The 72,089-nt window shown below is 33.0% G+C and overlaps 3 protein-coding genes and 1 long non-coding RNA gene across 4 annotated transcripts in view; 1 reads left to right on the top strand and 3 right to left on the bottom strand.

The window, feature by feature from the left end:
• Positions 1-8,425: 8,425 nt before the first annotated feature.
• On the bottom strand, positions 8,426-9,707 carry LOC134277568 (uncharacterized). Its single transcript, XR_009994278.1, has 3 exons — positions 9,503-9,707; positions 9,178-9,267; positions 8,426-8,959 (listed from the first exon to the last, which is right to left on the bottom strand). It is a non-coding gene; the product is annotated as an uncharacterized LOC134277568 (long non-coding RNA).
• A 42,140-nt stretch (positions 9,708-51,847) lies between these two features.
• LOC134277567 (uncharacterized) lies at positions 51,848-53,990 on the top strand. Its single transcript, XM_062759893.1, has 3 exons — positions 51,848-52,036; positions 52,808-53,091; positions 53,831-53,990. The coding sequence occupies exons 1-3, from the start codon at positions 51,869-51,871 to the stop codon at positions 53,973-53,975; spliced, it is 597 nt and encodes a 198-aa protein (XP_062615877.1). The 5' UTR covers positions 51,848-51,868; the 3' UTR covers positions 53,976-53,990.
• A 1,659-nt stretch (positions 53,991-55,649) lies between these two features.
• Positions 55,650-59,956, bottom strand: LOC134277566 (uncharacterized). Its single transcript, XM_062759892.1, has 2 exons — positions 59,451-59,956; positions 55,650-55,920 (listed from the first exon to the last, which is right to left on the bottom strand). Exons 1-2 carry the CDS (start codon positions 59,580-59,582, stop codon positions 55,651-55,653), a joined length of 402 nt encoding a protein of 133 aa, XP_062615876.1. The 5' UTR covers positions 59,583-59,956; the 3' UTR covers position 55,650.
• Positions 59,957-65,423: 5,467 nt separating this feature from the next.
• The window catches only part of LOC134277578 (E3 ubiquitin-protein ligase listerin-like), a 15,104-nt gene continuing 8,438 nt past the window's right edge, over positions 65,424-72,089 (bottom strand). Inside the window, exons 17-32 of the mRNA XM_062759903.1 lie at positions 71,882-72,089; positions 71,461-71,579; positions 71,151-71,252; positions 70,647-70,789; positions 70,305-70,443; positions 70,020-70,164; positions 69,548-69,764; positions 69,043-69,280; positions 68,459-68,527; positions 68,017-68,206; positions 67,579-67,723; positions 67,166-67,295; positions 66,939-67,026; positions 66,330-66,524; positions 65,879-66,046; positions 65,424-65,557 (exon numbers count right to left, since the gene is read on the bottom strand). The exon at positions 71,882-72,089 is cut by the window's right edge and continues 11 nt beyond it. Coding sequence (XP_062615887.1) covers positions 65,498-65,557; positions 65,879-66,046; positions 66,330-66,524; positions 66,939-67,026; positions 67,166-67,295; positions 67,579-67,723; positions 68,017-68,206; positions 68,459-68,527; positions 69,043-69,280; positions 69,548-69,764; positions 70,020-70,164; positions 70,305-70,443; positions 70,647-70,789; positions 71,151-71,252; positions 71,461-71,579; positions 71,882-72,089 — 2,356 coding nt within the window. The 3' untranslated portion in view covers positions 65,424-65,497. The remainder of the gene's footprint in view (positions 65,558-65,878; positions 66,047-66,329; positions 66,525-66,938; positions 67,027-67,165; positions 67,296-67,578; positions 67,724-68,016; positions 68,207-68,458; positions 68,528-69,042; positions 69,281-69,547; positions 69,765-70,019; positions 70,165-70,304; positions 70,444-70,646; positions 70,790-71,150; positions 71,253-71,460; positions 71,580-71,881) is intronic.

Raw genomic sequence — 72,089 nt, 5'->3', positions numbered from 1 at the left:
CAAACAGTATATAATATTTTTATAATAAGCTCATTGAAATATGTTTTTCCACAAAGACCATTCTTTTTCAAATTTATCTATGTGGAAATTTTTGATAGCTACACATTTTTCAATATTATGTTTCAATTTAATGTGATTTAATAAGCCCAAAAGATTTGGAATTTTATCTTGCATTAAACATGTGAAAATGTATTGTTTTGATTATAATATTATAAAATTCTTGACTCTGTTGTTATATGTCATTGGTATTTCACCTAGAATAACATTTTCAACATTAAAACCAACTCTTTTTTTCATTGTTTGGTAAATATGTAAACTGAGGCTGGTCCACAGAGATAAAACTTTTTCACAACCAATGAAAACATGTTGAATAGTTTCTACTTCTTGTTTACAAAAAGTACAAATATCTGAATTCTTTATCTTAATTTTTTTTAAATAAGAGTTAACAGGTAGAATCCTATGTAAAATTCTAAATTGTAACCATTGAATTGTTGAGTCCTTTGTTGTTTTAAAACATACTTTAAAAACATCTTTTACACAAATTTCATTGATTCCATATGGAGATAATTCTACATTCCACTTGGATAAAGCTTTTAAAACAGTTTCCTTTGTATTAAGACAATTGTAAATATATTTTGTACATTTTTCATACAACAGTATGTCTTGAAAATAAACAGGTAAAAAAGGTCCATACATATTTTTCACTGAGAATCTATCTATTGACATATCCTTTATGTACTTTGAGATTGAACAAACAACACTGTTATACTGCATTATACATACTGTAGAAATGTTAAATTTTTGTTGAAAAGTCTTTTGAGTAAGAAAAATACCCCTTTCATCTAAAAAATCACGGATAGTTTTAACACCATTCTTATACCAATCTTGAATAAAAATGCTTTTGTTATTAACTTTGATTTTTGAGTTATACCATACTGGTATATTTAAGAAATTGTCTTGAGAAACTGAATCATTCAGAGTTTTTATAACTTCAAGCCATGAAATAAAAACATCTTGCCAGAATTTATTGTTTTTTGTAATTAAGATTTTACGAACAAAATCGACCCCAAAATCAAGTAGCTTGTTTAAAATGTCATTACCATTTACAGCCATGAATAAATCTATCCATGGTTTGTTACAACAATAGTTTGACAATCTTTTAATCCAAGAACATTTCAAGGCCATTATAAATTTGCTTATATTAATCATTTTAAGTCCCCCTAATAAATAATCCTGCGTTATAGTAGCTCTATTAATTTTGTCACACTTTGATTTCCAAATGAACTCAAAAATGTCTCGACAGAGAGAATAAATTACTACAGGTTTTGGTGTTGGCAATGATATAAATAGGTGATTTAATTTTGGTATAAGTATAGTTTTAACAACTGTAACACGACCAATTGGAGTTAGTATTCTCCGTTTCCAATGTTGTATTAATGCTTTAAATTTGGGTATTATACTATCGTAGTTAATTTCATTTATTTTATCGAGTTCAACAGAAAAATTTATTCCTAGTAGATCAAAGGTTGTGCATCCCCAATCTAGTTTCCATCTAGAATGATGAAACACCTCATTAGAAAATTTTTTAGAGCCTATCCATACAATTTTTGTCTTAGAACTGTTTATTTTTAAACCAGATAATCTAGAGTAAAAGTCAATGGTTTCAAGAGCAGCAAATAGGGATCTTGGTGAGCCATCAAGAGCTAGCGACATGTCATCAGCATATTGAGAAATCTTATGTTCTTTGTCATTGACAACAATGCCTTTTATATCAGTATTTTGTTTAATTAGAATAGCTAGAATTTCAGCACAAAGAAGAAATAAGTATGGAGCAACGGGATCTCCTTGTCTACAACCCCTTTGGATATCAAATTGTTCTGATAAGAATCCGCATTGCAAAACTGATGCTTTAAAATTTGTATTAAGGATTTTTATCCAATTAATTATATTATTACCAAAACCAAAATATTTCAATACTTTATAAATAAAAGACCATGAAATTGAATCAAAAGCCTTTTCAAAATCGATTAAAACCAACAATCCTGGTATATTTTTAGCTTCCGTGTATGCCATTAAATCATAAATAAATCTGGTGTTTTCACCAATATATCTTCCTTTTAGGAATCCAGTTTGTGTGTCGGAAATCAAGAGATCTAGAGTAGATTTTATTCTGTAACTTAGGCATCCTGATATTAGTTTATAAAGTACATTTAGTAGAGTTATTGGTCTCCAATTTTTCAAAAACTGTCTTGGTTTATCCCCTTTGGGTATACATGAAATTATCCCTAGTCTTTGTGATATAGGAAGTTCTTTTTTTGACAAAATACAATTTATCGCTCGCATAATATAGATTTTAAGATCACTCCAGAAAAATTTAAAAAATTCAGTTGTGAAACCATCACTTCCAGGAGATTTATCATTCTTCATATTTTTTAAAACTTGTAAAACTTCATTTTCTTCAATATCCTTTTCTAAATCAATAGAGGTGATTTTATCTAATTTTGGAATTTTAGTTGAGTTTATAATTTCTTCTAAATCAATGTCAATCAGTTCATAATCTGTATTAGAATATAAATCTTGATAAAACTTTTTGACTTGGTTCAAAATTTCTGATTGATCATATATAATATTGTTTTCATTCAATTCAACCCTTTTAATAATTTTATTTAAGAAATTTCGTGATTCAAGATTGCAAAAGTATTTTGTAGGTTTTTCTCCTTCCTCGACCCATCTTGCTTTAGATCTTATAATGTGTCCTTGTAGTTTTTCCTTTCTTATATTTTCGAGATCTAATTTTTTCTGTTCTAATAATTCCATGTTGATATCATTATTATTTTCTAGACTTTCTATTTCTTCAATCAAGCCTTTTTCTAATTTTTCTCTTTCTCTTTTTTTGTAAGAAGAATATGAAATTGTAACCCCCCTAATTTCCATTAAAAGAACCTCAAGAAACAAGATATCATCAATATTTTCAGTGTACTGATGAACATGATTATCTGTATCCTGCAGATATTTTCTGCGGACTTCTTTAATAGTTTCTTTAACCTTTGCAATAAAATTTTTATCTATTAACAAACTGTTGTTAAATTTCCAAAGTCCTTTCCCTCTTTCAAAAGAATTGAATTTCAGTTCTAAAACAACAACAGAATGGTCTGACCTATATCCAGGTTTGATAGAAAAATTCTCAACCAAATTAGATAAATTTTCAGAAATTAAAATATAATCAAGGCGACCCTGCTTAACAGGGTTTTTTCTTCTCCAAGTGTATATCTTTTTGTCAGGATTTAAAATTCTGTAATAATCTATTATCTGTAAATGATCCATGATTTCTAAAAGTTTTTCTCGAGCATGTGGATTATTTATGTTCCTATAATTTTGTGTATCAATTGATGGATTTAGAGCAAGATTAAAGTCGCCACATAAAATATAATAATCGTTATCAAACTCTAAAAAAGCGTCTCTTACATTTTCGTAAAATTCCGGGCTATCACAATTTGGCCCATAGATATTTATCAAAGTGACTTTGTTTTCTTCAATTGTAAGGTCTAAAGCTAAAAAATTACCATCATTGTCTGTCTTTTCTTTGTGAATCTTAAATTCAAAATCATTATTAAACAATATACATACTCCCCTTGAATTTGATCTGAAAGAATTAAAAATACATTTGTATCTCCACTGTGCTTCCACATATGGTTCTATTTCAGAAATAAAATGTGTGTCTTGAATACATAATATAGAATATTTTTTTGTTTTATAGAAATTTAGAACATCTTGTCGCTTAGACGGCGTCGCTAACCCTTGACAATTCACAGTTGCAATTTTTATTGTATCAACCATTTTGTATCTTATAGATTTTCCATTCACCCGCATACACACCACTCACCCTCAGACCCATACAATTTGCAAAAGAAAAAAAAACAAATGTTAAAGAGAGACAGAGGTAGGCGTGCCACTGCACTGTCCAATGCGTTCTTGTTTCTCACAAACCGGAACTTGACTGGCATTGATACATCGCAAACACAGAACCGAACAGAACAAAACGGATATTGTTTTTCCGGATTCACATCGTAAACACAAAACCGAACAGAACAAAGCAGATATTATTTTTCCGAATTCACATCGTAAACACAAAACCGAACAGAACAAAGCAGATATTGATTTTCTGGATTCACTCGTCTTCAGGAATGTTTTTCTCGGAATGATCTTTGAATTTTCTCAATTTTGCTTTTATGTCGTCTGTGATGTCAAATTTTATTCTTTTGTTTTTGTTGTTTTTATGTTTTCCATACACTGCACCATTGAAATACCATGCACTTTCAATTTCCTGGAATTGCAATAGCTGGTTGATTAACTCGGCGTTTGCACGTGTCACATCATCAACTAATTTAAGCCCATTGCCCATTCCTTTGATCGTTGATCTTTTCCTCATCACCCTTGCCTTCACGTCTGTGTTTAGGACCTTTACCAGTATTGGTCGGTGTTTTCCCGCTTCCCCAGGAATCCTATGTATTGCTACAATTTCGTGATCATGTAATTCGACTTCTGCGTTCTCTTCAATGAAATTTTTGGCTAGTTCCCATGTGTTTTCCTTTTTATCCTCAGGAAGGCCCATAATTTTGAAATTGTGCTTGCGAGAATACTGCTCGTTATAGTTGCTTCGCCGAAGAGCCTCCACTGATATTTGTTGCGTTTCTTCTTGGAGTTGTTTGGATTCGCGCAATTCTTTTTTGCATTCATGGAGTTTTTCAGTTAAATTCTCCACTTTCCCCTCAAGTGCCTCAATATTCTGATTCATTCTTTCTATCTTCTTGTTATAGTTCTCTTCTATGAGTTTACAGCGTTTGTCAACCTCAGTTTTAATAATGGTTTCTTGTTCTTTATTATTTTCTTTGAGGAGATTTTTAATAATATTTGTCACAAGAGCTTCAAGTTTCTCATCCTTGACCGTTTTCTTCAGGTCATGTTTCACTTCATTTATGTCGCTTTGGATTTTATCAAGTGACTTGCTTACCTCTTCAAAACTGAACTCCACGTCGGAATCCCCTTTTTCTTTTTCTTTAGAAGCTTTCTTTGTACCCGACCCCGGCATTTTGGAATAATTTTGGAATAAGCGAGTGTTTTTAATAATTCCTTCACGCACGTTTAACACGGAGTGAACAGGTGAACACGTCTCACTATAGCACTATTGCCCGTTTACCTGTATCGCTATATATAGAAACACTCTTTTTTGACAAAACACTGCAAAAAATGCACCCAAATATCAGAATAGAATCTTCAAATAGGATATATCAACATAGGGACATCATATAGTAACACATAGTAACACAGCCAACAAGTTAATCAGCCAGATACCGGTTGGAAAAAGAGCGTCTCAATAGACACGTCCGCTCCCTTCGAACGCCATGTTGTTTCACCCTTGACAAGCAAGTTGATGAAACAAGAATATCAGCAGTCTCGTTTAAAGTCATCATTTCGTAAGTTCTAAGGTCGATACAATGACCTTGACAGCAAATACAATTCATCATTGAGTCGAATGCTGACTGACGTTTTTCATACTAATTGTTAGTCCATTGTTTATACACTGAGTTGACGACGGATATCTCCGTTATTTCCCGACCATGACAAAGAGCACACGGCGGGTGTGACCGGTCAGCAGGGGATACTAACTCCTTCATGGCACCTGATCCAACCTCTGATGTTTCGTAGGTCCGTGTTTGCTCTTCTCCTATTTCGTATTGTTTCATGAACTTTGATATTGAATACTGTTCGTTATCTCCATATCTTTCTTTAAGAGATATCTCTCTAAGAAAAAGACATCTCTTATACTCGGCGAGATATCTCGTTTACTTAGTGAGATATCTCTTTTTCTAAGAGATATCTCTTTCGTGAATAGAGATAACTCTTTCTTCAGAGAGATATCTTTGTAAGTTAAAGAGATATCTCTTTTTTTATGTTTAGAACTTCCTCAAACCCCTGTTTTCAACAAAAGGGGGGACGTAATCATTTAGCGTCAAAGTCACGAGTCAATATTAATCGCAATATCACTCGGCTGTTTTTGTAAAGTTGAGATATAAAAACAATTTTATTTGAAGGCTGTGAAAATAGTTACACGTCCATGAAATTAAATAAAGTAAAACTCGTTTTTTACCTCATTCTAGATCTCAAACTTTAGAATCTTTATAAATTTTAAAACCGCGGAATATTAACTGGCAGGATTGGAAATATGCAGCTTAAGTCACTATCGGCCGCAGCGGCCGATCTATTTGTAGTTGTGTTAGAATGTGCAGATAGGGAAATGAGAGGGTTTTTTTTCATTGCTTCGATGGAATCATTCTTTATTGATAACAAGCCTAAAAGTTATGAATATGTTTTTAAAATTTGCTAAATATGTAGTCTTAATGGCTGTTACAAAGTTTTTATTTTGTCTTACATTTCTCGTAAGATATTCCTTAAATTGTGATTTCTTAAAAGGTTGTTGCACGAACTCCTCCCATTTAAGGAATCTTAAAAATCATATCATATTCTTTTTTTTTCTTCTTTCTACCCTTTTCACTTGTATTCCTGTTGTTTGGGATACAATAAATATCTACATAAATATATTAATGTTTCTAGATAAATTTCCATTCTTCTGGGCCTGGTTGTTCAAAAGGTGTTTAGTGTTTACTCTGTGTTAAATAATGTGTTAAATTTAACCACATTGTTAAGTGCTGTTCAATAACAAGGTGTTAAATCTGTGTTAGATTTAATCCACCTACGGTAGGTAGATTAAGAAGTTAATACCGTGATTAAATATGGCCGCCAACTTTTTAAATCACCCGCCTGGACCTAGAAAACAGCGTGTTTTTCGACTTCACACGAAATTAGAGGGTTGGACTGATGCTGAATTAAGAAGAAAAATGACTTGGAAAGAGCCACCAATAGGAACTGTGCGCATAGCGTCCAGCATCAAGTAATGATTACCTTGCGCTACCTTGCAAGTGGCAGCTTTTTGCAGGTTGTCGGGGATACTCTAGGTACAATTAAAAGACTATAGAACATGTTTTACATAATTGTTATAAAATAAACTCAAGTTGAAATTTTATGATGAAAGTTCAAGTAAAATAGCTACGACACAGTGCTTTGAAAATTTCGTAGTTATATCCTGTATGATTAAACGCAAAACGCTAATTAAATAGTCTTTCCATATAGAAAAAAATATACATGATACTCAAGTTTGGACAGGGTTTGACAAAAGGAGAGTATCCCGCACCATTAAGAGAGTCACCGAAGCACTGGTTGCGAAAGCTGACACTTTTATTCAGTGGCCTGAAGCAACAAAAAAAAAATTGCATTAAAACAGGGTTTACCGGCTAGCAGGTTTCCCCAATGTAGTCGGATGCATTGATGGGACTCATGTACGCGGATCCAGGCCCCATCACAGGACGAAAATTTCTTCGTAAATAGGAAAGGATACCACATCATCAATGTCCAAGCTGTATGTGACCATGTGTATGTGATTGTAAATATAACTGACTTTTTAAGGCCCCTTGTATCATTTTCTATCGATGGGGTTTTCAAACATGTACTAAAACTTCGTAATTTCTATATACATGTATTGAATTAATAGGTTTTCCACACATCCTTTAACAATCCCTCTTCCTAATTATCGTACTATAGTTGTGTATTCATTGTTTAAACGATTTTTTAAAATGATCTATGCATGTCATGTAGAGAAACCTCCCCGTCGAAAAATAATGTGGCGGATCCCTCTACTGAGTATTCATTTTACAGCAAGTACATGTTAAAATACATCAGTGCATTGTCACAAAAGAGTAGTGCATGTAAAAGAAAAATAAATTCATGTGGTAAATAAAAAATGAAAAAGAGATTGATCTGAAGATATAGGTGTGAATATAAAAAATAATTTAAAATAAAAATAATTTTAGTCCAATATTTATTTTTTTTTATGAATCTAATCTTGAATGATATACATTATGTATTTTCCATATGTATTTGCAATTGGTTATTGAATATATTACATTGAATCTATGAACATTGCAAGTAATGTCCTCCAAAGTTATATCCCGCACCTCAGATCTCCACATTTTTTCCTTATTCAAAATAAGGAAAAAATGCGGACGAGAGTATTTGGACTAATTTTCCGCATTCATTCCAGATTTTCGTAGATTCAAATTTCCAGATTTTCTCCGTATTCAAAATATGGAGAAAATGTGGATGGGAGTATTTGGACTCTTTTTCCGTATTCTCTCCAGATTTCCGCATTTCCATATATACAAAATATGGAGGTATTTACTTGGTTGATAAAATGCGGAAATACGGAAATCTGGAGAAAATACGGAGTTAATCACATGGTAATAAAATGGCTAATAAAACCGCTACATGATGCATACATACATAAATATTTACAAAACCATCAACAATGTGCAAAATTATATACAATTTATTATATCATTATGAGAAAAAAACATATAAATGAATGAACAAAATTACACATTATGTTCATGAGCAATGTATTGGATCTTATATCTTTGACAAACAAATAGGAGCATGTATGGAAAAAAAACTGGAACTCTTATTTAAGCCACAAGTTCATCATGGAAAAAATGTGGCATTTTTTAATATTCATATTAAATAAATGGAAATTTATTCATTCTATTTAAGCAAAAGTGGGAGTGAAATGTTCAACACTATTAGGTATTGGGGAAAAAATAACAATTGACATAGCATTGAATATTTACAAAACAAGAAAAAATTTTAGACATTTTTTATCAATCTGGATCACATTTGCCATTTTCTACCTGCATCCCTGATTCATATTTCTCACAATTCAATTTATATCTCAGGTCTGTGCTTTACACCCATCTGTCCAATAAAAATTTTCTTCAGACTTCTTTGTAATTTGTAAGGTCTCTGCATGTTTAATTTCTTGCAGCAGCACTTGCGGTCGAATTGGCAAATCCTATCAATTAAAAAAAAGTACTTAAATTATAATGGTGCAATATTAATAAAATTTAAATTCATTGCTTTTATTCCTTTTCAAATCTTTTTATAAACACAAGTTTGGGTTCTTCAATTTAATATCAATTTGTTTAAAATATTATTTATAATAATGACAATCATAGTTGACTGTTTTTAATTAAACAAGCAATAAAAAAAGAAAAAAAAGAATATATATACCTCAAACATAACCATCCATGGACCAAGCTTTAAGCCCGTTAAAATCGCAGTAAGTTGAATATTCAGAAATCTCCTCCTCATGCACAGACGCTACCAAAAAAAAAATGTATGGTAAATCATTGCTAGAGATTACACCCCATGGCTCCCCAAAATTAACACCTTTAATTGTGGTTAACCATAATAAAATTCTATGAGCTGATTGAAAGATTTGAATCATGGGCATATTGGCTGAAACGTACGTAGCCTGGTAGCTCAGTCCTAGGCCTAGAGTATTTATTTTCATCATCACAGTGAGACACATGTTAAAAAAATATGACTGACCTACCGCATATGAAATACGTGTATCTGCATCTTTTGGTTGATACAGCAATACGATCTCAGGCTGTCTGGTCAACAAACTTCTTCCTTTAGACAGAGCAGACGTTGCAACATGGAGGCCAAGGTTAAATTTTGGCGGTCTGTTGTTTAAATTAATTGATCACTGAGCCCGACTTTTTGAAACATTCTTCCGATCCCGATCAAATTGTACATAACATTCAGGAGAAACAGAGAAACTGCTGTTAACTCCAAGACAGTTTTTATGCACCCAAATTTTTTCGGGGCGCATATTGTTTTTGTCCTGTCTGTCTGTTTATATAGCTGTATGTCTGTCTGTTTGTTTGTCTGTTGTCAACCTTCGCCATAACTTTTGAACTGTGAGACTTAGAGACTTCATATTTGGTATGGATACTCCACTACAAAAACACTTTCAACTGACACCAAGGTCAATGACCTTATGACCTTGATTGTGACCTTTATGCTAAAAATAGCTTTTTTGAACTTTCGCCATAACTTCTGAACCATGAGAGATAGAGACTTCATATTTGGTATATGCATACTCCACTAATTAGGCACTTTCAACTGACACCAAGGTCAATGACCTTGTGACCATGACTGTAACCTTTATGCTAAAAATAGCTTTTTGGAACTTTCGCCATAACTTCTGAACGGTGAGAGATAGAGACTTCATATTTTGTATGCATACTCCACTAATTAGGCACTTTCAACTGACACCAAGGTCAGTGACCTTGACTGGGACCTTTATGCTAAAAATAGCTTTTTCGAACTTTCGCCATAACTTTAAAACCGTGAGAGATAGAGACTTCATATTTGGTATGCATACTCCACTAATTAGGCACATTCAACTGACACCAAGATCAATGACCTTGTGACCTTGATTGTGACCTATGTGCTAAATATAGCTTTTTTCGAATTTTCGCCATAACTTTTGAACCATAGATGATAGAGACTTAATATTTGGTATGCATACTACACTAATAAAGTGCTTTCAAATGACACCAAGAACAATGATTGTGTGACCTTGACTGAGACCCATTTGCTAAAAATTGCTTTTTAGAACTTAATGTTGCCGCCAGGTAATACTGTGTCTCACAAACACATCTTGTTCTTGATGAAAAAATTCTAAGTCCAGAGCTCCGTATTTTTTCCGGATGAAAAATATTCTAAGTTAAGAGTTCAATATTTTTCCAGATGAAAAATAGACTAAGTCCAATTCTCCATATTATTTCCGTTTATTTTCCGGATTATTTCCGTATATTTTCTGCTTTTCCGTATTGTTAATTTTCTCCGTATTTTTTTCCACATTTTTTCCATATTAAAATGAGGAAAAAATGCGGAATAATGCGGAAATCTGGAGATCTGAGGTGCGGGATTAATATTAAATAATGCACCACCTGCCCCCACCCTCCCCCACCTCGTAGAAAGTGCATGTGTTTGAAATCAATTCAATAAGGATACAATTTAAGTAATAATCAATTACTAGTTGTTGATAACTATAACTGCTACTTAACTACATCTATTACAGGAAAAGTTACAAATATTAATGCATCCTGGCCTGGGTCTGTACATGATTCCCACATCTTAGAACATCACAGGTAAGTACAATATGATAATATTTAAATAATTTTTAATTAAAGAGTGGTGATCGCATGCAACACATATTAGATCCCTCTCTCTCATCATCTAACTTCCATTCTCTCATGAGGGCATTTTATACCCATTTCATGATCTTTAACTCAATTTATTTCTTTAAATCTGTTATTCACAACAAATATATTGAGAGTCCATTATGAATAAGGATTTGTAAGTTGACTTGGAATGATTGTATTTGTCAGATCAGAACATATTTGGAGGAGGAAGAAAATGGACTATTTGATGAGTGGAAAATAGTTAAGACCAAAAATTAAATTTACTAATAACTTCTTTATTTACATTATATTGAAAATGGGTTCAATCTTTTAGAAAGAAATGTAGTGAGATATTTTTAGCTAGCAATTTTAAACAGAATTATTAGTTTTGAAAAATTTTACAACCATCTCAAGTTTTTGGTCTTAGGTGTAAGGTCTTCTGGAAAACGGACCCCTGATGTTTTGTATGAAGTATTAAAATTGTAAGGTTATGAAATATTACTTCCCCTCCTAAAAAATACACATGTCATACAAATACATGCATGTTCTTTAATTTACATTGATTGTGTAAAATTAAGACAACTTTTTGAAATGTTATTACTTAGCGTTATTTATTAATGAAATGAGCAGTCTCGTTTAAAGTCATCATTTCGTAAGTTCTATGGTTAAAACAATGACCTTGTCGGCAAATACAATTTATCATTGAGCCAAATGCTGACTGACATTTCTCATACTAATTGTTAGTCCATTATTTATACACTGAACTGACAACGGATTTTCCGTTTTTTTTGCAGATAATGACAATGTTGGGTGTGACAGGTAGGCAGGGGATGCTCATTCCTTCATGGCACCTGATCCCACTTCTAATGTTTTGGAGGTCCGTATTTTCTCTGATTTTATCTTTTATTATTTATGGAATTTTGATCTTGAATGCTTTTTGTTATCTTCATATGTTTCATTTCATTAGTTCTTGAGCTTTCTATTCAAAGACCATAGAGAAAAGCTTTCTCATTCACGTTTTATGATGGCCCCACAGTACCGCCATTTTATTTCCCGTCAACATTACTTCCTCTCCATATGCGACAGAAAAACGGTTAATGGTTAGGATCTTACTTATTCTCCAAATCTACATGGTTATATAAGTCATTCAGTAATTAAACAAATGAATAAATGAAGATTCAGATCTTTATTTATCTTTCCACACATCAGCGTGTGTCCAGTCTTCAGAAAAATCCATTTTGGAATCTAAAAGATAAAGAAAATAAATGAATTGAATGAGTTACACAATAGAAATAGCGTAATGAATGTATCAACCTATAAAAAGAAAGGTCATGTTAAACTGGCCATACAATACTAAAATCAAATAACGCGTGTTCAGTCATTTTAAATCTGCGTAATATTTATATATTTTAGACGACACTCAGAGTGAATTGGTAATGTTTTATACATTATCTAAATAAAATATATTTTAGCTAAGTGTAATTTAAAATTTAGCCAGCTTTGTTATGTATTATTTGCCACCGTTTGTAAAAGTTTAACAGAGAAAAGTCAGATTGACAAATGTTGTATAGACTTAGATATTTTACGAAATTAAAACTATATTTTAAGGATATAATCAAATTAGTTGTATAATAATGTCTTCTAAAGTATTATTTCGATGTATATTATCAATTATTTTACTTGTAATCTTGCTTCACCATATTTATTGTATTTTAATTTGAAGAATTATTTAGATTCCCTATATTTCCGTATGTGTTAATGAATTCGTATAGACAAGGAATGTGATTTGTCCCTCCGGAATATGAAATAAGAAAATTCGTAACTTTGAAGTAAGTCTGTATCTCAGCTTTTTCTTAAGACGTAGAATTTATTTTGTCTGATAACTTTAAATTGATTGAGATAATACTCTTTGACATTTTTAATTGTTAAATTGAATGACAATGAATTAATAATTCTAAACATTTAATCTTTTGCAATTTTCTGGATTTTTTGGTTATACTCACATATCATGATAACTTCAGAATACTTTACCAAATATTCCTTTTAATCATTTTATTGAGAATTTATCTAATTACTGATTAATTCTTCGGGAGATAACATATCTTGATTATTTCAAGATCAGATTTCTTGAGTGATTTTTTTTTAAAATGCTAGATAAATCACACAGATTAAAATAAAAAGAATAAATAAAAGATACATTATGAACATACCTTATGGATCATTTCCAAAGCAATCTACTTTCGCTTTATCTCCCACAATTTTTTTTATTTCCTGAACATTTTCACAACTGTTTTTGTCCACCACACAGACGCATGCTTCATTGTAGCCTGCATTATTGACGCACTCTTCACAGGTCTCTTCTCAGATCATGTGAAATAAGTATAAGTTCATATAACAAAATATTCTACTTGACAGTTCGTCATGTTTTATACTTACTTACTTAGTCCTCTTCGTGCTTTGAGCACATAAGGCCTGCACCGAGGACCTCCATCTCTGTCTGTCTGCTGCCATTGTCTGTACAGTGCCCCAAGTCCACCCTTGATCATTCATTTCCTTTTCAACCGACCGTCGCCATGTCTCCTTTGGTCGCCCTCTGTTTCTCCTTCCTGGTGGAGTCCATCTTAGGGCCACCCTTGGTATCTCTGATGGTTTCATCCTCATCACATGGCCAATCCATTTCCAGCGTCTTTCTTTAATCTGGTCCGATATAGCAGCTGTGCATGTTCTTTCATACAGCTCCTCGTTGGTGATCTTGTTTGGCCAGAATATCTTCAGTATTCTACGGAGACATCTAGTTTGCAAGGTATCCAGTTTTATAAGCATTATATAATCATAACATTTCTCTTCTACAACATAACAAGGTTTGACCATCTATGACAAAAAGCCCCTTTCTGAAAAAAAATATATAATCAAGAACCCTTCAGATATTTTAATTTTAATAAAAAACATTAATATTAAATTTTGCTTATGTTCCTGAAATATTGATATAGACTGGGGGTATTAATAAGAAAATGTGTTTAGAAAAAGAAATATAGAACAAAGCAAATTACCTTTAATTATATGAACAAAACACATCAGAATACAATTCAAAAAAATATGTGCATAAATAAGGAGGTATAACACTTTATAAATGTTTACTGATTACTGATTAGACGATAAAATACATTATATACAAAGTTATACAATGTAACAACAAGTGTAGAGCTCTGTACGCTTCCATAACCAAGGGTGGATCTGTCCTTGGGTCAAACGACAGCTTTTCATTGAAAAAACTATTATGGATTTGAAAACTTAAAATAAATTTTACCAGAATTTACGCAGAAAGATGGACTCAAATGTGAAACATAGATTAAGTTAAATTCAAATGTTTTCTTTGAAACAATAAAAACATATAACTTACCAACTCTTTGAGTGACACCAACTTCAAAGAAAGAAGCAATTAAAGCAACACACAGCACGATGAAAAACCTTGGGCTCTGCATGGTTGTTGTATAGTTTTTCACTTGAAGGATCCCAGTATTTATACATGTAAAATTCTATTTATTCCTACATTTATTATCGATATTTCAGTAGGTGTATACATAACCTTGCCTATAATAAAGAAAGTATACAAAACATGATGATTCAGCATCTAAATCGATTGAAATAAAGTGTAATAATTATGAAAAATAGATAATAAAAGTTTATTTATGCTAGCTATTGCTTCCTACATATGTAATTATGATAAGTCATAAATGTATTCGAAAGATTTAATCACTTTATATAAAGTCAGGTTTTTTTATTGCTAGTTAAAGGGAACTGTGTGTTTGTATTCCTAAATTATACAATCTAAACAGAAAATAGCCAGTATGACGAGAACAGGATCTAGAAAAAGAAAAATCTGGATTAAAAAATTGACTAGCTTAAATGTCAAATTCTGCATGATTGTGAAATTTATAAGGTGTTCATAAATTGTAAAAAGAAGTATATGTAATGTTCACAAGTCATTTGTTTATGAAGAGGACAGATACACAGATAGGAAATGATCATAATTATACATCAACTTAATTTTACTACAACATTCTAAAACATCATTTTAAAACATTATTTCAATTATGATAGCCTTTCTTTGAAAATTAGTTTTTTTTTTCAACAAAGCAACCTTTCTTTGGGTAGCATTAAAGAACTTTATTCGGTATAAACCAATATTTGCCCCTCAAATCAAACTTTGACGGACAAGTATTTAATTATGTTCTTGAATAGGGGGGAGGATATGCTGAGATCAAAACACTGAAGATTTCCATAACCAATGACGTCATATATTTGAAATGCCGTCACGAAAATTACGGTAATTAAAAATTTCCATGATTTCTACAGAAATATGTATAATTAACGTCGATATTTCGAAAGTTACCGAGTGCAAGTCTGATCAGGTTCAATATTTTGATATAATGTGTACAATGATAATATCAATGAAACATGTTTATATTGTTCCTGAGCAAGCTTGCGCTCCATGAATTTTAAAGCTAAAATTGTTGAAATTTTGTCCATTTTGTCGTCTTTTTAAAAAAAATGATATAAAATTGGACAAGTTTGTGACGTCATAAAAACAAAATTTGTCAATAAACTTCTTTGAAACTATAATATGTTCTCTTAATTTATATTTCTCATCCAATTTATAGAATTCAGAACATTTCAAGAATTTTTCAAAATTTGACTTTTGTGGGGGCAAAGATATGAAATTTACCGCATATAGTTCATTGACCTTTTGGCCTTGACCTTTGAGTCTGACCCAGTCTTGTAAAATTTAACCAACTTTAACTTGGCTATACTTCGCAAATTTTGAAAATTAAGGACTAGGGCTTACTTCAAATATGTAATTCCTGTGTCAACAATAAAGAGCAATATATGGTAAGTGTCTCAAATGGCCCCCTAAAATGAATATCTTACTTTTAATTTATATATATATAGCTTTACTTTGCAAAACTATATATGCGACCTTTATTGTTAATTTTCAAGTTGATCAAAATGCCGTTAATATGGAAATATGACATCATAAAGTTCATGTTTTCCCGCAATTTTTTGCGTATTTTGTATTAAACTTATTTTCAAGCAGTTTTTCTTCCAGAAAATATTGAGCACAAACTAGAACATACTTTAATTTTTTACCAAAGATGTATCTATTCAATACTAATTAGCAAAACTTTTGACCCTTTGACTTTGACTTTGGAGTTTGACCTATTTTTCTTATATTCAACCTTAGCTATACCATTTGTACATATGGTGCTAGGACTTTCATATTTTAGAAGTGTATTTCTTGTGAAAAGACCTTACTTAAGGTATTAGCATATTTGCTTTGAAATTGAGAAAACTGGACCTTCGCTGTTGTCATACGGGGGCATCAGTGTTTCACAAAACATCTTTTTAAAATAACTTTTATATTTATCTTCATACAAAAAGAAAATGTTTATCGGTTATTTTTAACATATCTTGTTGTGTTGATGAATTTTATTTAATTGATTGCCCATAAGTTGTGTGTATTGGCATCCAACAAAAACATTATGCCATCCAATGTTCGCCAAAATAAAAGTTAAAGCAAACTTGTTGTCATTTCCCTGTAGGAATAATTAGCGGATTCCGAATAAATATAAATGTCCTACCTTGATGATTTTGTTAACTTTTGTAAATTGTGGATTACTATATAACATTGTCAGAAAATACAATTTAAATGCAATCTATCATTAAGTCGAATTCTGGAGGACATTTTTTGAATGAAAAAAGCTAATAATTTTTTTTACGGAATTGTCTTTGGAATTTTGTTCAGTTTTTCCGATCAGGACGTTGTTTTTTTTTAGGTCAGAAGTCACTGTTTGCTCCGAATTTGCATTTATTGGACATTTGTAGCTGATTTCTCTTCGTTATTTTTTGATTATTTTCAACTCCAACAAATTTATAAGATTTGAAATTGTAAATTGTTCATCTTGTTTTTAAAAAAATCAGCAATATGTAATCACAAACACATTGACATTTAAATTAAATTCCCTACATCTATTGTAGCAAAATGAAGATTTTGAAAGTACGAATTTACGATTATTTCTAAATGAATTATATTTATTTTAAATCTGTCATTTCAAATTCAACACATTTGTTATAATGGATAAAAATTACAATCACAAATTCAAAATGCTACGACAAATTTAATTCTTGTTATAAAATTGACAGTTCGTCTTATCTTTATCAAATATTTTTATGCGCCCGTAAGCAAAATTTCGAGAGTATATAGTTTTTGCCCTGTCCGCCAGTCTGTCTGTTTGTCTGTTCATATTGGTATTTCTTGTAAGAAGGTCTTCCTTTGGGTATCAACATGTTTGATTCGCTTTTAAAAAAAATTAACCTTCGGTATGTAGCCATACGGGCCGGGGGCATCAGTGTTTCACAAACACATCTTGTTTTGTTAGCGTGGTGCAGTGGTTAGAACTTTTACTCTAAAATCGTGGAAATCGAGGAGAGAGATCATAATCAATTGGTAGATTCCAACTCAGGAGGTCGGTCTCTCGGATGAGACTGAATAAATCAAGTTGAAGAGTCTCAGTACGTCTTTGGCATAAAAAAGATCACACTCTGCACAAAGGTCGTAAGTGTCAAGTACCTTTCTAAATCTGCAGCCCACTACCGACGAGAAGTGTCGTTTTAATCAGTAAAAAGTGACAATTCTCTGAGAAACGATAAACAAAGACATCAAAGTACTGTTTCATATGTCCTAAATGGTCCTCCACAGGGGCGGATCCAGCAATTTTTGAAAGGGGGGGGTTCTAGGGTTGTGCACCTTTAACACCCCCCCCTCCACACAGAGATCTCAAGCTAAGATTTACACACACGTATGAAAAGATCTGAGGTTGTGGTAAATAATAAGTTTGTTTTACCTCCCTTTTTTCTTTGAAAAGGTACTTTACCCCAGTCTGAATAAAAAACAAACACATTTCAAAAACTACTGAAGCCTTAAAATTGAATGGATTTGCAGCATTTCCAAAGAGTACAAAGAATTGTCTTTTAGAATTTGAAAAACTTTTTGGGGGATGGGGTGCGGGTGTGGTTTAAAACAAAGAGTTACAAGTTAATTCCTTCAAAAGATATATGATAAAAAAGGTACATATATAGCCAACACAGCCACAGCTCGTGGGAATCTAATATCAAATGGAATTTAACCTCGCATGTTACATATCATTTTAAGATATACATATATATAGATAAGTAGAATGTTTTCTACCATTCTCTCATAAAAAAAAGTAATAGTGAAGTGAACGGAGGAAACTAAATGTGTGAAAATCTAACTATTCAATACATAAGTTAGAGGTACAAATATTTATTCTCGAAAAACGTTTTATCTTCCCTCTCTCTCTCCACTTGGCAAAAAATAAAGGGGGGAGGGGTTCCAACCCCCGGAACCCCCCTCTGGATTCGCCAATGCTCCATTAAAAACGGATACGAAACACTAGTTCATGTGGAGGCTTGATTGGTGTTGTCTATCTATCTTCGATCATCTTATAGGGAATAATAATAGCCATCACTAAACTACATATAATTGCTTCAGATATTTACGCTGATTTTTCTCCGGTAGAAAATTTCATGATTTAAAAATCAATAAAATAATAACACATTATCTTTTGTAAGTGGGTTTATCAGATGCCTAGCCTACAGAGGGGAGATGTACTGTTATGTCTTTTTACAGTCATTATCAAATACATAAAAATAATATACTTCTTTAAAAAAAAATTAGCTATACAATATTTGTTTTAAAATCATCTGTTCTTGTTAAAATGATTGTGCAATTCATACATGCAGTTAACTCTCATTTTTACATGGAGTACATTTATATGTGTTACTATTAATCAATTTAAAAAAAAGGTATTTTCTTTTTATGTTTGGCTCGATCATCGCCATAAATAAAATTTGTAATAAAATTTTCAAAAAAATTAGAATGTTGGAGCTGTCGGACATCGAGTGTCATAAAAATAATTGAAAATTGTATCTAAAATGGTATTCCATCAATAGTTTTACATATCGCGAATTATAAAAAAATTGTTTAGAAAAGGGGTCTTTTTCTGCGTATGCTTTTGAGTATCAAACGCTAGTTAGTTGGGATATGCAGACACCATATGCAGGTGGGAGCGGATATTACTATTTACTACATTTGAAAATTTGACTATGGAAAAGTTGAAATAATTTTTATTGTCATACAATTAAGCTGTTACATGTAGTAGACCTTATCATATACAGTCAGTAAAACATACAAAGGCTGTTCAATAAATAATGTCCTGAACTCTATGATATGACATTAAGCTTGACTTTCTCTCATAATTGAATCTTTAATAACTTGATATCTGCAGGCAAACAACATTGAAAAAAAAAACTTTGAATCAACGTTGATCATATATATTGATTCAACGTTTAGTTTATATTAGATTTTGAAAATTGAGTTTAACTTTAAATCTTAATGTTGAATCAATGTTGAAAATCAAAGTTGAAAAGACATCGAATAAAAGTTAATTCAGCATTTTTTTCAGGGAGGTGGGGGGGGGGGGGTCATTAATTACTTAAAATTTCAAAAATTTTATTACAGGGTTACTTAGAAAAACATACAGTATGTGAAAAAAATCTATATATTTTAAACATTTATTTAATTTCCTATCAATATATGTGTTACAATAAATTTCACCAAAATACATTGTATAAATTGATCACAATTAGTTACAAAACCCGATCATTTACAAAAGTTTTGTATTTTTACATGTAGTCATGAAATAGTTCAGAACATAAAACCATTCCAAAGTAAGATTTAAATCTTATACGGTACCACTTTTGATGCACCAGATATGCATTTCGACAAATCATTTCTCTTCAATGATACTCTGACATGCCGGAATGTTTTCTTTAAGGAGTAAATTTTTGCTCAAATCTTGGTGTTAGAGTCCCGAGGCTTGTGTTGAACTACTGGTTAGTATTCTCTAATGAATTACGTTGGTTTATTGAGTCGACAGAGTGGTGCAGCTTTTAGTTGATTATCCCTACAATGTACAATGAAATTGGCGTCAGTTGTAATTCTAAAACATCCATAAGAAGATTACAAATCGAGTTCTAATTTTTTAAACCTTACCACAGCTGCATATAAATATAAAATCTTTAAAATTTTCAAAAACTTACCGGTAACTGTTATGCTGTCTTTTTGAATTTTTTCCGGGGTCCTTCTGCGCATGCTCTTAATTTGTACTTTGGCTAATTCGTACTAAATTCATTTTTATCATTGAGTTTGCAAAATTCCTGTATTTACCATCCATGTTAGTTATAATAGTTAGTAATGATATAAGGTAGTGCGACTTTGTCAAGTTCGACCTCATTATGGTCTGACAGTATTATAGTCCGACACTATTATAGTAGGAATTATCTATCTGCGAAAAATAGGATTGGACCGCTCGGCAAAGATCCGGCGTTCAATTTATGTTGATAATTCAACTCAATTTGAATTCAATGTTGAATCAACGTTAATTTTCAACGTTGAAAAGTCAACGTTGAATCGATATTTTGTCTAGATTTATCAACGTCTAAACCCAACTTCAACTAATATTCAACGTTTAAACAACGTTGTGTGCCTACTGGGTATATGTTACCACTTTTCATCTCATATTTTCATTGTGAGAAGTTAATAAACAAGAGTTATTCGAGACACTGTATTAAAACTAAAGGGTAAAGAATCAGTAAACTAGAGTGAAATTAAAACACTTCATTTAAACTGCTGTAAATCTTGATAAGATTCCAAAAGAAATATTCACTGTTCACTGAAATTTGTGAAATTTACAGCAACCAATGCCTGATTTATAGACATATGAGCAGGTGAATTATAATAACCAATAATGATATACTCATTTATGAGCATCAAAAATGGGTACTGTCTTTGGCAACAAAGACTCAAAGCAACCGATGTTCTGTTTGCCATAATTCAACAAATTATCACTTATAATTTTTGATTGACTTTAAAACACATAGCAAATTTAAATATGCATCAATTTGGGGGTACTAAAAAGCTAATGTTAGCATTTACCTAGGTGAGAGTCAAGGTAACAAGGTCATTAACCTTGGTGTCATTTTAAAGAGCTTAATTAGTTGAGTGTGCATATCAAATATGAAGTCTCTATCTTTTATGGTTCAAAAGTTATGGCGAAGACAAACAGACAGACAGACAGGACAAAAATAATATATATACCAGTGGCGTAGCATCGTTTTTGAAAGTGGGGGGGCCAGCCAGAGAAAAAAATTTTTTTACTTACCTGAAAAAGTTGACAAGCAGAAAAAAAAAAGGAAAAAGTTGCCTAAAGACGAAAATCCTATTTCGTGGGGGTAGGGGGGGGGGGGGTAGTAAACTTTTTCTCAGTGTCAACTACTTTCAGTACCATTTCTAATACTACATTATCGGTACCTAACAACCAGGCTTTCAATTAACATTTCCTATAGTATAAGTAAGGTTGGGAAAAAAAGTGGGGAGCCAGGCCCCCCCTGCCCCCCCCCCTGTTGCTACGCCCCTGTATACGCCCTAGGTCTTTAGATCCGGGTGCATAAAAATGAAATAGAAACTATACGTAAATTTAGATCAGATCAAGAAAAGGTTTTAGGAAAAAGCATTGATTTTATTCTTTTCGAAAACATTACCGAACCAACAATTTGATTCCTGAAGACACAGAAACACTTTCCCTTGGATCATATTTAGATGTGAAAACATCTGTGATAGAAATTGTCTTTATAACGCTGCATTTATTTTTTTTTTGTAGAAACGAGTCCCTAAATAGTTGCCTCAGACTCTTGACAGCTAAGGAACTCTTTTTAAACGCCGACCACTACACATTAAACTGAGAAAATCATTGATCTGATGAAGATGGCAAATTAAATCAGATGGAATTTGTGGACATGATGCTGTCTGTGGACACTGTTGAAGAATTTCAGAAGCATCAACATCTGTCACTGTCTATACAGACAGAAGCAATATAAACTGATGTGATCGATCTTGGAGTGGGATACTTCAACGTATGGCTTTTGTTGAAATTCTGCAGAAATTTTGCAATGAAGTGTCAGTCTATCCAGCCGTAAATCAAAATTTTAGACCTACAAAAACCGCTGTTCTAACCACACAAATACACTATATTATGGAGTAGAGACGGGGTATTAGAGAATACCCATGGGTCTATGTATAAGCCAAACCATTTTGGGTCATGTCACTATAAAGAAAAAGAAACTTTTGTCAGTCTTGTAGTTTTTTGAACCAAAATAAAAGCATTAAGGTGATTACAAAAATAAAAAGGCAGCTGTGAGTGTTACGGACGAGGTAAAAGATGGCCCCGGTTCTTCAGTACAGTTTAAGGTTGACGAAGGTAAGGAAGTGGAGCATATTGATATTAAACATGATATTGTTTCTACTGGGGTGTCTGGGTCAAATTTGCAAATTCAAATCAAACAGAAACTGATCAAGAACAGGGTATTGGTACACAAATCTATGACACATCATCAGAGGATATACAAGTCTTTAATTCACACAGCTCCAACGCTAGAATGGGATGTTCCTGTTATTACCAATAAAGCAAATTAACCTAAGAAAACTAGTATCAATAATTGGAACAAGAGAGATGTCTTTTGTCTATAATTGGTTTAGAATATGGCCTTGGATTCATTGTGAGGAGAATACAGACAAGGCTTTTTATTCTGTGTGCGTTACAGCATATAAGGAACACAAATTGGCAAATTTGTGTAAGGAAAAGTGATTTATTTCTGAAGGATTAAGAAACTGGAAAAAAGCCACTGTAAACTTCAAAGAAAATGATAACTACCAAGGTCACAAGAAATTTGTTGAATGCGTTGACGTACTCCTTAAGTCAGCGAAAGATGAATTGTGAATCTTTATCAGGGCAAAACCCCTTTGTTTGCCGTTTATCAGAGCAACACAAGAATCAGAAAAAAGAAAACAGAATGTACTTGATCAATGTATTGTCTAGCATCAAATTTCTTGCTCGTCAAGGCTTTGTTCTTTTTAGTGATCATGTTGATGTAGATTGAAATTATGTTCGGATGATCCAAATATATAAAATGGATTGGAAAAAAAGATGTTACATCGCCGGAGCTTCAAAATGAATTTTGAAGAGAACGGGTGATGGCCAAAAGATTCTTTTGATACAGAAGGCGGATTGGTTTACAATTATGGCTCATGAAACCATTGAGAGCTCTAACAAAGAGCAATTTGTAATTTCTCTTAGGTGGATAGAAGATAATTTTGAACCTAATGAAACCTTTATTGGATTATATCATATTGATGACACAGAGGCATCAACTATCCAGTGCCATTAAGAATGTTCTTTGAAGATTCAATTTGTCCTGTGGTCGTGTACGAGGTCAGCGTTATGATTAGATAGCAGCTATAGCTGGATCTAAGTCTGGAGTTTCTACTCGGATCAGTTCGATCGAAAAGCGAGCAATGCATATGCGTTGTTATGGCCATGCTCTAAATCTTGCTTGTGGCGATACAATTAAAGGTTGCAGGACAATTAAATGCATTGAAAAATGTCATAGAATTAACAAAGCTAATATCAAATTTTCACCTCGAAGAGTGCCATATTGAAATAAATCAAAAGTACTCTTGAACACGCAGACTCCCCAGGCATTCGAATCCTTTGTCCCACTTGTTGGAAAAAGAGAGCAGAGGCTCTTTATAGTATTGTTGAAAATTATGTTGTCCTGCTAGATATATGGGATGAGGTATTAGAGTATGTACAAGAGCAGGAAATGAGAGGTAGAATTAGGGGGCTTGTCTCTTTACATGCAGACATTTGACTTCTTCTTCAGTTCTCTTCTCGGAAAAACAATATAGAAAATTGTGACAACTTGAGAAAAGCTTTGATGAAAGAGAGCGTCTCAGCATCTACAGGAAAGAAAATGGCAAGTCTGACAATACAGACTTTGCAGAACGTAAGGAATGAGGAACATTATGCTCTTTTCTCGGGGGGGGGGGGAGCCTGATTGAGCAGAGAAGGTAGCAATTGAAGAAAATTGGGAGAAAGGAATTACAAAACGTCTTGACGAGGGTTCATAATCGCACCACCCACCATCAGTAGAAGAAAATTATCGGAAATATCATTTTGAGGCCATTGATCTTGCAGTTAATTGCTTACGCGGATTTAGTATGTTTCTGCAACAGCTGTGACAATGATTCTCGTAAAGCATTTTATTATTAGTTTCTGATTGACAATATCTATGTGGTTTTTGGAGACCAGATATTCTATCAATCTATTGAAATTCCCATAGGTAATAATTGCGCCACGTTATAAGCAGACCTATTTTTATACTCATTAGGAAGCAGAATTTGTCAGAAATCTTCGTGAAATAAAATCACTTGCTGTGATCTTCATACAGCTCTGCTTTGCTTGCCTGAAGTATTCCTAACTGGGAGTCATAAACTATTTAGTTGATAATTGTAATAATATTGCTACATGCATTAGGAAAGATAAAGCAAATAATTTCTGAAACGAGGTAAATTATTGAAAGTCAAATGCTAAAACGAGTATATCAACAGTCTTGTTTAAAGTAATCATTTCTTAAGTTCTATGGTCGATACAATGACCTTGGCCTTGTCAGCAAATACAATAAAGAATCTAAGTAAAATGTAGCTGCAGATCTGTAGCTCTCCAAAAAAAATATATTGATAGACCGGAGAGCTACAGTGCCACCCATTGAAAAAACTGTATATTTATTGCGCACAAAAAAGTGCGCTTGGTTCTTAATCAATTCTTCCAAATTCTTACCTCAATTGCAAATAAGGAGAGATTTCAAGAAATTCCTTTATCTTCTATCAAGTACTCTCATAGTTGACATCCGAATGAAGCATATTGAACCGAATTATCTTTGAAACCAAAATGGGAGTATAAATAAGCGAAATGTTCGCTGATTACAATATCAGGCTCAGGAGGACTATTAACAACAATTTTGAGGAATGTTTGGTTGTGGAAAAAGTGAAAGAATACGTTAGGAACACACGGTTGTAATATTTTGAGATTACGGTTTGAAAAATATGGAGAAATAAATTGAGAACCGAGCGCACTTTTTTGTGCGCAATAAATATACAGTTTTTTCAATGGGTGGCACTGTAGCTCTCCGGTCTATCAATATATTTTTTTCGGAGAGCTACAGACCTGCAGCTAAGTAAAATGCTGACTTTTTTATATTAATTGTAAGGCTATTACGAAATACAAATAAACATTGAATTGTCGACAGATGTTTTCCTTATTTTCCCATCTTTTCAAGGAGCACACAGCAGGTGTGACCAGTTGGTAGGGAATGCTCACTCCTCCATGACACCCTGATCCCTCCTGATGTTTTAGAGGCCCCTGTTCGCTTTGTTCCAATTTTGTTTTTCTTAATGAACTTTGGAGTGGAATGTTGTTCCATGTCTCAAGAGCCATCAATGTTTAAAGCAATAGTTATAAGGTGTAACCTTTCCAAGCCGCCTCTCATTGGGATACGTGTACAGATACTCCCGGTATATACCTAAAAGCTACAGCGGCGAGGCGGTGCGAAGAGCTAGCTCCATGGACTAACTTAGTCACTAATTTAGCCTTTGGAGCTTGCGAAGATGTGTACAGACGAAAGAAATTTGGAGTGGCATTCACGTTCAATCTCTCACCAGCCCTGGGGATCTTAAAACTAAGACTAGCTTACTTTTGAAATGTATCTCTTTTCCGCTATTAATTCCTTTGAAAAAAGTGAGACTGAGATCAAAAGTTAGCTCGTCTAAGTTTAATGGCCACCAGGCCTGCATGAGGTCGCGCACCGCAACTTTCATTTACACCTCTGTTATCACATCTTTACACTATGACGTCACACGACGTAACGGAGCTCGCCAGAGTTTACGGATCGAGACAGTCAAGATAAACATCAAATAGGCTGAGTGCAATTTGAACGAAATACATTGTAGAATAGTTTTGTTTAAACTGAACACATTTTATATTTCATGTTATTTATTTATTTGCCATTATCGCATGATAGGTAGCAGAGGAATTCTGGAAATTATGCTTGACCTATATTAATCTCTTACCAGAGGGCGTTTTTGCGCCTCGCTCCAACACCTCTGTTATCATCAAACAAAAGTGAATGATATATTTTCGCCAACTTGGTAATTTTTTAAAATTACAAAAAAAAAATCTGATATTTTTTTTAATCGTATTTTATCGTTTCTTCATAAGCATGATATATCATTTAAGGAATGACTCTTGTCTCGTTGGACTTGAATTTCACTGTAACAGAAAAATATTAAAAACTGTTATACCTACTAAACAGTCCCTATATAATTTCTTACTGTAAAAAGTCCTACATTTCGATTGTTTTTCCCCTACTGTCGTTTTTTTAAACGGATGTTTCATATCTTTTAATCATTAAAAAAGTTAACATTCATACCTTTAGACTTTAATTTATCTAGAGAGAGGACAGTACATCTACCTGTGTAAAGTTTTTAAAAGATGTAGGTTTTGATATTATTATTTTTTGTGAATTTAGATTTTCTCAGAAGTTCCTTTGAATTTTTACGTACCCACATCTGTTTTATACACCAGATTTCGAAAATTGTTGTACAGTACTCCTGAAGTGTCTTCTACAATGATGTTATCATTTTTAGTAAGAGGCTTTGTTTGTAAGGATCTTTTTTGTACTTTTGAATTAAAGTATAACATGCTATATGTAATCAAAAAAATATTTGAATTTTAGATGTTTTAAAAATTTTAAAAACTGCTTTATATTTCTCCTCATTAGCTAAATACGAGAAATCCACATCCATCAGATACTTTAAATATTTCCATTCCACCAAAGTAATAATGTCTTCTTTTTCCCAAGTTTGACCCATTGTCTGGAGTAAATTTCCAGATATAGTTGTAATCTATTTTGTTGATGAAGTTAATTACTAGGCCAGCTGAAAAATCGATATTCCCTAAATTTGGTTTCCTATAAAATATGTCAGCAAAGATCTTTACTTTTAACAGGTTGGGAACACATCACCTTTAGAGAGATCATCTCGCTAAATCGCGATTATCCCTCTGTAGCGGGAGAAAATACACCTCGGAAAACCGAGATTTGTACTCCGATTCAAATTGTAATCGTGTTAACTTCTGAAAAAGGAAAATCCGGGAGTATGTTAACCCATTCGATAAATATTTATTGTCTCATCTCAATAAATTTGCTTCAAAATATTGCCTCTACTGCTGCAAATCATGGAAATTAGAATAAATTTATGAACAATAGCGTAGCCTTCCTACGGTGGACCACAGGTGATAATTATCAGTACAACTAAACTTACTTCGGTTATACGGTTATTGTAATTGCACGTTTACCTTATTTTCTTTAATATACCTGCTTGAAAAGCGCGAGTATATACAGCATGATATAGTGATGGGGTGTCCGTCACTTTGGACTTTCCGTATGGCATGACGTTCTCGACACGAAGTTTGTTTGGTGACCTATAAATTCTCAATTCGCCTGATTGACTGATATAAAGTCCCACCTTCTAACTGTAAGAAGCGCCCTCATTGGTTCTTTGCTAAACTCGTCAGAGTTTCCAGGATCTTCTAACAGATATATTAATTCTTCTGTATATTTTACCCGTGAAAATAATGCGTTCAGTGTCAGTTTTAAATTCTCGTCCTACGTAAATCAATCAACACTAAAAATTATTCTATCCTATACTATTGCACTGTCTCAAACTTTGCAAGTTATATTGGAAACGTGATATTTTAGACGGCTAGAGATGGTACATGTAGATGGATAGGTCGGGGGGGGGGGGGGGTTACTAGGAACAAATACAGTAGGTAGGTTGTGCGACTAGATTTCTTTAAATGTATCATATACCAAGACTCTAATCAGGCATGGTAAAAGCTATCGTCATAACCATTTTAAAATCTTTATCATTCTAATTGAAAGTCTTATCGGTGATCAATTAAGACTCGATCTTCTAATAAGGAAGCTATTAAAGGTGACAATTGCCTCTCTTATTAACTCAATAAAACAATTACAAGGTATGACAAAATGTAATAAAATTCGAAGAATTCCATGCAATGTTCGTAGATACATGAATTCTTTCAAATTAAAGCATGTCTTTACCAGTATTCATCCGCCGCCAAAATACGGCTGAAATTTTGCCGACTCGGTATTTAACAATAACAATCAATCGTTTAGCTTTAAAAATATTTATTTGATTTTTGGGGGCAGATTTTTCAGAAGCCCCCCCCCCTTTTTTTTAAATATAAAAATGCCACCTGGTCTGTGTTATTTCATGTAGCCTATGTTTTGGAAAGTATCTGATTCCCTATTAAAATTTACGCATTTTAACTTATGCAGGATCCCAACATATGTTTCCAACGCAATTAAAGTGTCCTCAAACGAAGAACTGTTCATTGCCACCGGTAAAAACATTAAGAATTTATGTCATTAGAATACGAATACCTAAGGAATAAATCTTTAAATTATGATTAACAACACGTTAGAAGCAGTAATCTCAACAATGCAATTTTGCATTTTTGTTTCTCTAATTTCGTATAGTTATGAAATTTAATTCAATGTAACATGTTTACACTTTCAACAGGCACGTTGCAGTGTAAATGAAAAGATGGGTAAGTAGTAACTGAAAAAAAGTTCGAAGCTAACCCCCGCCCCCTTCTACCCGCATGAAATAGGATTTTCAGGTTTGGACAATGGTCAAATTCTCCTCTTTTTTGTCTTTTTTTTTTCAGTTGAATTTTTTTCCTTTGAATTAGCCACCCCCTTTTTTCCAATTTGCTTCCGACGCCGTTGAATCATTCTTTCCTGAATTTACAAGTTTACCATGCATTAACATTTGTACTAAGTCAATATCGGTAAGACTCAATATAAACCTCTTTTTATTTGTTTGTTTTCAATATTCCATTAAATTAATGGTTTATCCATATTCTATACACATCTCAGTTTATACTTGTTACTTTTCCACAAACGTTACAACCCTGTTGCGCTTCCGTACTTCTTCGCGTCAACCAAAGATCAAATATTTAAGCAAATATCATGGGTTTCTAAAGAACATTATTCTAAACTTTTGTACAAGAATGGAAAGCTAAGACCCTAACGAATATAATTTGGATATCTATACATATTTTATATGCTTCAAAAATCATATATGACTGTAAATCTTGAAACCTTCGCTAAAAATGCACGATTTACACGTGGATTTCAGCATCTTATTCTCACACGCAGCAGTGATTGTCTGAAATTTCTGGCCAATATTGTCAGTTTTTTGTAATAAATTCACGCTTCAATGCAGCTTTCTCCCGGATTTCAATACGCACGAGATTTTTGATTATTTTATAACGAAAACAACAAAATTCCCGTTTATGGTAATGTTTTTTCTTTCGCTAAAGAGGGATAATCGCGATTTAGCGAGATGATCTCGCTAAAGGGGATGTGTTCCCAACCTGTTTAACTATATACAATGAAACAGTAATGTCCAACAGGAATCCCATAGTTGTATGATGAAGAAAATAAACATGTTGGGTGGTTATGCTTCAAATTTTCATATTTGCAATTGTTCGCTAATTTTTTCACCTTAAAATGAAAGCCGTACTAGTCGATGCATATTTCTAAAAACAATTAACAAGGTGTGGATAAAATTGTCCACTCTGAATGGACTCATCTTAGTTTGGGTATGGTAGGAAGTACCTGTCTAAATTAATTACAGGTAGAAGATTGTCTTAATACGGTAGAGTAAGATGGACAATCTGAATATAGTAACGGTATATACCACTGCACATTCAAAATTATATGTTCCCCCCTCTTTTTGGATTATTCACCTCATCTTATACATGTACATGTAATTCATACCCCGCTCCAAAGGTTGGAGAAAACATTCACAACCTGCAGGGGATAAATACACTAAGTAGAAAAAATGACACGCAGTCAATATTCCATGGGAGTAACTGTTAGTCGTTACATCGGCATTTATTCAATTTAAGACAAGCTGTTTTTTCCATGTGTTGACATCACATCATTTTGCAGAAAAGAATTTCCGACGTATATATGCCTAACGTTTCTTAACCATATTGTTTCGAAATTATTCTTTGTTTAATTATTTGAAATACCGTATTTTCGTGATTTTTTTTTCACATTTTTCTAGAATCAGATTTAAGATATGTCAATTCACACCAAGTGATTATGTCAATTGAAAGAATCGAAGCTTTGTTGTACTTGAAATATTTCAGGATTAGTGAATTCCCCATCAATAACTCACTTTTTGACGTTCATTCTTTTAAGAAAACGCATCTGATAATCAATTAACTCAGCTTGTGTCATAATTCAATTAGTTTCTACTTACTAGCCTACAAAGAGGTAGTATGTGTACATAATGCGTTCCTGTGAATTTTGACGCACGATCTACCAGTTAATTCCAAATTAGAATTGGTTCTTTCAACTGTTACTGAATTAAACAACAAAACGCTTTCTTTAGTTGTTAGTACGGGAGTGAATGTCGCAGTTATTGTAAAAAAAAAATACATAACAAACTGACAACCAGAGAAAGACTTTTTATTGTTTATATTTATACAAGTTCAAATAATCATTTAAATTAGGGGTAAAAAATTAATTATTGTATTATTGATATGTACATTTTAGTACGTTTAATGATGGAACAGCAACTGATCAAGGAATCTGTACAGGTGATATATGCCTGGTGTTGTTCATGCACTGATTAAGGGCACGGGTTTTCTAAAGGAATAAAGGAGAAAATAATCAGTAGATGTAAATATATTGTTACATTATAAACCATTGCTTAGATTAAATTAGAAACTATAAGATCTTGAGCTTTTTATTCAAAGACCTCATTTCCGTTTTAAGAAGGCCCCAAAGCACCGCCATTTTATTTTCCGCCAACATTCCGTCTTCTCCGTTTGCAACAGAAGAATGGTTAATGTCCAGAATCTTACTTATACATAAAATCGACTTGGTTACTTGCTTTTCAGTTAAAAAAAACAAGAGAATAAATGATAACTAAAATATTTATTTGTATAGCTATGCAAACTCAACATTATGTCCAGTCTGCAGAAAAATCCACTCTGGAGACTATAATTTAAAAAAAAAAATGGCGTTCATGAGGAACTACAAAATGAAGGAACAAACCTATCAAAAGGAAGGTCATGTACAACTGGCTATGTGATACTTATGCCATATTAAAAATAATTCGTGTTTAGCGATTTTAGCGATTTTAACTTTGAAATAGTTGCTACCGATTCCACACTCAACTAACGAGTCACATTTGATATTGATTCGGCGGGAATCTTCGTGCATTTTAAAAATATTTGAATATTTAATGGTTGAAAACCCGTTCATTATTTCGTATGGGATATGAAAATATGTTCTCGATATTGTGCATTCATTTTCTAAATCATGTCATTAAAATACATATTTAAAAATATATACGTAGGAGTTCTTTGAGTTAAAAACACATAAGTAACGCTTTAAAGTTATACCGATAACCCGCTGATTGTATATATTTTTAGTACATGTATTAAAGCTGATCATGATTCATAAAAGGAAAGTGTCCTAAATTTTTTCAGATTCTCGCTATATTTACAGACCTCAATATAAAGGACAGTTTAGCCACTGTTTAATTTAATCAGTCGACATCTGTGTAGACGGACCTAAGGTCAAACAATGCAATAATGATAATGTGTAACCTAAACTCTGTTGATTTTTCGACAAAATTCTGGCTTACAGTTGGTTGAGGTCTGAAGGAGGTGGATTTCTTATACCCAGTTAATTGTAAATCAATACCCGGTCGATGTAAAATTGTTTTAAAACACTTTGAACAATTGTAATTCTCGAGGTTATACTTGTCGAGTGTCTGCAGTTGACAATTAAGTTTAAACTTAGGTAACGTTAATAATGAGAGACAAATTTTTCTTCCCTTACTAAAAGTCTATTTATAACACTGTTTTTTATATAGCAAGAAAACAACATTACGTAACTAAAACAATAGACACAGTATACGCGTGATGAAGCATGTAGCAAAGAAAAACTTTTTTAAATTACTTAGATCTATAGGTCCAATACATAGATGTTTAAGATGTTTGGGTAAATTTGTTTCATAGTGTTTAAGTGACAGGGGGACTGTCACTAATAGTACTATTTCTAATACATGAAAGTAAGATACCAGAGAAACTTACAATCATAGATTTACAAGTTATTATATACATGTACACACTAACACATATACGGTAAACCAACTTTTATTCACGACGACTTTATTTCACGATTTACCTGCAGGAGTAAACTAGTTCGTGGCGATTTATTTGATGTTAAAAGACACATTTGTTGTTAGACACATACACTTTAAGGACTGGTTTCCGGCGAGAAATATTTGCGATGATTAGGCTCTCGAGAACTTCGAGAAGATTTCTCGCACGCGAATAAAAGTTGGTTAACAGTATACGTGACTACAATAAAATGTGAACAAAGGTTATGCTAGATATAACACAGGCACCCAATCCACGCCGATACCCATGACATAAAGCCTTCAGGTGTAACAAATCTGAAGCATGTACCCTGGTGTGGATGTATTGTATCTAATATCAAAAATTGTGTATGCTTATTTACGTGTCGAATCAGACCACCCCCCCCCCCCCAGAAATTTAAGTTATTAAATGTATATACATGTACCAAACTATGTAAAAGTGAGCTTGGAACATCCCCCTCCGTAACAAAATGCATATTCCTTCTCAAAGACACAAATCTATGAGAAATTGGTCTGCAAAGTAACTGATATGAGGTCTTAAATCTAAACGACACCACCACTCCCAAACCACCCACCAACCCCCGCCCCCCACCACGAAATATTTTTTGATTGTTGGGAAATGAGTTTAAGGTTTATTAACTTGTCGAGATATTTCTAGGTTGGAAACTTTTTTATAATTTGGTGGACCCCCTGTAAAATTTCTGGATCCGCGCCTGATGGTTTGATGTATTCGAAGAAATGTTAATAGTTCCGAAACATCAGACTTTAAAGACAAGGGAAAAGCTTTAGAAAAAAATGGACAGACGGACAGTTTAAAAGCCAACGACCTCTTAATTTTAATTTTGTGGCACCAAACGAGGTAAATTATGTTCCTTTTTAAAATTTTGAAGTGCATAAATCGTATGTCTCTGTAGGGAAACAAGTCAGTTTACAAATACTCTAAAAGATATGTGTGCTAATTTCTTTAATAGTGTGCCTGAGGTGGGTTGACTTCAATTTTTTATGCTTTGAGATTTCAAATCTTTGACAAATGTGTAGGTAGCTCAGAATGATTATTATCATAGTTCCCCCATCGTGATACACTACATTCATCTGCATCTAATAAACACGTCAATGTCTATACTATGATATTAGTTAGAGTGAACATCTCTGACTTTGACTCTATTCTATATTAGATTTCATGAAATAAAAATTAACATGCACCGTGCAACCAATTAACATGCATCGTGCTACCAATATTGAAATCATGGTACATAATCCACACCCTGAGGTAGATCTGAAATGCTTAATAACTGGAAAAAAGAATATGTTTGGTTATCATCTGAACTAAAACTAAAAATCATTAGGAGAGCAAAATGAAATAAATAATAAATAAATATGATATACCTCATTGATTAGACTCGCATTTCCTTAATGTTTCCTGACCCATGAGTTTTTTCATTTGCGTCCGATCACAGCGAGATTCAACTTTCATACAGACGCATGGAGAATCTTTAAACTTCTGAAGGCAAAACCAACAGTCCAAATCTTGTTGCAAATGAAAAGAAATACAAGATCATATTTCAGAAAATTCTAATTGTTATGTTTGTGATTAAATGCTTCATAAGCATTTTTCTAAGCATTGCATTTATCTAACACGACAGGGTAAAAGGCCTTTGTGTTCAATTAAATTTAAAATAGAAGACCATTGATTTAGAACCCTACTCTATATTTGGATGTTACTTCAAACTGATATCGATTAAAGTATAAACATGTATAAGAAAATGTGTTTTGAAAGAGAAGCAACAGGAATTAATCAAAGTAGATCTTTTATGAATGAAATAAAGTATGTGGTAAAAAAACTATTATACTCTTTGGTAGGTAACAAACATTTTTGTCCTAACTCCGGTGAAGTCATTCAATTTGTTGATACAATCAGAAAGGAATTTTAAGGTTTGGTCAAAGGTCAAAATGTCCAAAAATTTATTTTTACAATTGACCCAAAACTATATGGCGTATAAAGTTAAAACTTTTACAGTGTATAATATTTTTTTATTGATTAACAGATAGAAAGTATCACTTGATAAAAAAAAATTGAAAAAAATATTAACTGAGAAAAAAATCTTCTTAAAAATGCATATAGTTTAAAAAAAATACACATAATTAATTCCGCACTCTTAGTGAAAACCATTATTGCAGAAACAAAATACGTTTATCAATGAATGGCAAGTTGGATTTGGATAGCCTCTGGAAAGTTGTTTTCCCTGTTTATGTTGTCCAAATGTTAAGATTTGAAAGCGAAAGTACATTGCAAATGGAGGATTCTATAGGGGTCTTGTCTTATGTCATGCGTTCAATAACAGCCTTTCAGAGACCATTCACGTCCAATTATCCCTTCAATGATAAACATATACTATTTCTGCAATGATGGTTTTCACAAAAGAGACAGAATTAAGCAGGTGCATTTTTCTTAAAATATGCACATTTATTTCAGGTACAATTTTCTCAAATAAATACCTTTTTTGAAAATATTTGTTATCAAGCGATACTTTCTATCTATTAATCAATTATATATTTATAAACTGTAAACGTTTTGACTTTATGCCACACATAGTTTTGGAGCTATTGTAAAAATATTTTTTTTAGTCATGTTGACTTTTGACGAAACCTTAAGCCTTCGCATCCAAAAGTTCCCTTTGTTTTCCCTAATGGGCGATTCATTTTGAGTCATTACCAATTACCACTACTGACATAACCTCCCATTTGTAAAGGGTAAAATGTCCCCCAACTGAATCATTGAATAATAAATTAATTTATTGATATATTGATTGATTGTATGTTTTAACGTCCATCTCGAGAATTGTTCACTCATATGGTGAATCAACTACTTGCAAATTTTGTCCTATGCTCGACATTCAGGGTCATTGAGGAGGGAGGGATCTTTTTCGTGCCAGCACCTACTTTGACACCGGACCTCATTTGGATTCGAACCTACGACGCAAGGATCAACTCCTCACTTCACGACTCTAGAGCAGACACACTGAGCCGAACGTAACAATATCTTTTGGACATTATTGTAATAAGTGAAACATTCTTGGTGTATTTTCAACGCTTCGAATGAATGTTGTTTAAGGAGAAGATTTGGGAATCGAGATAATGTGTCAATCCGATAGCATGGACTAAGACGGAAATATCTGTAGAGATCTTGTGAACAGACTTAATGAGGTTCAAAAAAAAAAAATAAATGCATGTTCTAAAAACCCAAAGAGAATGTTCTTTACAATGTAAACAAACTGCAGTGGCAAATTTTTCTCTCTTTTAATGTATAGTGGGGTATTTTTTGTGGAACTATCATTTCAGGGTTTTCACGATTTTTTTCTATCGGTCACAAATGAATGTCGGGGTGGATCCTTTCATAATCATGACAAGGAGCACACGGCGGGTGTGACCGGTCAGCACGGGATGCTCACTCCTCCATGGCACCTGATTCCACCTCTGATGTTTTGGAGGTCCGTCTTTGCTCTGCTCCAATTTTGCATTGTTTTATGGAATTTGATATTGAAAACTGTTCGTTATCTCCATATGCTCCTTCCAAAAGTATCTGTGGTCTGTAAGTAATGTTTTTTTAATATCTTTTAATCAAGTTTTAGACTTTTATGAGATTTGTCAGGCATAATGTGTTGTAATCATATGAAGTAAAGTGCATTCAAAAGTAAACTTGAAATAAAAGATGCCACAGAGTCTGACACATATGTTTTAGATTAAGGGCAAAGGATTGTTATAAGAAATGTGATGATTTAAACTTTACTCTGGTCATGCCCTTAGTGTTTGGATAGTAATATATCTCTTATATGACTCGAGACGTAAAAGCATGCTCTACGTATTTCTATGAACCATTGAATTTTTCAACTAGGAAATTCTGTTGACATGGACGTTGATGAAACGTGGAAATTATTAGTCTTTTTTAAAATATTTTTTTTGCAATTTTTAAGGTCGGTACCCCTCTTTCTCCCTTTGGTCACACAATATATTATTTTTTTAAACATTATTTTACGTGTTATACATTTACTGATTCTTACTTCAACATAATTTCTCACTCTGTAAATTTTTTTTGAATCTTTAGTTTCTTCATAAGTCATCGATTTACTTATCCTAAAGTTACAACATAATTTAGGAATATCCTAGCTAAGATAAGACGAGGTTAGTGAAACGGATAGGTAATGAACTAAGGAAAAAAATATTTCCTAAGATATAACTTAGTCCTAAATAAGCTTTGCGAAACGGGCCCCGGATCATGAATACCGGTACGTTTAGTTCTCCCCCATATGTCATACTTTTTTGTTCCATAAAATACATTTGAAAAATATGAAACTTCAGCCTGTAAACCTGTTACAGGGCCACAGAAATGGTCCTTGTCAGAACTTTACAAAGAGAGAAGACGCAAGTTTTTTTTTTTTTTTTTTTTTTTTTTGGCAAATGCAAATGCAAATGGACATTTTAAAGAATTCTACCATTTCGTTATATGTTTAATGAATGGACAAAATATATAAAGGATGACAGGTGGTTAATTGTGAAGCCTTTTTTTTAAAATTAATTATCATTTAATTTTTTCCTTAGAAAGAATAAATAACTTACCTTTGTCTTCTATTTCTTCTACTTGCGCAATACCAACTTTAAAGAAAGCAGCAAACAAACCAACACACAGTGCGATGAGAAACCTTTGGTTCAACATATTTGTTATTCAGATTGGTACTTGTAGGTTCACAGTATTTATATAAACATGTAAAAGTCTGTTTATTCCTACCCTATTCATCAGTTATCAATATTCAAGTAGGTGTAGATACAATCTTCCCTAAAATAAAGACAGTATCCTTAAACATGATGACTAAGCATCTTCATCGATTAAATTTATGTACATAGACATTAATAATGACGAAAAAGAAAATAAGGAATAAATATTAATGCTAGCTATTGCTTCATTTATTATAAATTATAATCATTTTCTAGAATTTTAATTAAGTTATAAAATGTAAGTGTTTGTAAATTGGTAGTGAAAGGAAACTCGGTATGGATATTCCGAAATCATACAATGAAAGCAGAAAAAATGAAGTTATGAAAACTTGATGCAGAAAAAAGCATCTGGATTGATAAGTAACTTGATCATGTTGATTAAATTTTATTTATCAAAAAAATATATCAAAATTTGAGTACAGCAGACTTGCAGGCTGCTGTAACGCTTCGGAACGCCTGCCTTGTGTTGAGAACAAAAACTTCGATGTAAAGTTTTATAATTTTATTCAGTAATACATGAACAGCGAAAATAAATAACAGTGTTTGAAATTCACAAGTCTCAACCCTCGGGACATAGATCTAAGACCAAAATCAGTACAACTACTGATATAGAACTGGGCAACTGGCACTATTTCCAGTAGTTTATGATTTAAGTAGAAATTCCCCCGACCAAAATAAAACGTAAAGGCTCTCTATAGATGACTTATAATTAATTTACAAATAAAAATTCCCGCTACTAGTTCAACTACTAGCACGCAGCAGAAATATTCCCTAACTCCTAAACTGGGCTAAAGAAGATAAAGATAACTAGTTCACAACTAGTAATTATAAATAAAACTAGTACAATTACTAGTAATAATTAATTTAGCCTAACCTAACATTATGTATTATGTACTTCAGTCACAAAGGTACTGAACTAGTACACACCTTAAATTACTCTGGACAAAACTGCACTAGGACGCAAAGAAAACGAGAGAGCAAACGATATTCAGCATCCGAGTATTTATAGAATTAACGAAACCCGCAATAATTCATAACCAATCAAAAATAATAATTCCATCCCGTAAATAATAATCAGCCAATCAAATGTAATCATCGTCCCGTAATGAAATCTCACTCTCGTACATCGTATGTAAAATTATTACAATACGTAAATAAATTAAATAAATTCATAAAACATAAAGTTACACTTTTAAAAGCTCATTTAACACTGTTTAACATTTAATTTAAAAGAATTTACAATCAAATCTTCCGCCGAAATAACTCTAGTAAAAATAGATCACCGTGAAGCATCACGGGAAAATACACGTCAAGTAATCAAAGTATGGCGGCGGTAGAAGTTTCAGTGAAACGTGTGTAATCGAAGACCACAAAAACATCGATCACACAAGAAATAAGGTAACTATAAGACAATTCTAAATTACAGCACAACTTCATAATTACGTATGTACAATTAAGCCAACAAAAAGCGTGTAATTAAATAGTAAGACGATGTCTGACATTCAACACATTGAAACACAAGAAAATGGCATAGATCTTCGCTACATTTAGGCAACCAACAATTAAGAAATAACTCAAATGGACATTTCAATATTATATAAGAACTGATGGATGAATTGAAAGTATGCATGAAAGTGCTTTAGAAAAATACCAAGATAAAAAAATGAGATTCATAGAAAAATAGGGGGGAGGGATCGTTACACTGCAATTGAGAAGCGCGTCATCGATTTTGAGTATAATAAATATGATGTAAAATAAAGACTGTCTGAGTGTATTGAGAATAAATAATTCTGATTTGTTTAGATGTACTTAATTACAGAAGATAAAGACAAACATCTGAATGTCCGGATGAATTGTATCTTTATACACATTTTGTTTGTTTGCAAATGATGTGAAACTAATTCTTTACTAAACAATGAAGCAGGGTTAACTTTCTATAATACTAGTATTCAAAAATCTACCTAACTGCGGTCAACCTTTTTCTTATCAATCAATGCAAGTTTAAGTTTTAATTTTAATTTTAAAATTTTTTTTTATTTGAATGAACATTGCTTAGTTCTTATTTTCAGGATTTTTTTTTAAAGTTGTGTTTATCCTATGTCCTTAATTTGAAATAAATGTTTGGATAATTATATTATTTTCTTTTCTGCAAGATTTTTCTCATGTATTATATCCTTTTAAAAATACTTTTTAAAGTACTTAATACTCCCTGTAACCTATAAAAATGATTATTATACGTAAAAGTATTTATTTATTTTTTGACAAATATTACATATAGTGCAAATCATGAGTACAGGTATCAAATATAAAATTGTAGATGTACTTACATAGAATTTCTAAAATGACAAATACATTACGAGTAATGTTACAAATATTTCATGTTGATTTAAAATCCGCTTGATTCTGATTTCTATAAGCTGTACATAATTTTTTAAAAAGAAATGTGCATGGTGAAATATGTACAAATAAAATTTAATAATTATATTTCCAAGTGTTTGACATTCAATTTTACTGCATTATTCTACGACGCTAACCGTTCATGGTAGCTCAGTCGGTATCAAGAGCCCTCGCTTCGTGATCGAAAGGTCGTTAGCTCGAATCTCGATCGCGATTGACCCAAGTCAAAAAAATGGATAGCAACTGTTCCTTCGACAAGCACTCCTGGGTTTGAAGTGAGAATTGCCGGTCCTTCGGATGAGACAAAAAAAAAGAGGCCCTATGTCATGTCAAAGTTTCAATAAAGTTTTTTCAAAGTGTCAACGTTTTCGCCAAAGATTATCAAATTGTCAAAGATTTTGATATAGTTAATCAAAGTGTCAAAACGATCATTATAATAGTAAACCAAAGTTTCCAAAGTGTCAAAGTTATAACTATAGTGAACTATAGTTAACACTAGTCAGTTTTTTTTGTTAGGGTCAATTCAAAAGGGACACCAGATGATTATTTACGTATCTCGCTGAGATTACATGTACCACCTATATATATACATAGGTATTATGAAACAAATCATTTTAACGAGTTGTATTTTTGTTGTTTTTTTTCTAAATAAGAGGGGTTTCCGAAAAAAAGCATACATGTAGCTTTATTGAACGTGCCTTTTAAATCTTTCCTTTCCTTTATTTTTATCTTTATACACTTAGAAAATCTACGACAGAGTTATATTAAATGCATGTGATACTGATTCAAGAATGTTTGTGATTATGAAGTCAAAAATTAAAAAGAAAAAATACGAGTATGTTTCCCTGAGTTGATAAATCTGCAAATTCTATTCTAGATATTATAACCTTGTCAGCAAAAACAATTGAAATAAGTCTATCATTAAGTAGACGGACATTTTTCACATGAAAGGGTTATTACATTTTGACGGAATTGTCTTTAGATTTCGTTCTGTTTGCCCAAACACGGGTTCGTTATATAGATCAGAGGTCAGTATTTGCTCCGAATTAGCATTTCTTCGTAGGATCGACATTTGAAGATGATTTCTCTTATTATATTCCACAATTCCACAAAAATTCTAATTTTTTATTTGTTTGAAAAAAGTAATCAATATGTAACATATTCATATTGGAATTTTAAATCAAATTTCACATTAACAACATTCAACAAATTTGCTTTAATGGACATAATTTGTGATCACAAATTCAGAATTGCTGCAAGGAATTGATTTCTTGTTATCGCCTTATCGATATTAAGTATTTTTGTTTCGATATAAAGTATTTTTGTTGCAAGTGTGATGCAGTGTTGAGACCTTTTGTTTCAAAATCATGGGGTATGATCCATATTATAATAAAAGTTTACAGATTCCATTCTAGGAGCTCTGTCTCCCTGGTGAGACTGTATAAATCAAGGACATGGTTCCCAGTACGTTTGGCACGAAAAAGATCACATTGTGACTGTACAAAGGTCGTCAATACCTTTCTATATTTACAGCCCAGCACCGACGGGAAGTGGAGTTGAAATCTGTAAAACGTGAAAATTTTCTGAGACTCTATAAAGACACAGTGTCATATGTTCTTAATGGTCTTCCATTAAAAAACTGATGTGAAGCACTATTATATGTGGAGGTTGACTTGATGCAGTCTTTCCATCTTCTTTATCTTTTAGCGAGTCTTGAAATAGCCATTATTGAACTAAGAACATATAATTGTTAAAGATATTAGCACTGATTTTACTTCGGTAGATAAAGTTTATGAGCAATAAAAATCAGATAAAGACAATAATAAAACATTATCTTTTGTAAGTGTGTTTATCAGATGTGCCGCCTACAGGGGGGAGAAGCACTGTTATGGCTTTTTACAGTCATTACTAAATACATATAAGCAAACCAATACATTAATTAAAAAAAGCTATACAATATTTGTTTTAAAAATCATCTGTTTATGTTTAATTTGTAAGAAAATAAAAGTTTTGAATTTTGAGGCTGTTGGCTAGGGTGTGTCATGAAAAAAATAGAAAATTACATATAAACTGTTATTCTATCAAGGAGTGGTAGTAGTTTTACCTATCGCGAATTTTAAAAAAATGTTTAGAAAAGGGGTAAGTAGTGATCGCACTCCTCGTATGCTCTTGATAATTATATACTAGTAAGTTGGGATATACCGGTAAGTAAATACCACTTGCAGGTGAGAACGGATATTACTAGATAAGGAAATTTGACGGTGAAAAAGTTGAAATTGTTGAAATTGTTGGAATTGTCATACAATTAAGCTGTAAGAAGACTTATCATCTTCAGTGTGTAAAACAGAAAAACAGAAGACACTGTGGTGTTCTTAATACCAAACCGACATGTGAATTAAATAAAATTATGCAATTGTGAATTCATAAATCATCGCCGTAGCATCTGAATATTGAGCTCAGTTCCATAGTAAAGGTCTTCCTTTTGTGTAAGATCTCTTATAATTTGGTATTTGTCTTGTGTATCTTGTATATTAATATGCTTTTGAAAAATAAACATATACACGAAATGTATGAAGATAAAATCTAGAGTTGCTGTGAGCAATGAGCTCATTAAATGGTAGGTGCATCCACGTCTCCCATATGAATATAATGGCAATGTCCATGTTTCGCTATGGGAAACCCAAAGTATTTGTCGGATCAAAAAGTAAAGTGAGAGTTGCATAATGGCAATATGAAATAAGGATTCTGTGAAAGTCACATCAAATTTCATCTAGAGCTATGAGAGGCGTTGAGGATAAGAAATAGGTACCCCAAAGCGTAGCAGACAGATGGACGGACATCCCGATTTGGATATACCTTCCGCTGTTGAAGCGGGAGTATAACAAGTTTCTGTGTTCAATGGCGACTGAACAACTGCCTAGCAATTTTTTTGTGAGCAAATGTATGGAAAACCTACTTTAAAATTATCAAAAACAAGAAGTACTCTTAGTACTGAGCTCACTAAATGATACCCACGCCTCCCAACTGATATTATAACGGTGTACACGTTTTGCTATGGGAAACCAGAAATATGTAAGTAAAATAGGAGGTGTACAATGAAAACATGTAATCAAGATTCCGTGAAAGTCTCATCAAATTAGTCTCATTAGTATTATGACGTCATAAACGTTAAATTGTTTTCGGCACCATCGGAGTCTGGCGTAGTCCATCGGACTTTGGCGTCACCATCGGACCTTGGAGTCTTACAAATATTTTTTTTAGAAAAAAATCCTTTAATTTTCTGGCAGAAATGAATATTGCTTTGAATCTAAAGCACACACTTGTGATTTTGTCAGACTTGAAAATTAATCTCATTAGTGAAGCACTACTTTGGAATTTTTGAAAATATTTCATCAATGAACGAACTCTCTTAACACCCTTTATATCTGATCAAAAATTAAAATAAGAGGTGTATAATGGTAATATATAACAAAGATTCTGTTAAAGTCTTAATAAATTTAATTTAGTGATAAAAGAGGAGCTGCGGATAAGAGATAGGTACCCCAAAGCGTAACAGACAGACGGACGGACAGACTGACGGAAAAAACGGACAGACGAATGAGATTCAATATCCTCTTGCTTTCGCGAAAGCAGGGGACAATAAAGTCAGTTGAAAGTCACAATCTCGAGCTCATGTGGTAACATTACATGGTGTCAGAATGGACAAACTTAACCCGCCGCCAATTCCCTCACTAGAAGGGAACTTGATACTCACAGCGAGTGGAATGGACGACAAAGAAGACAAATTGAAAGTCGAGTACCAACAGAACCTATTGACAGTTACGTTACGGATCTAAAATAAAACTAGAGGTACTGTGAGCAATGAGCTCACTAAATGATACCCCCCGCCACCCATATGAATAAAATGGCAGTGTCCATGTTTTGCTCTGGAAAATCCAAAATATATGTCAGATCAAAAAGTAAAATAGGAGGTGCACAATGGCAATATGTAATAAAGATTCTGTGAAAGTTTCATCAAATTTCATTCAGTGGTATGAGAGGAGTTGCGGAAAAGAGATGGGTACTCCAAAGCGTAACAGACGGACGGACAGACGTACAGACGGACGGAATTAACGATTACTATATACCCCCCCCCCCCCCCCCCCCCCCCCCGCTTTTCAAACGGGGGGGGGGGTATAAAAACAAGGCCAAGTCATGCCAATTTGGTGGAATCAAGGATTCATAATTAATTCAAGATAGAATCGCACAAGGAATTAAAAGTGACAGCGTTAGGAGTCGACTGCTAAGAACTCACCCTTGAGAAAACCGAAATTTGTAGAGCGGCAGAAGCAACGGAAAACCAAATGAAGCTCATGACCGAGAGTGGCGCATTTACGGAGGACGTTGCCCTCATAAGAAAGCAGAAACCAAAAAGAAGAGTGCACAGGGAAAATAAATCAAAGTGTGGAAAATGTGGAAAAAACCAAAAGCCAAGAAACTGTCCAGCATTCGGAAAACAATGCCACAAATGCCAAAAGAATAATCATTTTTCTAAAATGTGTCGGAACACATTGCAACGGAAACCACATGAATTTAAGAATTCGAAGCGCTCAGTCTTTACGGTAAATAACCATGACTCGGACCGTGAAAACAGTGTTGACATCGTCGCCCAAGAAAGCCCAAAAAGAGAATGGACAGCACATCCAAAAATTGGGAACAAGACATTAAGGATGAAAATCGACACAGGCGCGCAGGTAAATGTCATGTCAAAGAAAACATTTGATTCCATATCAAGCAGAAAAAATAATCTGACAAAATCTAGAGCAAAGTTGGTGTCCTACTCTGGTCACAATAAAACCATGCGGAAAATCGGTGCTTACTGGAACGTACAAAGGTAATTCTAGAATCTAGACTTCCATGTGGTGAATGATGATGTCTCAACAGTACTAGGATTAAATTCTTGTGTCGAGATGAATTTTATTGCTAGAGTTAATGCAGTGATCAATAAAGAAGCAGTCCTGGATGAATTCAAGGATGCTTTCGAAGGAATTGGAAAATTAAAGGGAAAGTCGACAATCAGTAAGTCCTGCAGTGCATGCACCTAGAAAAGTAACAAAGTGCGTGTCTGTCTAGACCCCCAAAATCTCAGTAAAACTTTGAAAAACCGTAGAAGAAGTTGCATCTAAAGTAGCTGGAGCTTCGGTATTCAGTACCCTGGATGATTCTTCGGGATTCTGGCATATTTAGTTGGATGAGGAGAGTTCAAAATTAAAGTTTGACAACGAGCTCAATTTTGTGTGTAATTTTATACAACAGTAGGAGAGATCTTGCAACTCAGCTACAGACTCTTAAAACTGATCCAAAAGTTAAGATAATTGTAGGTTATTTGGAAGAGGAGAATAAATAGGCTATGTTCAGGCAAGTATTGCGCATTATTCGGTTATTCCTAGTCAAGCTGGCTTCTAATGCTGTCATTGATAGGTCATTCGTAACCTGCGGCAAGTGAAAGCTTACCTTAGATCTTAGATGTCACAGGAAAGATTCAACCACCTTATGATCCTGCACACGTACAAGGAGGAGGTAGATAATCAAGATAAATCTGTCCTTGGAAAGAAAATTTAAAAAAATACTCTTCGTAAATATTTCTGAGGAGGATTTTTAAAATGTCATAGATATATACTAAACTTTACTTATGTGAATTGGGGTCGCCAGAGTGACACAGTGGTAGATCAAACGTATGCTATATTTATAGATGTAAATATAAACAGTAAAATTTATTTCATTGTGAAAGGGAACTAACGTCGCAGCTACTGCAGAATTTTTCTACTTACGCGGATTTTGTATGCTTCTGCAACAGCTGCGACATCGATTCTCGTTATAACAACCAAAGAAACCAATTTATTATTAGTTTCTTATTAGTTTAAACTTTATTTCATTCAAATTAGACATCATATATACACAGTAGATAATACAAACAGGATTCGGAAACAAGTTGTAACAACTTATATTAATCCGTTTCCTTAAATTAACTTTCAACTATAAATAAACATTTGCCCTTGTTGAATGACATGTATAATAGAAAAAATAATCGAGAAAAAATACAGATGAAAACAAAAAGGAGAAGAAAAAAAATTTTGTAGAGTGAGATATCATAACATGAATTAACACTAATAATAAATGAGGAATAAACACGGTCATACAATGCAGTACAAGATCAAACAATAATAACATTACGGCCACAAGTAGTATTCAAGTAACAAATCTTTTAGAGGCAGAAATAAATTGATGCACATGTTTAAAAATGTTGGTATTGAAGGAATAATTTTTAGTGGAATCTCCAAATAAGAGAATATTTAAAGTGACTGGTCCTAATGGGTCAATGAATTTTTTCCTTGAGTCAGTGTATAGAGGACATTCTGATAAAAAGTGTGTTGTTGTTTCGATTTTTCCACAAGCACAATTAGGATTATCTATTATATGTTTTGCAAATAAATGGGAATTAAGTGTACTACAATTAAGTCTAAGTCGTGTATGTAAAATTTGTTCTGTGCGCTTACCAAATAAAAAATATTTTGGGGTTTTATAACAGTTAATGTTAAGCACGCGTTTTAAATTAGATACTGAAGGATTTTCCTGGACATTAATCGGAAGTTCGTTCCAAAGCTTTGTAGTTGATGGTAGAAAAGATTGTGCATAGTGGTTTGTATTAAACTTCTGTCGAGTAATGCAGTGGGATCGTCTTGTAGGATAATGGTGTGTTTCGTTGATTCTTTTAGGTATTAAAGAAGATAAGTAATCAGGCGCAATTCCATGGACCATGGTGTGAAATTTGATTATTTTATCCCAGTCAGCATTCATATATTGGCCCAACGTTGGTAGAGTAACGGTCTGTTGGGTCAAGGTTGGTGTTGGTATAACATGATTGGGCCAACATTGGGCCAATGTTAGATATCAAGCTCTTAGTGGCAATATTAGCATATGTCAGTTATTCGTTGTTGGGCCAATGTTGGCCCAGTGTATCTTAATCTCACATAAGTTGTCGTAATAACATCATTTGTTTCCCACAGTTGGGCCAATGGTGGCCCAGTGTATGTAATTTTTACATAAATTTCTATCTTAAATATCGGTTTTGCATAGTTGGACCTACGATGGCCCAATGTTGAATGCTTAACATATTAAAGTTAACAACGATTGGCCAAGCGTTGGCAAGACAGCGTTGGCACAATGTTTAAAACTTAGCCTAAAATTGTTAGTGTCATGTAGTTGGACCAATATTGGCCCAATGCAAATAATTTTCACAGATATACTGCAACAGCTGGGAGGATTCAACTCTGTTTATTTTATACATGTAATTTGACCAAAAGGTTGATCATGTGTGATTACGTAACACTACACGTGTGACTAAATCGGTATACATTAAATGTATCTTAAAAAATTAATTTTAGCAGTGGCTTAAATTTATCTCACTTTTCTTATACATTTTTGGTTGGACCAACTTTGGCCCACCGTGTCACACATGTATTGCATAAATAATGTAAATATGTGTTTATCAGGGAGCTATTAGTATATAGGTCCCTGTGTTTATTAACTATTTGATTAAAAGTCGTACTCATAGTAAAAAAATTACATTTCGTTACGTTGTAACAGACACTAGTTAATCATGTATAAATATCTCTTTATTTTTATGCCAATGTATAAGGTTAACACAGCAGGGCCAACGTTGTCCCAACGTTAATATCAAGCTAGTGTTAAATATTATCTTTTTTTCTCACTCTCATGCACATATATCATAATGTTGTGCAATCTAGTAATGACATTAAATAAATCCGAAAAGGTTTAACTGGATATCATAAATGTATTATATTATATTGGGAAAAATACATTTGCATGTATATCTTTGCTATGTGCTCGAATTTATAGTGTAAAAATAAAAAAAAAAACAATTCCTTTTTTGTGAAAGCTAAAAAGTAAAACTGCATACAAATGTATCAATTTAAGGATTGTTAAAGAAATCCTCGGACGGGTCGAGAACACTGTATAAGACACATAAGTGTAAAGCCAATGTAGCATTGCAGCTGTACGTGCTATTCTGCTGAATCCGCTCTTTGAAAGATGGCACTCCCAGGAGGGCAATAAATTAAGTTTTTGAGTTTTAGAGGCCAGCTTTCTTCGCGCGCAAGATATAGAGAACAAAGACAATTAAAGGACTGGATTCTGTCTGAGGATAAGAAGCAGTTGAAGCAACATGTGAGTATCTCTGAATTTTTTTTTATGCATGAGTATTTGAAAAGGAAATTTTCTTTTAATGATCGTAACATAGATTTGATTCTATACATGTATGCATATTCTTTTCTCATTATATTGCGACGATTGGTTTAAATTTTTGGGTATGTAGAATAAAGCACAACAATTGACCTTTAAGATAGAAATGTGTAAATATATATATAATAATAATTAAGTCATTACAACGCGAAACGCTGCATTTTCGCACATATGCACGGGGATGGGGGGGGGGGGGGCGATCTAGCTCATCGATATGTGTTGATACAAACACGTGTAAAATCTATATAAGTGATATCAATTCATTATCATGTAGATCTATTCCCTTGCCTACAAAACTTTGAATTATGATGTTATAAAAATACTAGGCTATAAAAGTAGTTCCCTTTAGCATGTTTAGACCGGTATGTACTTTTATTGTTTCCAGAGTTGTCGTTCCCCTTTCTCTTGTGACAATCCCTCACCAGAGGACGCGCTACGCATACATTAAACTTACTAGTTTAGTCGCGCCTGTGACTATGCGAGCAGCCTCAATGTTAATTTTTTCAAGTTTATCAGCTAAATCATTTGGGATATTGTCCCAAACTACATCTGCATACTCAAGAACTGGTCTTACAAATGAGAAATATAGTTTTTCTAAAGATTTTCTGTCTAATAAAAATTTGAGTCGTCTTAGAATGTGTAACCTTGACGACGCTTTCGCCATGACAACATTAACATGATATGACCATTGACCGTTGTCTGAGAAATGTAATCCTAGGTGTTTATGATGTGACACTTCACTTATCTTTTGTCCATTCAAATACAAGTCTGGGTGTGAAGTTCGGATACGTTTGGAACTGATTGTTAAGCTTTCGGTTTTTTGTGGATTAAAGGTAACTAACCATTGATTAGACCATTTATGGATTTTGTCGAGATCGCTATTTATAATTGTACTTGCGATAGCCGGGTTTTCTTATTGACAATATATATGTGGTTTTTTGGAGACCAGATATTCCAACAATTTATTGGAATTCCCATAGGTACCAATTGCGACATGTTATAAGCAGACCTATTTTTATATTCATATGAAGCAGAATTTGTCTGAAATCTTCGTGAAATGAAATCACTTGCTGTGATCTTCAGACAGCTCCACTTTTCTTGCTTGAAGTAATCCTAACTGGGAGCTATTAACTTTGTAGTTGATAATGGAAATTATATTGCTACATACATTAGGGAAGGTACAATGAATAATTTCTAAAACGAAGTAATTTCAATTATTGAAAGAAAAATTGTTGGAACAAGAATATCAGCGGTCTCGTTTTAAGTAATCATTTCGTAAGTTTTATGGTCGATACAATGACCTTGACCTTGTCAGCAAACACAATTAATAATTTAAGTCAAACGCTGACGTTTTTCGTATTAATTGTTAGGCAATTACAAAATATATACACATTGAATTGTCGACAGATTTTTCCTTATTTTCCGATCATTTCAAAGAGTACACGGCGGGTGTGACTGGTCGGTAGGGGGGGCTCACTCCTCCATGACACCTGATCCCATCCCTGATGTTTTGGAGGTCCTTGTTTTGGCTTAATTTTGTATTGTTTAAGGGACTTTCGAGGTTGAATGTTGTTTCTTATCTCAATACCGGTATATATCGAAGGTATATATATTAAAGCAATAAGTATGAGGCGTAACCTTTCCAAGCCGCCATCTTGGGATTTGTGTACTGATACTCACGGTATCTGTCTTATAGCTAAACAGCGAGGAGGTGCGAATAGCGAGCTCCATAGACTAATAAAGTCACTAATTCAGCCTTTGGAGCTTGTGAAGATGTGCACAAACGAAAAAAAAATTCAGAATGACATACACGTCCACTCTTTCACCAGAGGTCGCGCTCCGCAAGCTTCTCTGTTATCGTTTAAAAAGTAGTTCGAATTGTCGCATAATAAAATGGTTTCAACGAGCGAAATGTGTAAACATTGATTGTATTGTACGTTTTGCCAAAGATGCATTGTCTCAAGACACGGTCCGGAGTCCGCATAGCTCTCTCAGGAGAGGAGCGTACATTTTGGCCGTGGTTTGCGACGATGCCAAAGATGTTAATTTTTAGAGTGTTTCAAGCTCTCTTGTCGTAAATATTTTCTGTTACTTTGTGTTCTTACATGTAATTTCATAATGAAAGTTAAAGTTTATATTCAAAACAAGAGTTCTGTATATATTGAAGTAATTTTAATATAATACAATTTTGTTTGTATTCTAGCCTCTCATTGGTTGATTTTCAAAAAGGAACGCAAATTATTTTATATAATCTGGTTTGATATAGGGACACACCCCCCTTGCCAACCTGCTGAATCATATGTATCGGACTATTAATGCAATCCCCTGAATTCCAGATTTAATAAATGTACCATTAACTTCAAACAGTAGCTCTATCTTAACTCATGTAGACAAACATCATGGCTGCTAGGTCTATGTACATGTAGCAGTTATTACCTCCCCTCGCTTTTCATCACTTCCTTTACTAGGGTTGTATTATTGAGCGGTAAATATATGAACTCATAAAAAGCAACACAGTTTTACTCCCATAGTTGTTTAATTATTTTAAAAATAATATTATTAGGAATTACTCTAATTCGCGGATTATAAAGCGCAAGTTGATCCAAACCATGCAGGTTATACTCGAATAATTTGGCCAAGAATTAGAGTCGTAATCCTTAAATAATATATCAAGCTTTTGATAAAACAACCAAAAAAATCATCAATTTTTTTTTCATTTTAAAACATTACCAAGTTGGCGAGAATAAATCATTCACTTTTGTTTGAGAGGTGTTTGAGCGGAGCGCATGACACCCTCTGGTAAGAGGTTGATATACGTATACCTTCCAGAATTCCTCTAGCTGCTACCAGGATACCATGCGATAATGGCAAATAAATAAATAATATGAAATATAAAATGTTTTCAGATTGTAGAAAACTTTTATATTAGACAGAAATATTCTACAATGTCTTTCGTTCAGATTTTACTCAGCCTATACATGTACGATGTAGTTCAACCCGACACACTTTCAAGACTGTCTCGATCCGTAAACTCTAGCGAGCTCCGTTATGTCGTGTGACGTCACAGTGTATACTGGTGTCTCATTATAACGCGGTACTTAGTTCTTTTGCATAAAAAGTGTAATTTCAAATTTTTTATTTAACTTACAATATATATTAAATGATATTTATAATTCTAACTGTGGCCTAGGTTTTAGTACCAAATTATTTTCCAATCTTGCATCGTTTAAATTGTGGTCTATTTTTAAAACAGGAAGTCTTATTTTTATCTTCTAAATTGGAGAGTCACATTGTATCGCGACATGGGAAAACATGGAAACTTGTAGATGACATGGATCTCAATTTTATTTTTGAATTTACAATGTAATTCTACATGAAAAATAAACAATTGTACAAATTTAAACTTTGAAAGGATGAACTTTATTATAATTTTTAATAGGTTATAAATTTAATGGTCTAAATATAATAAAAACGGGACTGGAAATCTGTAAAATTACGTTTTTTTAAAATATTTTTTTCAAACAGATGTTCCATACTTCTTAATCAACAAACAAAAATAAATAAATAAACATTCAGACAACATACAGATTGTCCACCAACAAAACCAATGTAGGCTATGTATCCGAATTTTTGCGATATACCGCGATACAATGAAACCCGCGATATAATCAGAATCGAGTATATATTACTTGTCTCGTTCGACTTGAATTTCACAGTGACAGAATAATGTTACAAACTGCGCTTGCCCCAACGGTCACACCCTAAAACATCAGTGTTTATACACTATTTGCAAGTTCAGAAATTGTACACTTCTTTCTTCCAAAAGCGATTCAGGCATGCCAGTATCTTTGTAAATAGAATTTAACTCACAATGACATGACGCCACAAAAACTATGACGTAATAATATATAAACTACCATTATGACGTAACAATAACATTAAATCAAGTGGAATGGCGTCGAATGGGTTGGAAAACAAAGAAAAGCTTAGAAAGACGCATGTTTGTTTTGGTAACGATCCTCGAGAGAGAATCTCCTCCTACTGCCGGGATTATGGTCCAGATAGCCGATTCTCCGTACCACTCCCCCCGATCATGAGGCATTCCGAAACAACAGTAGAGGTATAAACCAACAACAAACAGGCATATATCATAAATTATTTAGTTTCTCTTAAAGTTGTTTCCTCGTTTGTTTGTCTATATAAGATTTTTTTTACTTAAAAAACTATAATAATATGCAAATTATATGCCAGTACGTCGGTAATTACCAAAGATTCAAAACTGTTTATTGAAGAATCTGTTTCTTAATCAGGCACGTAGCAACACTTTTTCCCCAAACATTACCTTTACTATTGAAAATGTCCATTGAAGGGGTGGTGCCCCCCCCCCCCCACTTCCTACCACAGTATAGTAAATATGAAGGAAATGTAGTATTGTATGCAAAAAAGGTGTGGGCATTTTCATCTTTTTTTTTATTTTTGCTTGTCTACTTTTACAGGTAAGTAAAAAAATTTCTCTGGTCCCCCCCTACTTTCAAAAACGATGCTACATACCTGTTAATGAATTCTTAAATATATCAATAGACCAAATTTGTACCTCTTTTTCGATTTAAAAAATGGTGAATGTTGAAATGTATGTTTTTGAATTTACATATTTATCTTCTTTTAAAATTCTTTATCGTTTGTGTACACGTGTATGCATGTCTTGTTTTTTTTTTTTAATTTACATGACTGAAATGATTGAATTAAGATATATTAAAATGCAAGTTATAGATTATTCACAATAAATTATACATATGATTAAAAAAACTAAATATATATACGTTCAGTACTTAATACTTTTCTTTTTTTCATTCAAAAAATAAAATTTCTATTAAAATATGTTTATTTATAGGTTCTGCCCGTTACAGATTTCAGCACAGAAAGTAGATTCCTTACATCAAATAGTCAGCAATTTTCCATGTACAATAAGAACATCTCGGATACGATACGTCAGCGCTGTCTGTGGGATTTCAATATCAATAAGGCCTTAAACGGGGGGAGGGGCGTGATAAACTACCAGGAGAAACTCACACCACTGACCAGGTCAAGACTGGACTACAGACTGGTCCAATTTGAGACTGGCCCTAACAGCCAGAATATCATCCGAAAAATCAGAGAAAACTCTAGGCCAGTCAAGTAAGTATACACATATTGTATTTTATATTTATGACTTTCTTCCTTAATTTTTTTGTACTAGTACTTGTGTAGGGTATTAAAAAAATCATATATTTTTATAAGTTAAGAAAGTATACATTCTTTGTGGGAATAATAAAAAAAAAGAACAAACGTGAAGAAAAAAAGAACAAACAGCAAATTTTAATATAGCTGTTATACTAGATATGTGTATACCAATAAACATTTAGATCAATTTTTGTTTCAAATACATGCTTCTGCCTGATATAAAGTTTAAGACAGTAAACGATCGATCAAATATTTTTTAATGATAAAGTCATGGGCACCTGACGTTACTTATTCTTCTTTTAAAGAAAAAAAATATGACTCCCTGTGAATTAAAGCATTTTTAGGGGCCAAAAAAAAATTAAATAAAGAAGCATATTGGCCAAAATGCTCACCTGAGCTTATTTGGAGTAAATTGATACTCATACCTAATAATAATTATTAGATATGTGTATATTTTTTTATTAAAAGAAAAATAAGTAACGTCAGGTGCCTGTGGATAAAGTCTAAAAAAAAAAAAAAAATCCCGTTTTATGATAATCATAAAAAGGTGCGTGACTTTTATTACATATTTCGCTGAATTCAAAATTCAAAGTGAAAGTCACTGTAATCCGATTATTGAAATGCAGCTGGTAAATTATAAAATAAAACCCGATATAGGAGTTATTTCTCTTCTACTTTGATATTTTCATTTCAGACTGCATGACTTTGAATCTTCCAACGTTTCTGAGGCAATGCAAGCTTTTCAGTGGCCGTTAGCTCACCGACTTCCACCATGGATACAGCGACGAATCGTTGCCAAGTTATTTGATGATACTTTCTTTAATGTTAAAAATACATAATATAAAATTCGCCTTTCTTTGTTTGCAATAAAGATTGTTTTATACCTAATTTCCTATCATTAATATACCAGTCATTACGTGAAAGTGTAATTATTGGCTGGCATGTGTTATTTATGATGGAAAAAAGAAGGCTTTTAAGTTCATGGTTGTTTTATGATGAAACACGTGAAACATCAGTATGGTATTGGTTTAGTAAATTGGCAATCCATAAAGATTTCCTTTATGTTCATCAGAAAACTATATACCCCCGAATCACTATTACAGTTGGACATAAAAAGAATTTTCAACAATAATATTAATAACTATAAAGCTAGGTTTGTACATTTTCATATTAAATTCTCTGAAAAATATACTCAGAACTGGGTAAAAGTGTGGAGTAAAAAAGGAATTAAGAAATGTAATGAATACTGTGTGCTAAATCAAAAGGTTTTGTATAGTTTTTGCATGAGAATGTGCATTTTACACTAGCCCATAGCTTTACTGAGCATATTTTTAGGTGTATTTCGGATTAAGTCGATTATCAACAAAAGCAACAAAAAACCCTACCTTTATTTTTCTATAAGAAGGGACTAAAAATAAGCTTAAAATAATCAACTATTCTATAATTTTCAACTGAGAGAGAAATATGCTTTAATCATGGCGAAGTAAATTATGATATGATAGAACTTGTGTGAAGGCGCATTTCAATATTTTATCTAGCGATTATTGAAAGGTACAGAGTTTTATTTATATTTTTGCTTTTCATTTATTATTATTATTATTATTATTATTATTATTATTATTATTATTATTATTTAACGTAATTTTCTTTTCTTTTTTTTTGGGGGGGGGGGGTAAAAATTTCGTCAAAAAGGATTTGCCAAACTTATACAAGCTAAAAGTTGAAATGAAGGAAAAATTAATTTTTCTATTAAAGAGTATTAGAACCGATTGTTGCATGGTTTGATTTCTAAAAACAAGTGGAATATCATTCTTTAAGCTCACTAGAAGAGACTATCGTTTTATTACTGACAATTAAAGAATCTCTTTTCACTTTAAATATCTTTCAAAAATAGAAGTATTTTTTATAATAACATATAAAATAATGACCCCTTACACTTTACAAAAAATGATTTTTTTTTCTAAGTACCAACTGCAGGGTTAAAAAAAAAATAACGCGATTAAGGACAGATGATACAAACAAAAAATGGATGCCTGCATTGGTTGTTTAAAGTAATTTGCATGGTCGATAAATAACGACATTGTTTGACCATAATAATAATATATGAACTTTTTAAATGCCCCCCTTATCATGACAAGTAGGAGTAAGCAGTCGGCAGGGGATACTCTAGTGTACACTTCTCAAGGCACCTGATCCCACCTTTGAGGTTATAGAGATCAGTATTTGTTCTCCTTCTGATTTAGACTTTTTAACATGCATACTGTTCTTTAACATATTCTTCACATTTCATTACATAAAGCCACACTTTTCTATTAGTCTGATGAATCGTTCCTTTCTGCAAACGAACATGGAGTAAAACTTCATTCAAGCACGACTTCAGAAAGATAAAAGATGCGTCATCTTGTTAGACTGTACGAAAAATCAATTCAATACATATAGAGATATTCTGAATACGATGTGCTGATCAATTTTAATTTTGTCATGCTGTGATGCAAACTATAAAATCTACTCAACCTACATACCATCAAAACTGGAAGTGGCGCTGCTGAGCAGACTTCCGGCGGACGGATTAATCCTACAGTAATATGGCACGCTCTGTTGTCTAACCAATGGCATACTGCGTACCTGCGTGACGTCAGTCACGGGCACATCTACCCCACTATCAGGGCTAATGTCCGTGGATAATTTATTGTCTTTGGTAACTTTCTGGTAAAATGCTTGAATAACTTCGCTGATCTGTATCAGCTGTTTTAAAAGTTTCACGTCTTGCTGTCGAAGGGCAGCCTAAAATCATATTTATATAATTATGTAAATAAGTAAATTTTTATTGTAAATAAAATCATAAAATTGGACACAGATTTTAAGTTAATATTTTCTCATTTTTTCTGTATAACATCACGAAACATATATTTTAATAGCATTTCACACAAAAATTAATTAAAAATCTTATTTCGTTTAAAAGTTATTAAAACTTTAAATTTTTTGGCGGGTTTGATTGACACATTCTTGCACTTTCACAAATTTTAACTTTATTCTTAATCTTTAGGAAAAGTGGCAATTTTGATGTGTTTTAATGAGAAATATTAAAACTTAAATCTAGAAAAATAATTTTATTCAGAGTAGAAATGTTAGAAAGCAAAACACCTTCAAACTTCAAACATGTAAGAGATGCGTCAGAGTTTAGCAAATCAACACTCGTGTTATGTACACAGTTTTTGTAAAAGGGCTCAAGTTCTGTAGTTTATATTTACAAGGAATACACGACTGCACGAAAATATATTGTGTGTTTGTTTTGCTTTTGAAGTTTTTATACTAATTTATACAAAACGATACTTTTCCATGGATTAAGTTTTTAAATTAAATTTGTGAGAGTGCAACGATATGTCAATCAAACCCGCCGAAAAATTTGAAATTTCGATATCTTTTAAACGAAATAAGATTTTTAATTTTTTTATGTGAAATGCTATTATATATAAGTAATATTATGTACACCAGTACCTTTAAAGGTCAAAAAGTCAAAGTTGGTGGTACCCAAAGAAAAGTCTTAGCACAAGGAATACACCTGAGAAATAGCCCTAGTTTTAACTGTTCAAAAGATATTTACCAAGGTTGAAGCTTTTAATGGTGGATCAAAATCTAATGTCGAAAATTTTTTATTAACATGTACACCAGCTGAAAGGTCTTGTTACAATGAATAAGTACACCTGCGAAAAATAAAAGCCAAAGCCCAACTAACTCAAAGGTTATGGGCAAAGTTAAAATTTTTGCGAACAAACAAACAGACAGAGGACGGACAGACTGACGGACAGAGCAAAAACTATATATACCCTTAAATCTTCGAGTAAGGGGCATTAAAAAGCACTCATTCAGTTGTTGAAAATATAAAGGCAAAGAGCATATTCCTACTTTATTAAATACAATTCAAACAAACTATGCTTGATTAAGTATCTGAATGATTATTAATAACAAGAGAGCGGACTTAATTAAGTTCTCATTACGCATGTACTGGTAGTCTGTGCAACAATCGATCTGTTTTAAAATCAAGCAGACTAGTATGAGGCTTAAGGTAGTATTTATAAGCGACATCCTCCTCAGACTGAGAGTGAGAAAGCTCTACAGAAATAGAAAATACTGAGGATTTCAGGTCAAGATCTAGTAAATGAAAGGTGCCTACAGATTTATCAAACTTGAGAAATAAATTCCTTTATTGATACTTTACAACTTTAGCTTGGTCAAAAAAGGTGTTTCGGGGCATAATTTGTAGGTAAACAAGATGAAAATCTGTATTTTAAACTGTCATTTTCAATGAAAAATTAAGAAAACCAGTCATGAATATGGGAGTTTTTTTCATATTCGGCAAAGGAAATGTATCCAGATTGCCTACAGTCTCTCAGAAAACAGTAATTAGTATGTTCATGGCCTCTTCTTTAAATCAATATCAAATTTAATATAGGTATCCGGTTTACTTTTCATATGATTTCAAATTGAATGACATGAAAATACCCTATTTACTACATAATTCTGCTAAAGCCGTAAAGTACGGGAAAAAGAAATTTGAAATTGATTATGACGTCATAATGGACCTAGCACCAAAAAATTAGTCTCAAGTTATTTACTAGATCTTGACCTTAAGAACTTAAAATGATGCCTTTTTAATATACAACCCTAATTTTGATTCAAAGCTTAGACTGAGGCCACAAGAGGGCGTGGAATTGGGAAATTCTCAATTTTGCTGGAATATCGTCAATTTTGAGATATTTTTTCTCCGGGATACGTAGAGCACAAGCCTGCCTATCTGAGATGCATCTGATACTTGTATATTAAATAAATAAATTTGGTAGATAGGCAAGCTTGTGCTATACAGCCTGCTATATTTTCCGAAACAAAATATGTCATAACATCTATGAAAATTGCATGAAAAGGAGAAATTACAGAAATTGACATATTTCCTGATGTTCTTGTGACCTCTGTGTATTCTTTAACAAAGAACCAATACTCATTTGTGACATGTGATTTTCTATAGATAAACTGTATGTTCCATCCTAGACTAGTACTAAATACGGAAGCCCGTTGGTGCCACGTAGGAAAAATATTTTATCTGGCGGCAGCTACATAAAATTTGGCGGTTCTTAAACTAATATTTACATTTGCTGATATCTTTCCTTATATAACAATGCTAATAAAATTGAAATTCAATTTTCAATGACATGCAGTTGGTCACATGATCAGACTTTCTTGAGTATGAAAAGCAAACTGTACGAGCCATTTGGAAAGTTCCTATTGTGACGTCACATGACGTCGTAGATACGTTATTTTGCATTTCCAAAGCAAATTCTAAATAATGCCTATATTTCCTTAACACGACTAAAAACGTCAAATATAAATATAAGAAATAAAATATCATTTTTAGAGTTTCATTGGGTATGACATGAAGTCGGTACGTAATCAAATCTACTTAACGCCCTTCGTAGACAACAATTCGATGATTTGCTGCCAGAGAACACAAAATTTCTTTGTAGGTAAACCCCATATGAAAATACAAAGCAGCGACTGTGTCAACGTCCATCTTCTTAACCCAATAAAGATACATAACACTCACCTTTTGCAAAATAATTTATGTGGCGGCCGCCAGATATATATATTTATTCCGTAACTAAAAGACCCCTAAAACCAGGGACCAAAAAGGGTTCTTAGTTTATCTTGTCCTTTAGCGTTTAAAATTTTAGCACCTCCTTTAAACGTGTATATTGTGTGTTTCCAGAAAATATTTCTTTTAAAAAGAAAAAAATGCTCCTATTATATCATTATAATGGTTCTAAATTATAATAAAATTTAAACACTATATATATCGTCTTGTTTTGTAATGTCCAGTCGGTGCTGAAGTCCTCAGAGTGGAATTCTGATTGGTACATTTCACAGACACTTGACATTACTTATTTTTCTTTTAATAAAAAAAGAATATACCCACACCTAATGTATGGGTATATTTTTTATTAAAAGAAAAATAAGTAACGTCAGGTACCTGTGGTACATTTTAATTTTCTTCGATCGGGGTTATTACCCTTAACAAGCAAAATATTCGAAACTGCCATATCCATTGCTACAGATATTATTTTTGTGTGATACTTTACAGTTGTCAATACGCAAATAACAACAAACAAAAATAAAATCACCACTTAAAACATATATGTTTTATAATTTATAGAGAAAACGAGGGAGACAATTGATTTTCAATTTTAAAATCTTGGTCTCAGAAACATTTATATTTTTAAATCCAATGGAAAATGTAACGAAGTTTAGAAGAGACACCTTACCAGTTCCGATTTGAGTTTACGTAGATTACTGTTCACCCTGTCGACAATACACAGATAGTCCTGAGCCACACAGCTGATTGTCCGATCACCTGGCACACAGCTGATCGAAGCTTCCGGTCCAGTATCCTCCATAATCACCGTAAGTCCAAAGGATGTCAGATCTCGCTTCTATTAGAACCCTCTGGTTCGTCTACTGTGTTAAACACGCATCCTGATGTTCCTGTATGTCAGAGAGTTCCTGAAATCAATACGTGAGTCCATGCCTGAGCAACCATCGATTTTTCAGTCGTGTTTTAGAAAGTCAAAAAGAAAGCTTGTCAGGTAATGAGTTTTGACACGTGAGTTCTTTTGATGATGAACACAATTAGTTCGCGACGCCACTCGCTTTTGAATTATTAAAAAAATCCAGCTTTTAACAACCGAGATGAGGCTAGGATAAAGGAGGAAAACACAAATTAAGTGATCGTATCTGTTGCTGCATGTATCCTCACATCGTTTTATTACAAAAGATTCTGCAGTGAATTATGGTAATATGAACATCTGACAATTATTTTCCCCACGAATATTCGCAATACTGTTCTCTGTCAAAAAAAGGAAACTTTCAGTGACTGGAAATTTGGACGCAAACCAGATTACGACTTTTGATCAGTAACATTTTATAAGACAAGTTGTTTTTAAGACGACCTACAACATCGCTCCATTTAATATGTTATAATTACAAAACAACATGCACTAAAAATACTCATGCAACACACATGTTTTTCATTTTTGGGGGAGTTGTGGAATTTAGTTGCATTAATACAGCATCATCTTTTTGTTGGCCGACATGTAAGTTGAAGGGGGAAAATATCGCCGTAATGAAAACTAGAATTAATACGTACATGTTTGGCCATTGTATACTCAGATTTTACCATTAAAAATGTGACAAATGTCAACAGTAAAATATTTTACATCGATTTTTTAAGTGCTGTACATAAACACGGATTGTTGAGGCGGGGGAGGGGGGGGGGGGGTCAACAATTTGATATGTCAACTAGTCTATGATTTGGCAAAGAAAAATTTCATATATTTTAGTTTTAAAGTTTTACAATATATCTTTATGTGGAGCTCTTCTACTAACCAATATAGTCTAAAAATAGATACAACCATCCAGCCCTCTTAAAATGAAAAAGGAATTTTAACAGAAAATATAATTTTATATTCTGTTCTTTGATACACAATTTACTGTATTTCCCGCGCGTTTATTTAAAAAGCAGTGATATGTTATAAATATATGCAATCACCTTCTTTTAACACAAACGGTCTCTGAAGTTGTTATATGTATAGACCTTTGATAAAATATGCATATTTGTTACAACAACATATCGATTGTATTAAATTGACAATTTTCTTTTAAAACTGTAGAACCTGTTTCGGAAAATATCTTTCGTCCTCATTTTTGTTTTTCTCGGAAATATTTGATATGAATTCTGATCGAGACTTCTCAGGAACTCGATAAAGTTGACAGTCCATGTAAAAGTATATCAATTAATTGCTGCTAAATTTGCATGTTGAATATTGAGAAATTTAATGAATTCCGTTAAACCGTACATGATTTAACAAGAGGCCCACGGGCCTTATAGGTCACCTGAGTATTGTGCAACAACTTTCAAACAATTAAATTTGGTTCGTGTTTTAAACCAGAGGCCATGAAATTCGCAATTCACAATTTTGAAAGAGGTACCATTGCTTATAATAATTATAGACTTAGCATGCTTACTCTATTTACTTAATACCCAGAGGTAGATCAGAGTAACATTAAGAGAAAATGCACTTCCACTTTATAACCAGTTGTGCACATCATCCCAAAGGAACCACTGATCCTGGGCCCACATATTTCAAATTTTTGCAAATTTTATCATAAAATGGTTGATTAACACCAAAGAGCAGATTTCAAAGCATTAATTTATTTTCAGACTTTGTACACCCCCCCCCTTTCCCCCCCACCCAGGGACGGGGCGGGGGGGGGGGGGCATAAAAAATAACCATTATGCTAGGTGCACCTTTCTTCATCATGAATATATATATATTTGAATCATTGACATAAAACCCAGGAGCAAAGGAAAGATTTTCAAAGAATTAATGTATTTTCACTATGTAATCAATAGAGCCCCGCCCTAACTTTGGAAGAGGCACTCTTGCTCATCATAACTATGTACTTAGTTAGTTTATATAATACCCAGAAGTAGAGAAGAAGATTTTCAAAGAAAATGCATTTTCACTATATAACCAATAGAGCCCTGCCCTAACACCAGAACCCCTGACCCTGGGGTCATAAAATTCACAATTTTGGAAGAGGCACTCTTGCTCATCATAACTATGTGCTTAGTTAGTTTATTTAATACCAAGAAGTAGAGAAGAAGATTTTCAAAGAATAAATGCATTTTCACTATATAACCAATAGAGCCCCGCCCTAATACCAGAACCCCTGACCCTGGGGTCATAAAATTCACAATTTTGGAAGAGGCACTCTTGCTCATCATAACTATGTGCTTAGTTAGTTTATTTAATACCAAGAAGTAGAGAAGAAGATTTTCAAAGAATAAATGCATTTTCACTATATAACCAATAGAGCCCCGCCCTAATACCAGAACCCCTGACCCTGGGGTCATAAAATTCAAAATTTTGGAAGAGGCACTCTTGCTCATCATAACTATGTGCTTGGTTAGTTTATTTAATACCAAGGAGCAGAGAAGAAGATTTTCAAAGAAATCATGCATTTTCACTATATAATCTATATAGCCCCGCCCTAGCACTAGAACCCCTGACCCTGGGGCCATGAATTTCACAATTTAAGTAGAGGACTCAATGCTCATTACATTCATGCCAACAGTTTGCCTGCTTGATGTCCAGGAGTAAAGAAGAAGATTTTTAAAGATTGCAATAATTTTAGTGGTTTTGGCCCCACCCCTCAGGCCCCAGGGGGGCGGGGACCATAAAATTCACAACTTTTGTTCTCCTTCCCCCATAGATGCTGTATACCAAATTTGGTTGAAATTGGTTCAGTGGTTTCAGAGAAGAAGCTGAAAATGTTCAAATGTTAACACACGACGCACGACACACGACACACGACGACGGACGAAAACGGATAGCAATAGGTCACCTGAGTTTACTCAGGTGACCTAAAAACTCGAAATCGAGGGTTGTCCCGTAAAATCGTGTACAAAGCGTTTTTCTCGAAAAATAATGGACGTAATAAGCTGAAATTTTCAGTGAATGTTTATCTATCATATTTAAGTTGATTATAATGTTTTGGAAAAAATATACACAAACATATAGATTTTATAATGCTTGAATGTGCACAGGGTAAGGCCCTACGGCACACGGTCAAAAAACGAAGGTTTTATAAGAGAATACAGGAGTATTGGTTTGAAACAAAAGATTTAAATATATAAGATTAGGGTAAAAATTATCCTTATTCAATTCCACAATTTATTTTGTTGTCTTCTTAAAATTTTCAATGCATTTGGTCAATTTTTGACAGTTTCCTGAACATTTGAAATTGGAAAATGGTTAACACAACACACGAAAAATGGTGACGTTTGGTAACGTTACGGCGCACCGGAGATCAGTTCGCTATGATTTAGATGGTGTAATTGGAAGAAAAAATCCCCCCCAAATATGCCAAATCTTTAGTATATAAATGATATGGGAGTTTTCTGAGTAAAGTCTTTCTTGATCGAGTCCCGAGGTAGTACAAGACATGCAGACAAACTACAATTGTAATAGCTAAAGACGCTGTCAATATTGACCAGGTCAATATAAGATTGTCTATTAGTTGAATGATGTTGGAATATTGTCCGTATCTTACTAATAAATCATCAGAAGATCGTACATTTGTGCCAGATTGATTCCTCAATTGTTTATGGAGACTTAAGTATGTGCTTCAATGAAATTTCGAAATTTAAGTGGGGCTTATTCAACTTTTGTTTTAGTGCAAAAATGAAACTTGAGGTACCTGACGCTGTTTTAGGCACTTTGACGTTATCATCCATGCGCCATAAGGCGATACAATACATAATATTAAATCTCTTTATTTATGCATATATCTATTTGAAATTTGCCCTATTTATTCAGAAAATATGTACTAAGAAGTAGTGAAAATTTCAGAAAGCAGTGATGATTATTATTCATGCGAGACAACTTGTCCACGATTTTACGGGACAACCCTCGTACATATAAACACTGAATTAATCATTTTATAAAAAAAAAAAAAAAACGTCTTTGAAATCAATTTAATTTATATTAGTTTACTTGGTTTTTAAAACTATGATGTCGATATTAAGATAATCTAATCTACATGTACCTACATAATGTAGAACATTACATAAATTGTGGCTTTAATTCTTTTTCATTTAACATAAGTTTTATCTTTCAAGATACATTTAACAAACTTTTATACTTTGTCCTGAGACTGTCCTAAAAAGTTTGTCAAACTTAGTTCAGATATAACCAAACCAGAAACAAAATCAAGTTTACTCACATTTGCCTTGTTGCGCACGTAAACGAGTATATTATAATAATCACGAAATTACTGAAGCACGTTCCATTCTTATTTACTATTAATTATAAACCCCCATCCCTGTTCAGACCTGACCCTATAGCTAGCATACCACACCCCGGTAGCCTCTGGACAAAACACAACCGACAATTTCAATATTGACACGACACTTATGGACAGGGCTAAAGTCAACAAACTTGAAGATCGAAGTCAACAAAACGTTTATTACGCATTCAGATATAGGCATTGTAAATACGTGATCAAATATTAAAACTTTGTCTGCAATTATTTGTATGAATAATGCTAAGTAACACGTCATATATTTGAAGTTTCTGTTTCATTCAGTGCAGCGGTCGGTGTTAGTTTATATTATATTTTATCAATTTAGAAAGCATTTTTCTCTAACAAAAAAGAAATGAAGCACTGAAACTTAAGAAACTGTCATCAAGAATTAGATCAAAACATAATTAATCATTCCCCGTACTTTATGGCTGTAATAGAATCACATGCATGTAGAAAATGAAGCATTTTCCTGGGATTCAATTAGAGATCGTGTGAAAAGTAACATCGATACCCATATTCAATTTAATGTCAATTTAAAAGTGAGGGGACTATTAAAAAGATTGAGCCTGCTGCCCAATCCTATTCACTTTTACATCTGTAAATAAAATATTTTTTAAATTATCGATATAAAAAGATATATTTAAAAAACTTTTTCCGAGAGATTGTTACGTTCCCTTTGTCTACAAGGGAAAAGTTTTACGTTTTCCCAATTCAACTCTTCTTTGAAAATAGCAAAAGTTGTACACGATCATTGAAGAATTTATTTTCCAATTAAGAAAAAGTGAGCATGCTCACATACCCCACGCCCCCCCCCCCCCCCTCCCCAACTCAAAGTGCCAAAAATCCCGAAATAAAAAGAATCGGAATTTCCTGATAATGTGCACTTATACACTCTGTGTACTAAATATCTGCAAAGTTTGAGGAAGTTCCGTGCTGCGGTTATGAGGAGTTGCGCTGACAAACTGTTCATCTCTATATTCAAGGTATGGCCAAAAATGTCGAAATTCCCGGAAAAAATTAAGGAATCGGAATTTCCTTATGATATGCACATTGTGTCCTAAATAACTGCAAAGTTTGACCAAATTCTGTGCATCGTTCTATGAGGAGTTGCGCTGACAAAAAATAGGACTGACTGACTTACGGACGGGTCAAAACATTACACCTCCTGCAACTTGTTGCGTGAGACATGAATACAAAAATGTGATTCAAGACCGTATTTACATCTGGGACAATGCGCATAAAGCCCCTCCCCCAGAAAAAAGTTGACACAACAATGGTTGTGTATCCGAGCACAATTTTCAAAAAAGGTTTTGCAATTCTTTAGGTGGGGTACTTAAACATCTCAACAGTAAACATATGTGTAAATTCACTTCAACATAAAACAACATGATTTTTATTTAAAAGATGACAAAATAATGTCCATCACAGATAAGCTTGCACCAGACTAGAACAGATTTCGACATAATGGACAGGTAGAGTTGTGGCTGGTCTGGAACCATTTGTACTGAAAGATAGGAAATAAAATTGTCATCTATTTCATATTATACACTCAGGTTGCTGACCACAAAATCTGGACCATCAATGTACAAATGTAATTTGAAAAAAAAATACATAGGAAATATTCTCACACTAAAAAAAGACTTTGTAACAGGTGTCTGGTTCTAAATATTATACTGAATACAATGTATGTTTGATATCTTATATTCATATACAAGCACCTGTATTTATACATTAACATGTATATAAGTTATCACACATATTCATATAAATAAAGACCAAGCACCTGAGAATTTATTAAAAATACGGGAGGTAACTGCTGACTCACCAGACAGGCTGAGTGGAATTTTTTCTTGCAGGTTTTACAAGAGAGTCGGGGCAGCTGGAAGTTTGTTCCATGTAGAACAGAGAAACAGATCATACAGTCATCTACTCCCTCAAATCTCTTGTCTATGTTCCTCCTCCAGATTCTCAGACCATCCATGATGCTACCATTCTATGATATACAATGTAAAAGTAAAAATACAAGCACATGTACACATTAAAACAATTATTAACATGTACATGATTATTTCATGCATAAAACATAAAATTAAGAAAGAATTATCTTTGACTTTGCCATGAACTCAAATAGAAAATGAAACTTTTTCCTAAAAGAAGTACAAAACAATACATCTAGATTTCTTTCAAAAGTTGGATTTCTATCATCTTTGAATATGGATTACTAAGTAAAACTGAAAATTCAATTAAAAACACTACACAAGAAAACATTTCTCTACCTGGTGCTGTAAAAAGATGTTGAGTTGCAACAGCCATTTGTCCCACTGCTGGGCTGTGACTCCAACCTTCTTCTCGCTGGATACCGTGATGTTACCCAGGGGATAATTCTGTGGGAGGGTGATGACAACCTCTATACACACTTCCTCAAGTGTGTGCACCGCCACAACCTCACGTGTAGAGGGGCGGGTCTTCACCTGAAAATCCAAAAAGATACCCAAATTATTATTTATAGTTATCTAACTTATTCTTTGTAGAAAAGTTTACAGAATTGGGGGAACTTGTAAGCCAGCATAAAAAAAAGAAGAAAAAACATTTATTGTTGTTTTCAAAACATACTGGATAACTACTAGACAGATTTAATATTTATAGATATGAAAATTTTCAGTATGAAAACATCCTGATGAAACAAATTGAATCTCTTTTTCTATTGAAACTAAATTAAAAAAAAATATTAATTAAAAATCGAAAGTGCTGAAAAAATTATTGGACAGGGGCGATTTTAATGGATCATTTGGAGCACAAAAACAATTGATTTTTTATCGTTAGCCAAATCCCTGTTTATGAAGCAGGGCCTCAATAATATGTATTAGATATTGTATACAACTCACAGTGAAATTTACATCTTTCTTGTCTATTGCATCAAGAGAGGAGATTTCTTCTGTACACAGAACAGGACTGACATATTTACTGGTAAATCTGTAAAATCGTTTATCAGTGATACAAAATCTATTATTGGGAAACCAATCAAAAATATAAATCTAAAGCTGCTTGTATATACTGTAAATTTTACTAATAATACAAGCAAAGCAAAGCTTAAAAAAAATAAGATACTTACTTATCAACATAACTGACAGATTTTCTGTCCTGGTCTTTCCACCACAGTCGCACCAGGGCAGGTGTTGTCTTTAGAGCATCCTTATAAACACTGCAGGCCAACTCACAAATCTCAAAAGAACTGGGCTCACCTGGGGAAAAGTACACAGTGTTAAAGTCTACAGCAGAGCAATGTTCATTAAAGATAACAACCTTTGATGTCAGTTTATTACTACATTAGAAATTTACTGTCTGTAAAACATCAAAATTGACATTTTTTATCAGTTCATATATACAGTATATGAAGAGAAAAAAATTGTTTTTTCTTGAATAAAATATAAAAAAAAAAATCTCTCAACCGAGTCAATTCAGGATAAAATCCATATTACATGTATATGAACAAATATTGGAATGGAGTTTCCTTCCTGTCCTTACCTGATGCCTGAAGAGAGAAAGGTTTCTCAAAAATGTTGCTTTTGTCCTTATTGATTGGAACCTCTGGCATCAACCGGAAGATAACCGACATTAGCTGGTTCATACAGCCATTTTCTTGTAAATATGCAGCATATTTTGACCGCAGCTGTAATAATTGTCTTGGCTTAAGTCTTTGCTTAAAATACTGACATTAAGTTACATGTAGAAAAAATCATAGATTTAAGTTACATGTGAAATCTCCAAAAGGGAGAAATAAAGATTGAAAGAATATTCAAAACAATTTTCTCAAATTTATCCTTTAAACCTTGAACTATATGTTCGTAAAAGTTAAAGTACCGTAGTGATTCTACCTTCACAAAATGAAAGATACATACATGGATAATACAGGTAATTCAGTATTGAAATGGAGAGACTACTAATCATGCAATTGTTTTTTACCTCCGCTGGCGAGTGATGAAATGAGGTCAGTAGGAGTTTCCATGACAACAGATAGGCCAGGACATGTTGATAAATTTCAGTGAATGGTTCCACGATGAATTTCTGATCTACACTGAGGTCTAGTAACACAGTGGACAGGGTTGTCGAGTGCTTGTTTGTAATAATTTGTATCAGTGAGACTGGGGGACTCCTACAAAACAAATACAGCTAATTGTCACCAAATCAGATATATGTAGACCAGAGTAATCTGAAATAGTAATTCTACTGTTACTTTAGCAAGATGGTGAAAATTTTTTTTGTTGACAAGTGCCTGTGCGGTAAGACTTTACTTCTAACTTAATTAAGAACAGAATATTGTCATGCAAAAAATCTTGAAACTCTTGATGGATAAACTGTTTTAAATTCTGCTTTAGCTGATAAGGAAGATAATTTTTCTGTTTACCTTGAATTCTGCTCCTCCTCTCCCTCCATTGTCTCCTCCTTGTCATACCCAGGAAGTTCCGGTGCCACTCTGAGGTATTAATATTTACATATACTCAAAGAAACACATGAATGATGTCGATATTGTGCCATATCAACAAAGAGTACAAAAGAAGCACAAGACACTAGATTTTTTTATCATGGAAATAAGGAAGAAAAAAAAATTCCATCTTATTTCTTAAGTTCAGCATACCCCATCATTTTTCAGTATATTTTAATTATTTTGTAAAATTCTCAAAAAAAAAAAAAAAAAAAAAATCCGGCACCTGTAATAGAAACTAAAGGATATATATCAATGAGAGTGAAACATTATTTACAATTACTGTAGATCACTAAATTTTCACGTGATAGTCATTGCCTCTTTATGAGAGAGACAAAATTTTCACAAATTGTGGCGATTACTTTATATTATCCATAGGAATACTAATATACGCGAGAATCATATTTTCATGAGCACACTGTCTTGCAAAATAAAGCGAAAATAAAGTTCTCACCAATGAAATGTGATCTACAGTGCCTTCTGACATACAGCATACACTCTGTTACCTTTTCAGAATATGATAAGCGGCTGACTGTACACTTCTGTGGGGGAACATCAGACAAGGGGTCATGTGATTAAGGAGAGATTGAAGAGTGTCTGGCAGGGGAGACAACTGATCAGCGATAAGATATGCCGGTAACTTGTGACCTAGCACTTGCTGTTTGGGGCAGTATGACGCAGCACTGGCCACACCTCTTACTAGACAGTCCAAGACTCCTCTCAAAGGTTTCTTCTTCAAGTTGCCTATATCATCATAATTATAAACAATTAATAGTGTCATTGAATGTATGTCATGTCCTTTATTAAAATAGAATCTTAAATTCATGACAAATACTAATCATAATAATGTACACGATGTACTAGGAAACTGACTTGTTTACATAACTTATAGAATTCATAATTAAATGCATAAAAAAATCAATAAAGAAAAAAGAAATTGTAAAAAAAACATTACTGTTTTTAATTTTTTTATACAGTGAGCCAACTGTCATATATTCCTAAAAATATTACTTGTTAGTCCATGGAAAACAGGTAGCAGGGAAGAAAAGATTCCTTCACTGAAAAATTCCTCCCATTCCGTAGCCAGATTCTTTGGGCATATATCCTGCTGGACGGGTGAAATATCCTCAATAGTGTGTGCTACCTCTGACACTAACAGACAGACAGACAGGGTGAATACCTGTACAGGGACTGATGTCATCAGCTGGGATTCACTCTCACTCACTGTCTATAAATTAGATGGTAAAATTTTACACTTATTTCTTATTTCAATGTTCTGCATTAATTTGGATAGCAAAATCAAAATATTTCATGTATTCAGTGCAAAGACATTGAGAAGTGAAATTCCATAAATCACAAAATCCATTACTAATGTACATGTAGGCTCAATGTTTATTAAAATTTTCAAAGTAAATTTTAAAATTTTCATATTTAAAGGAAAACAAAAAAGACAGTGAACATTCAAAGTTGGAATTGAATTTACCTGTATAAGGCTTACTGCTGTACATAGTATGAAATCCCAGGCTTTATCTGATAATTTGTAAGGGAAATACTGCACTGCCCTCTGTAGGAACCTGACTATTTCTACATTAGCAAGAACCTTAACTCCATCAGCATCTACCAGATTGCTACAAAAATATTAAATATGGTATTTATTGTTCATATGATGATTTTTTTTAACTGTGACAGTTACACTTTCATTCTATTAAGCATCTTTGTTTACAGACAAACATATTATCTGCAGTATGGTATGGTGTATTTTTTTTACCATTCACACAGCAGTAGGTCATCCATCTGGTCTTTCCAGGTCATGACCTGTGTCAGTACACTTGTACCCAGCTCTGCCATCTCATCATTAGCTTTACTCCTCAATGCAGAATTAAGGACACTTAGTGCAGATATTCCTCCTATTAAGTAATAAAATTGAATTTAAAACTCTTCTTTAATTTTTTGATATTGATTTACATGTTCTACAGCTACATGTTCATAAATGAATAAACATTGGATAAAACTTCCACTTTAAAAGTGTCCAATTTTCACTACTGAGATCTTTTAACAAGTGTATATTCATTACACATCCATTCAATCCATGCATGTTACATGTACTTGCCATTAGCTGACATGACATTCTCAACATCACAACTGATGATCCTGGCCACCATGACCTCTGTCAAGGTTATTAGACCAGCCATGTCCAGGTGTCCAGCTACTGTCTGTAATGTCTGGATACTGTGTTCATCTAACTCAGAGAATCTAACCATAGAGAATATAATGTCAAAACACCATACATCTGCATAACCTTATTTATACATGTACATGTATATTCAAGTTACATATAGATTTCTCGAATTCTTGTACGCATAAAAAAATTATGACAGTATTTTATGTTAAAATTAAAGAAGTCATTTACTTTATGTGAATCCTTATTTCTCTGTTAAAGCTGTTTAATATTTATTAGTAAAACAAAATTTTTGCGAATTCTGGTTATTGATTTATCAAATAAACATTGATGAAAAAAAAGCATGAGAAAGATTTTTGCAAACAGAAGGTCGAACATAAATTGCAATCCAAAACATTCTTGCAAATTAAAGTTGGTTTACAGTTTTCATTGTACCTCTCCACTAAGCTGTTGACATTCACTTGATTTTCTGAATCTGATAGAACTCCTGGGAGAACTTCACTCAGAGATAAACTTAGAGACCCATCATCTTTACATCTGTAAAGAAAAATTACAGCAGTTTAATGAAAGTTTAGAATTTTTTGCATAAGCTGACTTTTGCTTTTAACTGTGTTCTAAAAAACTTTCTAAGAACAGAATTTAATATTTAGGAGAGAAATTATTAACAGATTCTTGGGAAAAAGATCTTATATTTTAGGCTATTTCCAGAGCTATCTCATTATTTTCATGTATTCAATAGTAATACCTGTCTAGGGTATAATTTATCAGAGCATTTCCCTTCTGATGTGACATCTGCAATACTACAGATTTTGTTTTCTCTTCCAGTGTTTCTATTCCTTTTATTATGTCAGCAAATCTGACCAGCTGAAATTTACAATGTAAAACTTAAGTCTTCTGATTACGTTTCACCACAGATCATTAAACTGTTTTCCCAAGTTTCATTTTCAAGCCATAGGTTTACTTTTCATACAAGTAAAGATTTTTATTCCTAATGTATATTATTATGTTGTACTCAAAACAACCCCTATTCTTAAAAACTGAACAGAATAATGTATTGTGTGACATGAAGTCTTTTATAAAAGAGTTGATAAAACTTAAGAAATTATATATACACATGTATAATGCTCAGAATATATATTATTTTATTTTGAAGAATTTCTCCTCACCATTCTTTTTTCCATGTCTTGGTACACAAGTACTAAAGCAACACTTTCTAGTACAGTCAGTAGAATCTCCTGGTTATCATAGCAATAGTCAGAGGTCAATAAAAGCTGGACGTTAAACAGGGTTGTGTATAAAGTCTGAGTCAGGTTGAAGGAGCCATCTGACTTGGCAGGGAAGTTTAGGTAGGATAGACGTCCACTCACTAGGCAA

This window comes from Saccostrea cucullata, unplaced genomic scaffold (genome assembly GCF_032062105.1).
Source record: "Saccostrea cucullata isolate Sc308-1 unplaced genomic scaffold, CSIRO_AGI_Scuc_v1 ctg1335, whole genome shotgun sequence".
Classification (NCBI taxonomy): Eukaryota; Metazoa; Mollusca; class Bivalvia; order Ostreida; family Ostreidae; genus Saccostrea; species Saccostrea cuccullata.
The sequence above is the reverse complement of the archived record's forward strand: the minus strand, read 5'-3'. Positions and strand labels throughout refer to the sequence as shown.

What these genes read in the sequence shown, in the direction of transcription:
- LOC134277567 (XM_062759893.1), top strand. Translation starts at nt 51,869, where the DNA reads ATGGCGTCGAATGGGTTGGAAAACAAAGAAAAGCTTAGAAAGACGCAT. An exon ending in ATTCCGAAACAACAGTAGAG is followed by an intron (nt 52,037 to 52,807) that starts GTATAAACCAAC and finishes GTTTATTTATAG; the next exon opens with GTTCTGCCCGTTACAGATTT. An exon ending in GAAAACTCTAGGCCAGTCAA is followed by an intron (nt 53,092 to 53,830) that starts GTAAGTATACAC and finishes TTTTCATTTCAG; the next exon opens with ACTGCATGACTTTGAATCTT.
- LOC134277566 (XM_062759892.1), bottom strand. Translation starts at nt 59,582, where the DNA reads ATGGAGGATACTGGACCGGAAGCTTCGATCAGCTGTGTGCCAGGTGAT. An exon ending in GTAAACTCAAATCGGAACTG is followed by an intron (nt 55,921 to 59,450) that starts GTAAGGTGTCTC and finishes ATATGATTTTAG; the next exon opens with GCTGCCCTTCGACAGCAAGA.